The sequence below is a fragment of the Eleutherodactylus coqui genome, chromosome 2, assembly GCF_035609145.1.
Source record: "Eleutherodactylus coqui strain aEleCoq1 chromosome 2, aEleCoq1.hap1, whole genome shotgun sequence".
NCBI lineage: Eukaryota > Metazoa > Chordata > Amphibia > Anura > Eleutherodactylidae > Eleutherodactylus > Eleutherodactylus coqui.
In genome coordinates this window covers 78047907-78119995 of record NC_089838.1, presented here as the reverse complement: position 1 = coordinate 78119995, position 72089 = coordinate 78047907, and positions in this window count along the sequence as shown.

Sequence of the window (72089 nt, the reverse complement as noted above, 5' to 3'; positions counted from 1 at the left end):
GATGTCATAATGCAAAATTCCATTATGATGTCATAATGTAACATTCCATTATGATGTCATAATGCAAAATTCCATTATGATGTCATAATGTAAAATTCCATTATGATGTCATAATGTAACATTCCATTATGATGTCATAATGTAACATTCCATTATGATGTAATAATGCAAAATTCCATTATGATGTCATAATGCAACATTCCATTATGATGTCATAATGCAAAATTCCATTATGATGTCATAATGTAACATTCCATAATGATGCCATAATGCAAAATTCTACTATGATGGCATTAAGCAACATTCCATTATGATGTCATAATGTAACATTCTATTATGATGTCATAATGCAGCATTCCATTATGATGTCATAATGTAACATTCCATTATGATGTCATAATGTAACATTCCATTATGATGTCATAATGCAAAATTCCATTATGATGTCATAATGCAAAATTCCATTATGATGTCATAATGTAACATTCCATTATGATGTCATAATGCAAAATTCCATTATGATGTCATAATGCAACATTCCATTATGATGGCATAATGTAACATTCCATTATGATGCCATAATGCAAAATTCTATTATGATGTCATAATGTAACATTCCATTATGATGCCATAATGCAAAATTCTATTATGATGTCATAATGCAACATTCCATTATGATGTCATAATGTAACATTCCATAATGATGCCATAATGCAAAATTCTATTATGATGGCATTAAGCAACATTCCATTATGATGTCATAATGTAACATTCTATTATGATGTCATAATGCAACATTCCATTATGATGTCATAATGTAACATTCTATTATGATGTCATAATGTAACATTCCATTATGATGTCATAATGTAACATTCCATTATGATGTCATAATGTAACATTCCATTATGATGTCAAAATGCAAAATTCCATTATGATGTCATAATGCAAAATTCCATTATGATGTCATAATGTAACATTCCATTATGATGTCATAATGCAAAATTCCATTATGATGTCATAATGTAACATTCCATTACGATGTCATAATGTAACATTCCATTATGATGTCATAATGTAAAATTCCTTTATGATGTCATAATGTAACATTCCATTATGATGTCATAATGCAACATTCCATTATGATGTCATAATGTAACATTCCATAATGATGTCATAATGTAACATTCCATAATGATGCCATAATGCAAAATTCTATTATGATGTCATAATGCAACATTCCATTATGATGTCATAATGTAACATTCTATTATGATGTCATATTGTAACATTCCATTATGATGTCATAATGTAACATTCCATTATGATGTCATAATGCAAAATTCCATTATGATGTCATAATGTAACATTCCATTATGATGCCATAATGCAAAATTCTATTATGATGTCATAATGCAACATTCCATTATGATGTCATAATGTAACATTCCATTTTGATGTCATAATGTAACATTCCATTATGATGTCATAATGCAAAATTCCATTATGATGTCATAATGCAACATTCCATTATGATGTCATAATGCAACATTCCATTATGATGTCATAATGCAACATTCCATTATGATGTCATAATGCAAAATTCCATTATGATGTCATAATGCAACATTCCATTATGATGGCATAATGTAACATTCCATTATGATGCCATAATGCAAAATTCTATTATGATGTCATAATGCAAAATTCCATTATGATGTCATAATGTAACCTTCCATAATGATGCCATAATGCAAAATTCTATTATGATGTCATAATGCAACATTCCATTATGATGTCATAATGTAACATTCTATTATGATGTCATATTGTAACATTCCATTATGATGTCATAATGTAACATTCCATTATGATGTCATAATGCAAAATTCCATTATGATGTCATAATGTAAAATTCCATTATGATGTCATAATGCACCATTCCATTATGATGTCATAATGCAAAATTCCATTATAATGTCATAATGTAACATTCCATAATGATGCCATAATGCAAAATTCTATTATGATGTCATAATGCAACATTCCATTATGATGTCATAATGTAACATTCTATTATGATGTCATAATGCAAAATTCCATTATGATGTCATAATGTAACATTCCATTATGATGTCATAATGCAAAATTCCATTATGATGTCATAATGTAAAATTCCATTATGATGTCATAATGTAACATTCCATTATGATGTCATAATGTAACATTCCATTATGATGTAATAATGCAAAATTCCATTATGATGTCATAATGCAACATTCCATTATGATGTCATAATGCAAAATTCTATTATGATGGCATTAAGCAACATTCCATTATGATGTCATAATGTAACATTCTATTATGATGTCATAATGCAGCATTCCATTATGATGTCATAATGTAACATTTCCATTATGATGTCATAATGTAACATTCCATTATGATGTCATAATGTAAAATTCCATTATGATGTCATAATGTAACATTCCATTATGATGTTATAATGCAAAATTCCATTATGATGTCATAATGTAACATTCCATTATGATGTCATAATGTAAACTTCTATTATGATGTCATAATGTAACATTCCATTATGATGTCATAATGTAACATTCCATTATGATGTCATAATGCAAAATTCCATTATGATGTCATAATGCAAAACTCCATTGTGATGTCATAATGTAACATTCACTTATGATGTCATAATGCTAAATTCCATTATGATGTCATAATGCAACATTCCATTATGATGGCATAATGTAACATTCCATTATGATGTCATAATGCAAAATTCTATTATGATGTCATAATGCAAAATTCCATTATGATGTCATAATATAACATTCCATTATGATGTCTTAATGTAACATTCCATTATGATGTCATAATGCAACATTCCATTATGATGTCATAATGTAACATTCCATAATGATGCCATAATGCAAAATTCTATTATGATGTCATAATGCAACATTCCATTATGATGTCATAATCTAACATTCTATTATGATGTCATAATGTAACATTCCATTATGATGTCATAATGTAACATTCCATTATGATGTCATAATGCAAAATTCCATTATGATGTCATAATGCAAAATTCCATTATGATGTCATAATGCAAAATTCCATTATGATGTCATAATGTAACATTCCATTATGATGCCATAATGCAAAATTCTATTATGATGTCATAATGCAACATTCCATTATGATGTCATAATGTAACATTCCATTATGATGTCATAATGTAACATTCCATTATGATGTCATAATGCAAAATTCCATTATGATGTCATAATGTAAAATTCCATTATGATGTCATAATGCAAAATTCCATTATGATGTCATAATGTAAAATTCCATTATGATGTCATAATGCAAAATTCCAATATGATGTCATAATGCAACATTCCATTATGATGTCATAATGCAAAATTCCATTATGATGTCATAATGTAACATTCCATAATGATGCCATAATGCTAAATTCTATTATGATGTCTTAATGCAACATTCCATTATGATGTCATAATGTAACATTCTATTATGATGTCATAATGCAACATTCCATTATGATGTCATAATGTAACATTCTATTATGATGTCATAATGTAACATTCCATTATGATGTCATAATGTAACATTCCATTATGATGTCCTAATGCAAAATTCCATTATGATGTCATAATGCAAAATTCCATTATGATGTCATAATATAACATGCCATTATGATGTCATAATGCAAAATTCCATTACGATGTCATAATGTTACATTCCATTATGATGCCATAATGCAAAATTCTATTATGATGTCATAATGCAACATTCCATTATGATGTCATAATGTAACATTCTATTATGATGTCATAATGTAACATTCCATTGTGATGTCATAATGTAACATTCCATTATGATGTCATAATGCAAAATTCTATTATGATGTCATAATGCAAAATTCCATTATGATGTCATAATCTAACATTCCATTATGATGTCATAATGTAACATTCCATTATGATGTCATAATGTAAAATTCCATTATGATGTCATAATGTAACATTCCATTATGATGTCATAATGCAAAATTCCATTATGATGTCATAATGCAACATTCCATTATGATGTCATAATGCAAAATTCCATTATGATGTTATAATGTAACATTCCATAATGATGCCATAATGCAACATTCCATTATGATGTCATAATGCAACATTCCATTATGATGTCATAATGTAACATTCTATTATGATGTCATAATGTAACATTCCATTATGATGTTATAATGCAACATTCCATTATGATGCAATAATGCAAAATTCTATTATGATGTCATAATGCAAAATTCCATTATGACATCATAATGTAACATTCCATTATGATGTCATAATGCAAAATTCCATTATGATGTCATAATGTAAAATTCCATTATGATGTCATAATGTAACATTCCATTATGATGTCATAATGTAAAATTCCATTATGATGTCATAATGTAACATTCCATTATGATGTCATAATGCAAAATTCCATTATGATGTCATAATGCAACATTCCATTATGATGTCATAATGCAAAATTCCATTATGATGTCATAATGTAAAATTCCATTATGATGTCATAATGTAACATTCCATTATGATGTCATAATGTAAAATTCCATTATGATGTCATAATGCAAAATTCCATTATGATGTCATAATGCAACATTCCATTATGATGTCATAATGCAAAATTCCATTATGATGTCATAATGTAACATTCCATAATGATGCCATAATGCAAAATTCTATTATGATGTCATAATGCAAAATTCTATTATGATGTCATAATGTAACATTCTATTATGATGTCATAATGCAACATTCCATTATGATGTCATAATGTAACATTCCATTATGATGTCATAATGTAACATTCCATTATGATGTCATAATGTAACATTCTATTATGATGTCATAATGTAACATTCCATTATGATGTCATAATGTAACATTCCATAATGATGTCATAATGCAAAATTCCATTATTATGATATAATACAAAATTCCATTATGATGTCAGAATGCAAAATTCCATTATGATGTCATAATGTAACATTCTATTATGATGCCATAATGCAAAATTCTATTATGATGTCATAATGCAACATTCCATTATGATGTCATAATGTAACATTCCATTATGATGTCATAATGTAACTTTCCATTATGATGTCATAATGCAAAATTCCATTATGATGTCATAATGTTAAATTCCATTATGATGTCATAATGTAACATTCCATTATGATGTCACAATGTAAAATTCCATTATGATGTCATAATGTAACATTCCATTATGATGTCATAATGCAAAATTCCATTATGATGTCATAATATAACATGCCATTATGATGTCATAATGCAAAATTCCATTATGATGTCATAATGTAACATTCCATTATGATGCCATAATGCAAAATTCTATTATGATGTCATAATGCAACATTCCATTATGATGTCATAATGTAACATTCTGTTATGATGTCATAATGTAACATTCCATTATGATGTCATAATGTAACATTCCATTATGATGTCATAATGCAAAATTCCATTATGATGTCATAATGCAAAATTCCATTATGATGTCATTATGTAACATTCCATTATGATGTCATTATGTAACATTCCATTATGATGTCATAATGTAACATTCCATTATGATGTCATAATGTAAAATTCCATTATGATGTCATAATGTAACATTCCATTATGATGTCATAATGCAAAATTCCATTATGATGTCATAATGCAACATTCCATTATGATGTCATAATGCAAAATTCCATTATGATGTTATAATGTAACATTCCATAATGATGCCATAATGCAACATTCCATTATGATGTCATAATGCAACATTCCATTATGATGTCATAATGTAACATTCCATTATGATGCCATAATGCAAAATTCTATTATGATGTCATAATGCAACATTCCATTATGATGTCATAATGTAACATTCTATTATGATGTCATAATGTAACATTCCATTATGATGTCATAATGTAACATTCCATTATTATGTCATAATGCAAAATTCTATTATAATGTCATAATGCAAAATTCCATTATGATGTCATAATGTAACATTCCATTATGATGTCATAATGTAACATTCCATTATGATGTCATAATGTAAAATTCCATTATGATGTCATAATGTAACATTCCATTATGATGTCATAATGTAAAATTCCATTATGATGTCATAATGTAACATTCCATTATGATGTCATAATGCAAAATTCCATTATGATGTCATAATGCAACATTCCATTATGATGTCATAATGCAAAATTCCATTATGATGTCATAATGTAAAATTCCATTATGATGTCATAATGTAACATTCCATTATGATGTCATGATGTAAAATTCCATTATGATGTCATAATGCAAAATTCCATTATGATGTCATAATGCAACATTCCATTATGATGTCATAATGCAAAATTCCATTATGATGTCATAATGTAACATTCCATAATGATGCCATAATGCAAAATTCTATTATGATGTCATAATGCAACATTCCTTTATGATGTCATAATGTAACATTCTATTATGATGTCATAATGCAACATTCCATTATGATGTCATAATGTAACATTCCATTATGATGTCATAATGTAACATTCCATTACGATGTCATAATGCAAAATTCCATTATGATGTCATAATGCAAAATTCCATTATGATGTCATAATGTAACATGCCATTATGATGTCATAATGCAAAATTCCATTATGATGTCATAATGTAACATTCCATTATGATGCCGTAATGCAAAATTCTATTATGATGTCATAATGCAACATTCCATTATGATGTCATAATGTAACATTCTATTATGATGTCATAATGTAACATTCCATTATGATATCATAATGTAACATTCCATTATGATGTCATAATGCAAAATTCTATTATGATGTCATAATGCAAAATTCCATTATGATGTCATAATGTAACATTCCATTATGATGTCATAATGCAAAATTCCATTATGATGTCATAATGTAACATTCCATTATGATGTCATAATGTAAACTTCTATTATGATGTCATAATGTAACATTCCATTATGATGTCATAATGTAACATTCCATTATGATGTCATAATGCAAAATTCCATTATGATGTCATAATGCAAAATTCCATTGTGATGTCATAATGTAACATTCACTTATGATGTCATAATGCAAAATTCCATTATGATGTCATAATGCAACATTCCATTATGATGGCATAATGTAACATTCCATTATGATGTCATAATGCAAAATTCTATTATGATGTCATAATGCAAAATTCCATTATGATGTCATAATATAACATTCCATTATGATGTCATAATGTAACATTCCATTATGATGTCATAATGCAACATTCCATTATGATGTCATAATGTAACATTCCATAATGATGCCATAATACAAAATTCTATTATGATGTCATAATGCAACATTCCATTATGATGTCATAATCTAACATTCTATTATGATGTCATAATGTAATATTCCATTATGATGTCATAATGTAACATTCCATTATGATGTCATAATGCAAAATTCCATTATGATGTCATAATGCAAAATTCCATTATGATGTCATAATGCAAAATTCCATTATGATGTCATAATGCAAAATTCCATTATGATGTCATAATGTAACATTCCATTATGATGCCATAATGCAAAATTCTATTATGATGTCATAATGCAACATTCCATTATGATGTCATAATGTAACATTCCATTTTGATGTCATAATGTAACATTCCATTATGATGTCATAATGCAAAATTCCATTATGATGTCATAATGCAACATTCCATTATGATGTCATAATGCAACATTCCATTATGATGGCATAATGTAACATTCCATTATGATGCCATAATGCAAAATTCTATTATGATGTCATAGTGCAAAATTCCATTATGATGTCATAATGTAAAATTCCATTATGATGTCATAATGTAACATTCCATTATGATGTCATAATGTAAAATTCCATTATGATGTCATAATGTAACATTCCATTATGATGTCATAATGCAAAATTCCATTATGATGTCATAATGTAAAATTCCATTATGATGTCATAATGTAACATTCCATTATGATGTCATAATGTAAAATTCCATTATGATGTCATAATGTAACATTCCATTATGATGTCATAATGCAAAATTCCATTATGATGTCATAATGCAACATTCCATTATGATGTCATAGTGCAAAATTCCATTATGATGTTATAATGTAACATTCCATAATGATGCCATAATGCAACATTCCATTATGATGTCATAATGCAACATTCCATTATGATGTCATAATGTAACATTCTATTATGATGTCATAATGTAACATTCCATTATGATGTCATAATGTAACATTCCATTATGATGTCATAATGCAAAATTCCATTATGATGATATAATACAAAATTCCATTATGATGTCATAATGCAAAATTCCATTATGATGTCATAATGTAACATTCCATAATGATGCCATAATGCAACATTCCATTATGATGTCATAATGCAACATTCCATTATGATGTCATAATGTAACATTCCATTATGATGCCATAATGTAACATTCCATAATGATGCCATAATGCAAAATTCTATTATGATGTCATAATGCAACATTCCTTTATGATGTCATAATGTAACATTCTATTATGATGTCATAATGCAACATTCCATTATGATGTCATAATGTAACATTCCATTATGATGTCATAATGTAACATTCCATTACGATGTCATAATGCAAAATTCCATTATGATGTCATAATGCAAAATTCCATTATGATGTCATAATGTAACATGCCATTATGATGTCATAATGCAAAATTCCATTATGATGTCATAATGTAACATTCCATTATGATGCCGTAATGCAAAATTCTATTATGATGTCATAATGCAACATTCCATTATGATGTCATAATGTAACATTCTATTATGATGTCATAATGTAACATTCCATTATGATATCATAATGTAACATTCCATTATGATGTCATAATGCAAAATTCTATTATGATGTCATAATGCAAAATTCCATTATGATGTCATAATGTAACATTCCATTATGATGTCATAATGCAAAATTCCATTATGATGTCATAATGTAACATTCCATTATGATGTCATAATGTAAACTTCTATTATGATGTCATAATGTAACATTCCATTATGATGTCATAATGTAACATTCCATTATGATGTCATAATGCAAAATTCCATTATGATGTCATAATGCAAAATTCCATTGTGATGTCATAATGTAACATTCACTTATGATGTCATAATGCAAAATTCCATTATGATGTCATAATGCAACATTCCATTATGATGGCATAATGTAACATTCCATTATGATGTCATAATGCAAAATTCTATTATGATGTCATAATGCAAAATTCCATTATGATGTCATAATATAACATTCCATTATGATGTCATAATGTAACATTCCATTATGATGTCATAATGCAACATTCCATTATGATGTCATAATGTAACATTCCATAATGATGCCATAATACAAAATTCTATTATGATGTCATAATGCAACATTCCATTATGATGTCATAATCTAACATTCTATTATGATGTCATAATGTAATATTCCATTATGATGTCATAATGTAACATTCCATTATGATGTCATAATGCAAAATTCCATTATGATGTCATAATGCAAAATTCCATTATGATGTCATAATGCAAAATTCCATTATGATGTCATAATGCAAAATTCCATTATGATGTCATAATGTAACATTCCATTATGATGCCATAATGCAAAATTCTATTATGATGTCATAATGCAACATTCCATTATGATGTCATAATGTAACATTCCATTTTGATGTCATAATGTAACATTCCATTATGATGTCATAATGCAAAATTCCATTATGATGTCATAATGCAACATTCCATTATGATGTCATAATGCAACATTCCATTATGATGGCATAATGTAACATTCCATTATGATGCCATAATGCAAAATTCTATTATGATGTCATAGTGCAAAATTCCATTATGATGTCATAATGTAAAATTCCATTATGATGTCATAATGTAACATTCCATTATGATGTCATAATGTAAAATTCCATTATGATGTCATAATGTAACATTCCATTATGATGTCATAATGCAAAATTCCATTATGATGTCATAATGTAAAATTCCATTATGATGTCATAATGTAACATTCCATTATGATGTCATAATGTAAAATTCCATTATGATGTCATAATGTAACATTCCATTATGATGTCATAATGCAAAATTCCATTATGATGTCATAATGCAACATTCCATTATGATGTCATAGTGCAAAATTCCATTATGATGTTATAATGTAACATTCCATAATGATGCCATAATGCAACATTCCATTATGATGTCATAATGCAACATTCCATTATGATGTCATAATGTAACATTCTATTATGATGTCATAATGTAACATTCCATTATGATGTCATAATGTAACATTCCATTATGATGTCATAATGCAAAATTCCATTATGATGATATAATACAAAATTCCATTATGATGTCATAATGCAAAATTCCATTATGATGTCATAATGTAACATTCCATAATGATGCCATAATGCAACATTCCATTATGATGTCATAATGCAACATTCCATTATGATGTCATAATGTAACATTCCATTATGATGCCATAATGTAACATTCCATAATGATGCCATAATGCAAAATTCTATTATGATGTCATAATGCAACATTCCATTATGATGTCATAATATAACATTCCATTATGATGTCATAATGTAACATTCCATTATGATGTCATAATGCAACATTCCATTATGATGTCATAATGTAACATTCCATAATGATGCCATAATGCAAAATTCTATTATGATGTCATAATGCAACATTCCATTATGATGTCATAATCTAACATTCTATTATGATGTCATAATGTAATATTCCATTATGATGTCATAATGTAACATTCCATTATGATGTCATAATGCAAAATTCCATTATGATGTCATAATGCAAAATTCCATTATGATGTCATAATGCAAAATTCCATTATGATGTCATAATGCAAAATTCCATTATGATGTCATAATGCAAAATTCCATTATGATGTCATAATGTAACATTCCATTATGATGCCATAATGCAAAATTCTATTATGATGTCATAATGCAACATTCCATTATGATGTCATAATGTAACATTCCATTTTGATGTCATAATGTAACATTCCATTATGATGTCATAATGCAAAATTCCATTATGATGTCATAATGCAACATTCCATTATGATGTCATAATGCAACATTCCATTATGATGGCATAATGTAACATTCCATTATGATGCCATAATGCAAAATTCTATTATGATGTCATAGTGCAAAATTCCATTATGATGTCATAATGTAAAATTCCATTATGATGTCATAATGTAACATTCCATTATGATGTCATAATGTAAAATTCCATTATGATGTCATAATGTAACATTCCATTATGATGTCATAATGTAAAATTCCATTATGATGTCATAATGTAACATTCCATTATGATGTCATAATGCAAAATTCCATTATGATGTCATAATGTAAAATTCCATTATGATGTCATAATGTAACATTCCATTATGATGTCATAATGTAAAATTCCATTATGATGTCATAATGTAACATTCCATTATGATGTCATAATGCAAAATTCCATTATGATGTCATAATGCAACATTCCATTATGATGTCATAGTGCAAAATTCCATTATGATGTTATAATGTAACATTCCATAATGATGCCATAATGCAACATTCCATTATGATGTCATAATGCAACATTCCATTATGATGTCATAATGTAACATTCTATTATGATGTCATAATGTAACATTCCATTATGATGTCATAATGTAACATTCCATTATGATGTCATAATGCAAAATTCCATTATGATGATATAATACAAAATTCCATTATGATGTCATAATGCAAAATTCCATTATGATGTCATAATGTAACATTCCATAATGATGCCATAATGCAACATTCCATTATGATGTCATAATGCAACATTCCATTATGATGTCATAATGTAACATTCCATTATGATGCCATAATGTAACATTCCATAATGATGCCATAATGCAAAATTCTATTATGATGTCATAATGCAACATTCCATTATGATGTCATAATATAACATTCCATTATGATGTCATAATGTAACATTCCATTATGATGTCATAATGCAACATTCCATTATGATGTCATAATGTAACATTCCATAATGATGCCATAATGCAAAATTCTATTATGATGTCATAATGCAACATTCCATTATGATGTCATAATCTAACATTCTATTATGATGTCATAATGTAATATTCCATTATGATGTCATAATGTAACATTCCATTATGATGTCATAATGCAAAATTCCATTATGATGTCATAATGCAAAATTCCATTATGATGTCATAATGCAAAATTCCATTATGATGTCATAATGCAAAATTCCATTATGATGTCATAATGTAACATTCCATTATGATGCCATAATGCAAAATTCTATTATGATGTCATAATGCAACATTCCATTATGATGTCATAATGTAACATTCCATTTTGATGTCATAATGTAACATTCCATTATGATGTCATAATGCAAAATTCCATTATGATGTCATAATGCAACATTCCATTATGATGTCATAATGCAACATTCCATTATGATGGCATAATGTAACATTCCATTATGATGCCATAATGCAAAATTCTATTATGATGTCATAGTGCAAAATTCCATTATGATGTCATAATGTAAAATTCCATTATGATGTCATAATGTAACATTCCATTATGATGTCATAATGTAAAATTCCATTATGATGTCATAATGTAACATTCCATTATGATGTCATAATGCAAAATTCCATTATGATGTCATAATGTAAAATTCCATTATGATGTCATAATGTAACATTCCATTATGATGTCATAATGTAAAATTCCATTATGATGTCATAATGTAACATTCCATTATGATGTCATAATGCAAAATTCCATTATGATGTCATAATGCAACATTCCATTATGATGTCATAGTGCAAAATTCCATTATGATGTTATAATGTAACATTCCATAATGATGCCATAATGCAACATTCCATTATGATGTCATAATGCAACATTCCATTATGATGTCATAATGTAACATTCTATTATGATGTCATAATGTAACATTCCATTATGATGTCATAATGTAACATTCCATTATGATGTCATAATGCAAAATTCCATTATGATGATATAATACAAAATTCCATTATGATGTCATAATGCAAAATTCCATTATGTTGTCATAATGTAACATTCCATAATGATGCCATAATGCAACATTCCATTATGATGTCATAATGCAACATTCCATTATGATGTCATAATGTAACATTCCATTATGATGCCATAATGCAAAATTCTATTATGATGTCATAATGCAACATTCCATTATGATGTCATAATGTAACATTCCATTATGATGTCATAATGTAACATTCCATTATGATGTCATAATGTAACATTCCATTATGATGTCATAATGCAAAATTCTATTATGATGTCATAATGCAAAATTCCATTATGATGTCATAATGTAACATTCCATTATGTGTCATAATGTAACATTCCATTATGATGTCATAATGTAAAATTCCATTATGATGTCATAATGCAACATTCCATTATGATGTCATAATGTAAAATTCCATTATGATGTCATAATGTAAAATTCCATTATGATGTCATAATGTAACATTCCATTATGATGTCATAATGCAAAATTCCAATATGATGTCATAATGCAACATTCCATTATGATGTCATAATGCAAAATTCCATTATGATGTCATAATGTAAAATTCCATTATGATGTCATAATGTAACATTCCATTATGATGTCATAATGTAAAATTCCATTATGATGTCATAATGCAAAATTCCATTATGATGTCATAATGCAACATTCCATTATGATGTCATAGTGCAAAATTCCATTATGATGTTATAATGTAACATTCCATAATGATGCCATAATGCAACATTCCATTATGATGTCATAATGCAACATTCCATTATGATGTCATAATGTAACATTCTATTATGATGTCATAATGTAACATTCCATTATGATGTCATAATGTAACATTCCATTATGATGTCATAATGCAAAATTCCATTATGATGATATAATACAAAATTCCATTATGATGTCATAATGCAAAATTCCATTATGATGTCATAATGTAACATTCCATAATGATGTCATAATGCAACATTCTATTATGATGTCATAATGTAACATTCCATTATGATGCCATAATGCAAAATTCTATTATGATGTCATAATGCAACATTCCATTATGATGTCATAATTAGAGATGAGCGAACGTGTCCGTAACGGACACATCCGCACCCGGACACCGGCTTTAGCGAACACTGGAGTGTTCGCGCGTAAGTGTCCGGGTGCCGCCGGGGGGCGGGGAGATGCGCGGCGGCGCGGGCGGCAGTAGCGGGGAACAGGGGGGAGCCCTCTCTCTCTCCCTCTCCCCCCCGCTCCCCGCCGCACCCCCCCGCGCTGCCACGGCGGCCCCCGAACTTTTTCGCCCGAACACCGAGGTGTTCGCAAAGTTCGGTGTTCGGGCGAAAAAGGGGCGGGGCCGAACGTGTTCGCTCATCTCTAGTCATAATGTAACATTCTATTATGATGTCATAATGTAACATTCCATTATGATGTCATAATGTAACATTCCATTATGATGTCATAATGCAAAATTCTATTATGATGTCATAATGCAAAATTCCATTATGATGTCATAATGTAACATTCCATTATGTGTCATAATGTAACATTCCATTATGATGTCATAATGTAACATTCCATTATGATGTCATAATGTAACATTCCATTATGATGTCATAATGTAACATTCCATTATGATGTCATAATGCAAAATTCCATTATGATGTCATAATGCAACATTCCATTATGATGTCATAATGCAAAATTCCATTATGATGTCATAATGTAAAATTCCATTATGATGTCATAATGTAACATTCCATTATGATGTCATAATGTAAAATTCCATTATGATGTCATAATGCAAAATTCCATTATGATGTCATAATGCAACATTCCATTATGATGTCATAATGCAAAATTCCATTATGATGTCATAATGTAACATTCCATAATGATGCCATAATGCAAAATTCTATTATGATGTCATAATGCAACATTCCTTTATGATGTCATAATGTAACATTCTATTATGATGTCATAATGCAACATTCCATTATGATGTCATAATGTAACATTCCATTATGATGTCATAATGTAACATTCCATTATGATGTCATAATGCAAAATTCCATTATGATGTCATAATGCAAAATTCCATTATGATGTCATAATGTAACATGCCATTATGATGTCATAATGCAAAATTCCATTATGATGTCATAATGCAACATGCCATTATGATGCCATAATGCAAAATTCCATTATGATGTCATAATGTAACATTCCATTATGATGCCATAATGCAAAATTCTATTATGATGTCATAATGCAACATTCCATTATGATGTCATAATGTAACATTCTATTATGATGTCATAATGTAACATTCCATTATGATATCATAATGTAACATTCCATTATGATGTCATAATGCAAAATTCTATTATGATGTCATAATGCAAAATTCCATTATGATGTCAAAATGTAACATTCCATTATGATGTCATAATGCAAAATTCCATTATGATGTCATAATGTAACATTCCATTATGATGTCATAATGTAAACTTCTATTATGATGTCATAATGTAACATTCCATTATGATGTCATAATGTAACATTCCATTATGATGTCATAATGCAAAATTCCATTATGATGTCATAATGCAAAATTCCATTGTGATGTCATAATGTAACATTCACTTATGATGTCATAATGCAAAATTCCATTATGATGTCATAATGCAACATTCCATTATGATGGCATAATGTAACATTCCATTATGATGTCATAATGCAAAATTCTATTATGATGTCATAATGCAAAATTCCATTATGATGTCATAATATAACATTCCATTATGATGTCATAATGTAACATTCCATTATGATGTCATAATGCAACATTCCATTATGATGTCATAATGTAACATTCCATAATGATGCCATAATGCAAAATTCTATTATGATGTCATAATGCAACATTCCATTATGATGTCATAATCTAACATTCTATTATGATGTCATAATGTAACATTCCATTATGATGTCATAATGCAAAATTCCATTATGATGTCATAATGCAAAATTCCATTATGATGTCATAATGCAAAACTCCATTATGATGTCATAATGCAAAATTCCATTATGATGTCATAATGTAACATTCCATTATGATGCCATAATGCAAAATTCTATTATGATGTCATAATGCAACATTCCATTATGATGTCATAATGTAACATTCCATTATGATGTCATAATGTAACATTCCATTATGATGTCATAATGCAAAAGTCCATTATGATGTCATAATGTAAAATTCCATTATGATGTCATAATGCAAAATTCCATTATGATGTCATAATGTAAAATTCCATTATGATGTCATAATGTAACATTCCATTATGATGTCATAATGTAACATTCCATTATGATGTCATAATGCAAAATTCCAATATGATGTCATAGTGCAACATTCCATTATGATGTCATAATGCAAAATTCCATTATGATGTCATAATGTAACATTCCATAATGATGCCATAATGCAAAATTCTATTATGATGTCATAATGCAACATTCCATTATGATGTCATAATGTAACATTCTATTATGATGTCATAATGCAACATTCCATTATGATGTCATAATGTAACATTCTATTATGATGTCATAATGTAACATTCCATTATGATGTCATAATGTAACATTCCATTATGATGTCCTAATGCAAAATTCCATTATGATGTCATAATGCAAAATTCCATTATGATGTCATAATGCAACATTCCATTATGATGTCATAATGTAACATTCTATTATGATGTCATAATGCAACATTCCATTATGATGTCATAATGTAACATTCTATTATGATGTCATAATGTAACATTCCATTATGATGTCATAATGTAACATTCCATTATGATGTCCTAATGCAAAATTCCATTATGATGTCATAATGCAAAATTCCATTATGATGTCATAATATAACATGCCATTATGATGTCATAATGCAAAATTCCATTATGATGTCATAATGTAACATTCCATTATGATGCCATAATGCAAAATTCTATTATGATGTCATAATGCAACATTCCATTATGATGTCATAATGTAACATTCTATTATGATGTCATAATGTAACATTCCATTGTGATGTCATAATGTAACATTCCATTATGATGTCATAATGCAAAATTCTATTATGATGTCATAATGCAAAATTCCATTATGATGTCATAATGTAACATTCCATTATGATGTCATAATGTAACATTCCATTATGATGTCATAATGCAAAATTCCATTATGATGTCATAATGTAACATTCCATTATGATGTCATAATGCAAAATTCCATTATGATGTCATAATGCAACATTCCATTATGATGTCATAATGCAAAATTCCATTATGATGTTATAATGTAACATTCCATAATGATGCCATAATGCAACATTCCATTATGATGTCATAATGCAACATTCCATTATGATGTCATAATGTAACATTCTATTATGATGTCATAATGTAACATTCCATTATGATGTTATAATGCAACATTCCATTATGATGCCATAATGCAAAATTCTATTATGATGTCATAATGCAAAATTCCATTATGACATCATAATGTAACATTCCATTATGATGTCATAATGCAAAATTCCATTATGATGTCATAATGTAAAATTCCATTATGATGTCATAATGTAACATTCCATTATGATGTCATAATGTAAAATTCCATTATGATGTCATAATGTAACATTCCATTATGATGTCATAATGCAAAATTCCATTATGATGTCATAATGCAACATTCCATTATGATGTCATAATGCAAAATTCCATTATGATGTCATAATGTAAAATTCCATTATGATGTCATAATGTAACATTCCATTATGATGTCATAATGTAAAATTCCATTATGATGTCATAATGCAAAATTCCATTATGATGTCATAATGCAACATTCCATTATGATGTCATAATGCAAAATTCCATTATGATGTCATAATGTAACATTCCATAATGATGCCATAATGCAAAATTCTATTATGATGTCATAATGCAACATTCCTTTATGATGTCATAATGTAACATTCTATTATGATGTCATAATGCAACATTCCATTATGATGTCATAATGTAACATTCCATTATGATGTCATAATGTAACATTCCATTATGATGTCATAATGCAAAATTCCATTATGATGTCATAATGCAAAATTCCATTATGATGTCATAATGTAACATGCCATTATGATATCATAATGCAAAATTCCATTATGATGTCATAATGTAACATTCCATTATGATGCCATAATGCAAAATTCTATTATGATGTCATAATGCAACATTCCATTATGATGTCATAATGTAACATTCTATTATGATGTCATAATGTAACATTCCATTATGATATCATAATGTAACATTCCATTATGATGTCATAATGCAAAATTCTATTAAGATGTCATAATGCAAAATTCCATTATGATGTCATAATGTAACATTCCATTATGATGTCATAATGTAACATTCCATTATGATGTCATAATGTAACATTCCATTATGATGTCATAATGTAACATTCCATTATGATGTCATAATGTAAACTTCTATTATGATGTAATAATGTAACATTCCATTATGATGTCATAATGTAACATTCCATTATGATGTCATAATGCAAAATTCCATTATGATGTCATAATGCAAAATTCCATTGTGATGTCATAATGTAACATTCCATTATGATGTCATAATGCAAAATTCCATTATGATGTCATAATGCAACATTCCATTATGATGGCATAATGTAACATTCCATTATGATGTCATAATGCAAAATTCTATTATGATGTCATAATGCAAAATTCCATTATGATGTCATAATGTAACATTCCATTATGATGTCATAATGTAACATTCCATTATGATGTCATAATGCAACATTCCATTATGATGTCATAATGTAACATTCCATAATGATGCCATAATGCAAAATTCTATTATGATGTAATAATGCAACATTACATTATGATGTCATAATGTAACATTCTATTATGATGTCATAATGTAATATTCCATTATGATGTCATAATGTAACATTCCATTATGATGTCATAATGCAACATTCCATTATGATGTCATAATGCAAAATTCCATTATGATGTCGTAATGCAAAATTCCATTATGATGTCATAATGCAAAATTCCATTATGATGTCATAATGTAACATTCCATTATGATGCTATAATGCAAAATTCTATTATGATGTCATAATGCAACATTCCATTATGATGTCATAATGTAACATTCCATTTTGATGTCATAATGCAAAATTCCATTATGATGTCATAATGCAAAATTCCATTATGATGTCATAATGCAACATTCTATTATGATGTCATAATGCAACATTCCATTATGATGGCATAATGTAACATTCCATTATGATGCCATAATGCAAAATTCTATTATGATGTCATAATGCAAAATTCCATTATGACATCATAATGTAACATTCCATTATGATGTCATAATGCAAAATTCCATAATGATGTCATAATGTAAAATTCCATTATGATGTCATAATGTAACATTCCATTATGATGTCATAATGTAAAATTCCATTATGATGTCATAATGTAACATTCCATTATGATGTCATAATGCAAAATTCCATTATGATGTCATAATACAACATTCCATTATGATGTCATAATGCAAAATTCCATTATGATGTTATAATGTAACATTCCATAATGATGCCATAATGCAACATTCCATTATGATGTCATAATGCAACATTCCATTATGATGTCATAATGTAACATTCTATTATGATGTCATAATGTAACATTCCATTATGATGTCATAATGTAACATTCCATAATGATGTCATAATGCAAAATTCCATTATGATGATATAGTACAAAATTCCATTATGATGTCATAATGCAAAATTCCATTATGATGTCATAATGTAACATTCCATTATGATGCCATAATGCAAAATTCTATATTGATGTCATAATGCAACATTCCATTATGATGTCATAATGTAACATTCCATTATGATGTCATAATGTAACATTCCATTATGATGTCATAATGCAAAATTCCATTATGATGTCATAATGTTAAATTCCATTATGATGTCATAATGTAACATTCCATTATGATGTCACAATGTAAAATTCCATTATGATGTCATAATGTAACATTCCATTATGATGTAATAATGCAAAATTCCATTATGATGTCATAATGTAACATTCCATTATGATGTCATAATGTAACATTCCATTATGATGTCATAATGTAACATTCTATTATGATGTCATAATGTAACATTCCATTATGATGTCATAATGTAACATTCCATAATGATGTCATAATGCAAAATTCCATTATTATGATATAATACAAAATTCCATTATGATGTCAGAATGCAAAATTCCATTATGATGTCATAATGTAACATTCCATTATGATGCCATAATGCAAAATTCTATTATGATGTCATAATGCAACATTCCATTATGATGTCATAATGTAACATTCCATTATGATGTCATAATGTAACATTCCATTATGATGTCATAATGCAAAATTCCATTATGATGTCATAATGTTAAATTCCATTATGATGTCATAATGTAACATTCCATTATGATGTCACAATGTAAAATTCCATTATGATGTCATAATGTAACATTCCATTATGATGTCATAATGCAAAATTCCATTATGATGTCATAATATAACATGCCATTATGATGTCATAATGCAAAATTCCATTATGATGTCATAATGTAACATTCCATTATGATGCCATAATGCAAAATTCTATTATGATGTCATAGTGCAACATTCCATTATGATGTCATAATGTAACATTCTGTTATGATGTCATAATGTAACATTCCATTATGATGTCATAATGTAACATTCCATTATGATGTCATAATGCAAAATTCCATTATGATGTCATAATGCAAAATTCCATTATGATGTCATAATGTAACATTCCATTATGATGTCATAATGTAACATTCCATTATGATGTCATAATGTAAAATTCCATTATGATGTCATAATGTAACATTCCATTATGATGTCATAATGCAAAATTCCATTATGATGTCATAATGCAACATTCCATTATGATGTCATAATGCAAAATTCCATTATGATGTTATAATGTAACATTCCATAATGATGCCATAATGCAACATTCCATTATGATGTCATAATGCAACATTCCATTATGATGTCATAATGTAACATTCCATTATGATGCCATAATGCAAAATTCTATTATGATGTCATAATGCAACATTCCATTATGATGTCATAATGTAACATTCTATTATGATGTCATAATGTAACATTCCATTATGATGTCATAATGTAACATTCCATTATTATGTCATAATGCAAAATTCTATTATAATGTCATAATGCAAAATTCCATTATGATGTCATAATGTAACATTCCATTATGATGTCATAATGTAACATTCCATTATGATGTCATAATGTAAAATTCCATTATGATGTCATAATGTAACATTCCATTATGATGTCATAATGTAAAATTCCATTATGATGTCATAATGTAACATTCCATTATGATGTCATAATGCAAAATTCCATTATGATGTCATAATGCAACATTCCATTATGATGTCATAATGCAAAATTCCATTATGATGTCATAATGTAAAATTCCATTATGATGTCATAATGTAACATTCCATTATGATGTCATAATGTAAAATTCCATTATGATGTCATAATGCAAAATTCCATTATGATGTCATAATGCAACATTCCATTATGATGTCATAATGCAAAATTCCATTATGATGTCATAATGTAACATTCCATAATGATGCCATAATGCAAAATTCTATTATGATGTCATAATGCAACATTCCTTTATGATGTCATAATGTAACATTCTATTATGATGTCATAATGTAACATTCCATTATGATATCATAATGTAACATTCCATTATGATGTCATAATGCAAAATTCTATTATGATGTCATAATGCAAAATTCCATTATGATGTCATAATGTAACATTCCATTATGATGTCATAATGCAAAATTCCATTATGATGTCATAATGTAACATTCCATTATGATGTCATAATGTAAACTTCTATTATGATGTCATAATGTAACATTCCATTATGATGTCATAATGTAACATTCCATTATGATGTCATAATGCAAAATTCCATTATGATGTCATAATGCAAAATTCCATTGTGATGTCATAATGTAACATTCACTTATGATGTCATAATGCAAAATTCCATTATGATGTCATAATGCAACATTCCATTATTATGGCATAATGTAACATTCCATTATGATGTCATAATGCAAAATTCTATTATGATGTCATAATGCAAAATTCCATTATGATGTCATAATATAACATTCCATTATGATGTCATAATTAGAGATGAGCGAACACCAAAATGTTCGGGTGTTCGTTATTCGTAACGAACTTCCCGTGATGCTCGAGGGTTCGTTTCGAACAACGAACCCCATTGAAGTCAATGGGCGACCGGAACATTTTTGTATTTCGCCGATGCTCGCTAAGGTTTTCATGTGTGAAAATCTGGGCAATTCAGGAAAGTGATGGGAATGACACAGTGACGGATAGGGCAGGCGAGGGGCTACATGGTGGGCTGCATCTCAAGTTCACAGGTCCCACTATTAAGCCACAATAGCGGCAAGAGTGCCCCCCCCCCCCCCCACTGTCAGCATAAAGATCGTCCTCCTCTGGCACAGCTGTAACAGCTGTAGCAGAGAAGAACGATGTTTGCCCATTGAATTCAATGGAACCGGCAATACAGCCGACTCCACTGAATGCAATGGGCTGCCGGCGATCGCAGGATGAATGGTCGGAAAGGGGTTAAATATATAACCCCTTTCCTGCAATTCATCCAGAAATGTGTTACACTAAAAATATATACCGGCGTATAAGGCGACCGGGCGTATAAGACGACCCCCCAACTGTCACCTTATACGCCGGTAATACAGTGGAGCAAAGAATAAAAAGCATTACTTACGTTTTTAGATGATCTGCGGCGCTCCTGCAGGCTGTCACTCCCTCCTGGTCCACGGCAGACAAGCTTTCTCCACGAAAGACTTTAAATCCCTGCCTCCAGAAGCACATGTGCCTTCAGCCAATCACAGCCAATGACAATGATGTCATTGAATGGCTGTGATTGGCTGTGTTTCTGGAGGCGGGGATTTCAAGCCTTGAAATCCCCGCCTCCAGAAACACAGCCAATCACAGCCATTCAATGACATCATTGTCATTGGCTGTGATTGGCTGAAGGCACATGTGCTTCTGGAGGCAGGGATTTAAAGTCTTTCGTGGAGAAAGCTTGTCTGCCGTGGACCAGGAGGGAGTGACAGCCTGCAGGAGCGCCGCAGATCATCTAAAAACGTAAGTAATGCTTTTTATTCTTTGCTCCACTGTATTACCGGCGTATAAGGTGACAGTTGGGGGGTCGTCTTATACGCCCGGTCGCCTTATACGCCGGTATATATTTTTAGTGTAACACATTTCTGGATGAATTGCAGGAAAGGGGTTATATATTTAACCCCTTTCCGACCATTCATCCTGCGATCGCCGGCAGCCCATTGCATTCAGTGGAGTCGGCTGTATTGCCGGTTCCATTGAATTCAATGGGCAAACATCGTTCTTCTCTGCTACAGCTGTTACAGCTGTGCCAGAGAAGAAGGATTTGTCTTCTATATGTTCTCAATGGGGTCAGCGCTGCTGCTGCTGGCCCCATTGAGCGCATATAGAATGCATCCATAGCGAGCAGCGGGAGGGGCAGACTTTCATATCAGGCGGACACCTTATCTCCCCAGCCACTCACAGCAGGGGGGTGGTATAGGGCTTAAACGTTGCAGGGGGAAGTTGTAATGCCTTCCCTGTCTTTATATTGGCCAAAAAAAAGCGCTAACGTCTCAGGGAAGAAAGTTTAATTTACCAGAACACCGCATGGTGTTCGTTACGAATAACGAACATCCCGAACACCCTAATATTCGCACGAATAGCAAGCTCGGACGAACGCGTTCGCTCATCTCTAGTCATAATGTAACATTCCATTATGATGTCATAATGCAACATTCCATTATGATGTCATAATGTAACATTCCATAATGATGCCATAATGCAAAATTCTATTATGATGTCATAATGCAACATTCCATTATGATGTCATAATCTAACATTCTATTATGATGTCATAATGTAATATTCCATTATGATGTCATAATGTAACATTCCATTATGATGTCATAATGCAAAATTCCATTATGATGTCATAATGCAAAATTCCATTATGATGTCATAATGCAAAATTCCATTATGATGTCATAATGCAAAATTCCATTATGATGTCATAATGCAACATTCCATTATGATGTCATAATGTAACATTCCATTATGATGTCATAATGTAACATTCCATTATGATGTCATAATGCAAAATTCCATTATGATGTCATAATGCAAAATTCCATTATGATGTCATAATGTAACATGCCATTATGATGTCATAATGCAAAATTCCATTATGATGTCATAATGTAACATTCCATTATGATGCCATAATGCAAAATTCTATTATGATGTCATAATGCAACATTCCATTATGATGTCATAATGTAACATTCTATTATGATGTCATAATGTAACATTCCATTATGATATCATAATGTAACATTCCATTATGATGTCATAATGCAAAATTCTATTATGATGTCATAATGCAAAATTCCATTATGATGTCATAATGTAACATTCCATTATGATGTCATAATGCAAAATTCCATTATGATGTCATAATGTAACATTCCATTATGATGTCATAATGTAAACTTCTATTATGATGTAATAATGTAACATTCCATTATGATGTCATAATGTAACATTCCATTATGATGTCATTATGCAAAATTCCATTATGATGTCATAATGCAAAATTCCATTGTGATGTCATAATGTAACATTCCATTATGATGTCATAATGCAAAATTCCATTATGATGTCATAATGCAACATTCCATTATGATGGCATAATGTAACATTCCATTATGATGTCATAATGCAAAATTCTATTATGATGTCATAATGCAAAATTCCATTATGATGTCATAATGTAACATTCCATTATGATGTCATAATGTAACATTCCATTATGATGTCATAATGCAACATTCCATTATGATGTCATAATGTAACATTCCATAATGATGCCATAATGCAAAATTCTATTATGATGTCATAATGCAACATTCCATTATGATGTCATAATGTAACATTCTATTATGATGTCATAATGTAATATTCCATTATGATGTCATAATGTAACATTCCATTATGATGTCATAATGCAAAATTCCATTATGATGTCATAATGCAAAATTCCATTATGATGTCATAATGCAAAATTCCATTATGATGTCATAATGCAAAATTCCATTATGATGTCATAATGTAACATTCCATTATGATGCCATAATGCAAAATTCTATTATGATGTCATAATGCAACATTCCATTATGATGTCATAATGCAACATTCCATTATGATGTCATAATGTAACATTCCATTTTGATGTCATAATGCAAAATTCCATTATGATGTCATAATGCAAAATTCCATTATGATGTCATAATGCAACATTCTATTATGATGTCATAATGCAACATTCCATTATGATGGCATAATGTAACATTCCATTATGATGCCATAATGCAAAATTCTATTATGATGTCATAATGCAAAATTCCATTATGACATCATAATGTAACATTCCATTATGATGTCATAATGCAAAATTCCATTATGATGTCATAATGTAAAATTCCATTATGATGTCATAATGTAACATTCCATTATGATGTCATAATGTAAAATTCCATTATGATGTCATAATGTAACATTCCATTATGATGTCATAATGCAAAATTCCATTATGATGTCATAATGCAACATTCCATTATGATGTCATAATGCAAAATTCCATTATGATGTTATAATGTAACATTCCATAATGATGCCATAATGCAACATTCCATTATGATGTCATAATGCAACATTCCATTATGATGTCATAATGTAACATTCTATTATGATGTCATAATGTAACATTCCATTATGATGTCATAATGTAACATTCCATAATGATGTCATAATGCAAAATTCCATTATGATGATATAATACAAAATTCCATTATGATGTCATAATGCAAAATTCCATTATGATGTCATAATGTAACATTCCATTATGATGCCATAATGCAAAATTCTATTATGATGTCATAATGCAACATTCCATTATGATGTCATAATGTAACATTCCATTATGATGTCATAATTAGAGATGAGCGAACACGTTCGGCCCCGCCCCTTTTTCGCCCGAACACCGAACTTTGCGAACACCTCGGTGTTCGGGCGAAAAAGTTCGGGGGCCGCCGTGGCAGCGCGGGGGGGTGCGGCGGGGAGCGGGGGGGAGAGGGAGAGAGAGAGGCCTCCCCCCTGTTCCCTGCTACTGCCGCCCGCGCCGCCGCGCATCTCCCCGCCCCCCGGCGGCACCCGGACACTTACGCGCGAACACTCCAGTGTTCGCTAAAGCCGGTGTCCGGGTGCGGATGTGTCCGTTACGGACACGTTCGCTCATCTCTAGTCATAATGTAACATTCCATTATGATGTCATAATGCAAAATTCCATTATGATGTCATAATGTTAAATTCCATTATGATGTCATAATGTAACATTCCATTATGATGTCACAATGTAAAATTCCATTATGATGTCATAATGTAACATTCCATTATGATGTAATAATGCAAAATTCCATTATGATGTCATAATGTAACATTCCATTATGATGTCATAATGTAACATTCCATTATGATGTCATAATGTAACATTCTATTATGATGTCATAATGTAACATTCCATTATGATGTCATAATGTAACATTCCATAATGATGTCATAATGCAAAATTCCATTATTATGATATAATACAAAATTCCATTATGATGTCAGAATGCAAAATTCCATTATGATGTCATAATGTAACATTCCATTATGATGCCATAATGCAAAATTCTATTATGATGTCATAATGCAACATTCCATTATGATGTCATAATGTAACATTCCATTATGATGTCATAATGTAACATTCCATTATGATGTCATAATGCAAAATTCCATTATGATGTCATAATGTTAAATTCCATTATGATGTCATAATGTAACATTCCATTATGATGTCACAATGTAAAATTCCATTATGATGTCATAATGTAACAATCCATTATGATGTCATAATGCAAAATTCCATTATGATGTCATAATATAACATGCCATTATGATGTCATAATGCAAAATTCCATTATGATGTCATAATGTAACATTCCATTATGATGCCATAATGCAAAATTCTATTATGATGTCATAATGCAACATTCCATTATGATGTCATAATGTAACATTCTGTTATGATGTCATAATGTAACATTCCATTATGATGTCATAATGTAACATTCCATTATGATGTCATAATGCAAAATTTCATTATGATGTCATAATGCAAAATTCCATTATGATGTCATAATGTAACATTCCATTATGATGTCATAATGTAACATTCCATTATGATGTCATAATGTAAAATTCCATTATGATGTCATAATGCAACATTCCATTATGATGTCATAATGCAAAATTCCATTATGATGTTATAATGTAACATTCCATAATGATGCCATAATGCAACATTCCATTATGATGTCATAATGCAACATTCCATTATGATGTCATAATGTAACATTCCATTATGATGTCATAATGCAACATTCCATTATGATGTCATAATGTAACATTCCATTATGATGCCATAATGCAAAATTCTATTATGATGTCATAATGCAACATTCCATTATGATGTCATAATGTAACATTCCATTATGATGTCATAATGTAACATTCCATTATGATGTCATAATGTAACATTCCATTATTATGTCATAATGCAAAATTCTATTATAATGTCATAATGCAAAATTCCATTATGATGTCATAATGTAACATTCCATTATGATGTCATAATGTAACATTCCATTATGATGTCATAATGTAAAATTCCATTATGATGTCATAATGTAACATTCCATTATGATGTCATAATGTAAAATTCCATTATGATGTCATAATGTAACATTCCATTATGATGTTATAATGCAAAATTCCATTATGATGTCATAATGCAACATTCCATTATGATGTCATAATGCAAAATTCCATTATGATGTCATAATGTAAAATTCCATTATGATGTCATAATGTAACATTCCATTATGATGTCATAATGTAAAATTCCATTATGATGTCATAATGCAAAATTCCATTATGATGTCATAATGCAACATTCCATTATGATGTCATAATGCAAAATTCCATTATGATGTCATAATGTAACATTCCATAATGATGCCATAATGCAAAATTCTATTATGATGTCATAATGCAACATTCCTTTATGATGTCATAATGTAACATTCTATTATGATGTCATAATGCAACATTCCATTATGATGTCATAATGTAACATTCCATTATGATGTCATAATGTAACATTCCATTATGATGTCATAATGCAAAATTCCATTATGATGTCATAATGCAAAATTCCATTATGATGTCATAATGTAACATGCCATTATGATGTCATAATGCAAAATTCCATTATGATGTCATAATGTAACATTCCATTATGATGCCATAATGCAAAATTCTATTATGATGTCATAATGCAACATTCCATTATGATGTCATAATGTAACATTCTATTATGATGTCATAATGTAACATTCCATTATGATGTCATAATGTAACATTCCATTATGATGTCATAATGCAAAATTCTATTATGATGTCATAATGCAAAATTCCATTATGATGTCATAATGTAACATTCCATTATGATGTCATAATGCAAAATTCCATTATGATGTCATAATGTAACATTCCATTATGATGTCATAATGTAAACTTCTATTATGATGTCATAATGTAACATTCCATTATGATGTCATAATGTAACATTCCATTATGATGTCATAATGCAAAATTCCATTATGATGTCATAATGCAAAATTCCATTGTGATGTCATAATGTAACATTCACTTATGATGTCATAATGCAAAATTCCATTATGATGTCATAATGCAACATTCCATTATGATGGCATAATGTAACATTCCATTATGATGTCATAATGCAAAATTCTATTATGATGTCATAATGCAAAATTCCATTATGATGTCATAATATAACATTCCATTATGATGTCATAATGTAACATTCCATTATGATGTCATAATGCAACATTCCATTATGATGTCATAATGTAACATTCCATAATGATGCCATAATGCAAAATTCTATTATGATGTCATAATGCAACATTCCATTATGATGTCATAATCTAACATTCTATTATGATGTCATAATGTAATATTCCATTATGATGTCATAATGTAACATTCCATTATGATGTCATAATGCAAAATTCCATTATGATGTCATAATGCAAAATTCCATTATGATGTCATAATGCAAAATTCCATTATGATGTCATAATGCAAAATTCTATTATGATGTCATAATGCAACATTCCATTATGATGTCATAATGTAACATTCCATTTTGATGTCATAATGTAACATTCCATTATGATGTCATAATGCAAAATTCCATTATGATGTCATAATGCAACATTCCATTATGATGTCATAATGCAACATTCCATTATGATGGCATAATGTAACATTCCATTATGATGCCATAATGCAAAATTCTATTATGATGTCATAGTGCAAAATTCCATTATGACATCATAATGTAACATTCCATTATGATGTCATAATGCAAAATTCCATTATGATGTCATAATGTAAAATTCCATTATGATGTCATAATGTAACATTCCATTATGATGTCATAATGTAAAATTCCATTATGATGTCATAATGTAACATTCCATTATGATGTCATAATGCAAAATTCCATAATGATGTCATAATGCAACATTCCATTATGATGTCATAGTGCAAAATTCCATTATGATGTTATAATGTAACATTCCATAATGATGCCATAATGCAACATTCCATTATGATGTCATAATGCAACATTCCATTATGATGTCATAATGCAACATTCTATTATGATGTCATAATGTAACATTCCATTATGATGTCATAATGCAAAATTCCATTATGATGATATAATACAAAATTCCATTATGATGTCATAATGCAAAATTCCATTATGATGTCATAATGTAACATTCCATAATGATGCCATAATGCAACATTCCATTATGATGTCATAATGCAACATTCCATTATGATGTCATAATGTAACATTCCATTATGATGCCATAATGCAAAATTCTATTATGATGTCATAATGCAACATTCCATTATGATGTCATAATGTAACATTCTATTATGATGTCATAATGTAACATTCCATTATGATGTCATAATGTAACATTCCATTATGATGTCATAATGCAAAATTCTATTATGATGTCATAATGCAAAATTCCATTATGATGTCATAATGTAACATTCCATTATGTGTCATAATGTAACATTCCATTATGATGTCATAATGTAACATTCCATTATGATGTCATAATGTAACATTCCATTATGATGTCATAATGTAAAATTCCATTATGATGTCATAATGTAACATTCCATTATGATGTCATAATGCAAAATTCCATTATGATGTCATAATGCAACATTCCATTATGATGTCATAATGCAAAATTCCATTATGATGTCATAATGTAAAATTCCATTATGATGTCATAATGTAACATTCCATTATGATGTCATAATGTAAAATTCCATTATGATGTCATAATGCAAAATTCCATTATGATGTCATAATGCAACATTCCATTATGATGTCATAGTGCAAAATTCCATTATGATGTTATAATGTAACATTCCATAATGATGCCATAATGCAACATTCCATTATGATGTCATAATGCAACATTCCATTATGATGTCATAATGTAACATTCTATTATGATGTCATAATGTAACATTCCATTATGATGTCATAATGTAACATTCCATTATGATGTCATAATGCAAAATTCCATTATGATGATATAATACAAAATTCCATTATGATGTCATAATGCAAAATTCCATTATGATGTCATAATGTAACATTCCATAATGATGCCATAATGCAACATTCCATTATGATGTCATAATGCAACATTCCATTATGATGTCATAATGTAACATTCCATTATGATGCCATAATGCAAAATTCTATTATGATGTCATAATGCAACATTCCATTATGATGTCATAATGTAACATTCTATTATGATGTCATAATGTAACATTCCATTATGATGTCATAATGTAACATTCCATTATGATGTCATAATGCAAAATTCTATTATGATGTCATAATGCAAAATTCCATTATGATGTCATAATGTAACATTCCATTATGTGTCATAATGTAACATTCCATTATGATGTCATAATGTAAAATTCCATTATGATGTCATAATGTAACATTCCATTATGATGTCATAATGTAAAATTCCATTATGATGTCATAATGTAACATTCCATTATGATGTCATAATGCAAAATTCCATTATGATGTCATAATGCAACATTCCATTATGATGTCATAATGCAAAATTCCATTATGATGTCATAATGTAAAATTCCATTATGATGTCATAATGTAACATTCCATTTTGATGTCATAATGTAAAATTCCATTATGATGTCATAATGCAAACTTCCATTATGATGTCATAATGCAACATTCCATTATGATGTCATAATGCAAAATTCCATTATGATGTCATAATGTAACATTCCATAATGATGCCATAATGCAAAATTCTATTATGATGTCATAATGCAACATTCCTTTATGATGTCATAATGTAACATTCTATTATGATGTCATAATGCAACATTCCATTATGATGTCATAATGTAACATTCCATTATGATGTCATAATGTAACATTCCATTATGATGTCATAATGCAAAATTCCATTATGATGTCATAATGCAAAATTCCATTATGATGTCATAATGTAACATGCCATTATGATGTCATAATGCAAAATTCCATTATGATGTCATAATGTAACATTCCATTATGATGCCATAATGCAAAATTCTATTATGATGTCATAATGCAACATTCCATTATGATGTCATAATGTAACATTCTATTATGATGTCATAATGTAACATTCCATTATGATATCATAATGTAACATTCCATTATGATGTCATAATGCAAAATTCTATTATGATGTCATAATGCAAAATTCCATTATGATGTCATAATGTAACATTCCATTATGATGTCATAATGCAAAATTCCATTATGATGTCATAATGTAACATTCCATTATGATGTCATAATGTAAACTTCTATTATGATGTCATAATGTAACATTCCATTATGTGTCATAATGTAACATTCCATTATGATGTCATAATGTAACATTCCATTATGATGTCATAATGTAACATTCCATTATGATGTCATAATGTAAAATTCCATTATGATGTCATAATGTAACATTCCATTATGATGTCATAATGCAAAATTCCATTATGATGTCATAATGCAACATTCCATTATGATGTCATAATGCAAAATTCCATTATGATGTCATAATGTAAAATTCCATTATGATGTCATAATGTAACATTCCATTTTGATGTCATAATGTAAAATTCCATTATGATGTCATAATGCAAACTTCCATTATGATGTCATAATGCAACATTCCATTATGATGTCATAATGCAAAATTCCATTATGATGTCATAATGTAACATTCCATAATGATGCCATAATGCAAAATTCTATTATGATGTCATAATGCAACATTCCTTTATGATGTCATAATGTAACATTCTATTATGATGTCATAATGCAACATTCCATTATGATGTCATAATGTAACATTCCATTATGATGTCATAATGCAACATTCCATTATGATGTCATAATGCAAAATTCCATTATGATGTCATAATGCAAAATTCCATTATGATGTCATAATGTAACATGCCATTATGATGTCATAATGCAAAATTCCATTATGATGTCATAATGTAACATTCTATTATGATGCCATAATGCAAAATTCTATTATGATGTCATAATGCAACATTCCATTATGATGTCATAATGTAACATTCTATTATGATGTCATAATGTAACATTCCATTATGATATCATAATGTAACATTCCATTATGATGTCATAATGCAAAATTCTATTATGATGTCATAATGCAAAATTCCATTATGATGTCATAATGTAACATTCCATTATGATGTCATAATGCAAAATTCCATTATGATGTCATAATGTAACATTCCATTATGATGTCATAATGTAAACTTCTATTATGATGTCATAATGTAACATTCCATTATGATGTCATAATGCAAAATTCCATTATGATGTCATAATGCAAAATTCCATTGTGATGTCATAATGTAACATTCACTTATGATGTCATAATGCAAAATTCCATTATGATGTCATAATGCAACATTCCATTATGATGGCATAATGTAACATTCCATTATGATGTCATAATGCAAAATTCTATTATGATGTCATAATGCAAAATTCCATTATGATGTCATAATATAACATTCCATTATGATGTCATAATGTAACATTCCATTATGATGTCATAATGCAACATTCCATTATGATGTCATAATGTAACATTCCATAATGATGACATAATGCAAAATTCTATTATGATGTCATAATGCAACATTCCATTATGATGTCATAATCTAACATTCTATTATGATGTCATAATGTAATATTCCATTATGATGTCATAATGTAACATTCCATTATGATGTCATAATGCAAAATTCCATTATGATGTCATAATGCAAAATTCCATTATGATGTCATAATGCAAAATTCCATTATGATGTTATAATGTAACATTCCATTATGATGTCATAATGTAACATTCCATTATGATGTCATAATGTAAAATTCCATTATGATGTCATAATGTAACATTTCATTATGATGTCATAATGCAAAATTCCATTATGATGTCATAATGCAACATTCCATTATGATGTCATAATGTAAAATTCCATTATGATGTTATAATGTAACATTCCATAATGATGCCATAATGCAACATTCCATTATGATGTCATAATGCAACATTCCATTATGATGTCATAATGTAACATTCCATTATGATGCCATAATGCAAAATTCTATTATGATGTCATAATGCAACATTCCATTATGATGTCATAATGTAACATTCTATTATGATGTCATAATGTAACATTCCATTATGATGTCATAATGTAACATTCCATTATGATGTCATAATGTAACATTCCATTATTATGTCATAATGCAAAATTCTATTATATTGTCATAATGCAAAATTCCATTATGATGTCATAATGTAACATTCCATTATGATGTCATAATGTAACATTCCATTATGATGTCATAATGTAAAATTCCATTATGATGTCATAATGTAACATTCCATTATGATGTCATAATGTAAAATTCCATTATGATGTCATAATGTAACATTCCATTATGATGTCATAATGCAAAATTCCATTATGATGTCATAATGCAACATTCCATTATGATGTCATAATGCAAAATTCCATTATGATGTCATAATGTAAAATTCCATTATGATGTCATAATGTAACATTCCATTATGATGTCATAATGTAAAATTCCATTATGATGTCATAATGCAAAATTCCATTATGATGTCATAATGCAACATTCCATTATGATGTCATAATGCAAAATTCCATTATGATGTCATAATGTAACATTCCATAATGATGCCATAATGCAAAATTCTATTATGATGTCATAATGCAACATTCCTTTATGATGTCATAATGTAACATTCTATTATGATGTCATAATGCAACATTCCATTATGATGTCATAATGTAACATTCCATTATGATGTCATAATGTAACATTCCATTATGATGTCATAATGCAAAATTCCATTATGATGTCATAATGCAAAATTCCATTATGATGTCATAATGTAACATGCCATTATGATGTCATAATGCAAAATTCCATTATGATGTCATAATGTAACATTCCATTATGATGCCATAATGCAAAATTCTATTATGATGTCATAATGCAACATTCCATTATGATGTCATAATGTAACATTCTATTATGATGTCATAATGTAACATTCCATTATGATATCATAATGTAACATTCCATTATGATGTCATAATGCAAAATTCTATTATGATGTCATAATGCAAAATTCCATTATGATGTCATAATGTAACATTCCATTATGATGTCATAATGCAAAATTCCATTATGATGTCATAATGTAACATTCCATTATGATGTCATAATGTAAACTTCTATTATGATGTCATAATGTAACATTCCATTATGATGTCATAATGTAACATTCCATTATGATGTCATAATGCAAAATTCCATTATGATGTCATAATGCAAAATTCCATTGTGATGTCATAATGTAACATTCACTTATGATGTCATAATGCAAAATTCCATTATGATGTCATAATGCAACATTCCATTATGATGGCATAATGTAACATTCCATTATGATGTCATAATGCAAAATTCTATTATGATGTCATAATGCAAAATTCCATTATGATGTCATAATATAACATTCCATTATGATGTCATAATGTAACATTCCATTATGATGTCATAATGCAACATTCATTATGATGTCATAATGTAACATTCCATAATGATGCCATAATGCAAAATTCTATTATGATGTCATAATGCAACATTCCATTATGATGTCATAATCTAACATTCTATTATGATGTCATAATGTAATATTCCATTATGATGTCATAATGTAACATTCCATTATGATGTCATAATGCAAAATTCCATTATGATGTCATAATGCAAAATTCCATTATGATGTCATAATGCAAAATTCCATTATGATGTCATAATGCAAAATTCCATTATGATGTCATAATGCAAAATTCCATTATGATGTCATAATGTAACATTCCCTTATGATGCCATAATGCAAAATTCTATTATGATGTCATAATGCAACATTCCATTATGATGTCATAATGTAACATTCCATTTTGATGTCATAATGTAACATTCCATTATGATGTCATAATGCAAAATTCCATTGTGATGTCATAATGCAACATTCCATTATGATGTCATAATGCAACATTCCATTATGATGGCATAATGTAACATTCCATTATGATGCCATAATGCAAAATTCTATTATGATGTCATAGTGCAAAATTCCATTATGACATCATAATGTAACATTCCATTATGATGTCATAATGCAAAATTCCATTATGATGTCATAATGTAAAATTCCATTATGATGTCATAATGTAACATTCCATTATGATGTCATAATGTAAAATTCCATTATGATGTCATAATGTAACATTCCATTATGATGTCATAATGCAAAATTCCATTATGATGTCATAATGCAACATTCCATTATGATGTCATAGTGCAAAATTCCATTATGATGTTATAATGTAACATTCCATAATGATGCCATAATGCAACATTCCATTATGATGTCATAATGCAACATTCCATTATGATGTCATAATGTAACATTCCATTATGATGCCATAATGCAAAATTCTATTATGATGTCATAATGCAACATTCCATTATGATGTCATAATGTAACATTCTATTATGATGTCATAATGTAACATTCCTTTATGATGTCATAATGTAACATTCCATTATGATGTCATAATGCAAAATTCTATTATGATGTCATAATGCAAAATTCCATTATGATGTCATAATGTAACATTCCATTATGTGTCATAATGTAACATTCCATTATGATGTCATAATGTAAAATTCCATTATGATGTCATAATGTAACATTCCATTATGATGTCATAATGTAAAATTCCATTATGATGTCATAATGTAACATTCCATTATGATGTCATAATGCAAAATTCCATTATGATGTCATAATGCAACATTCCATTATGATGTCATAATGCAAAATTCCATTATGATGTCATAATGTAAAATTCCATTATGATGTCATAATGTAACATTCCATTATGATGTCATAATGTAAAATTCCATTATGATGGCATAATGCAAAATTCCATTATGATGTCATAATGCAACATTCCATTATGATGTCATAATGCAAAATTCCATTATGATGTCATAATGTAACATTCCATAATGATGCCATAATGCAAAATTCTATTATGATGTCATAATGCAACATTCCTTTATGATGTCATAATGTAACATTCTATTATGATGTCATAATGCAACATTCCATTATGATGTCATAATGTAACATTCCATTATGATGTCATAATGTAACATTCCATTATGATGTCATAATGCAAAATTCCATTATGATGTCATAATGCAAAATTCCATTATGATGTCATAATGTAACATGCCATTATGATGTCATAATGCAAAATTCCATTATGATGTCATAATGTAACATTCCATTATGATGCCATAATGCAAAATTCTATTATGATGTCATAATGCAACATTCCATTATGATGTCATAATGTAACATTCCATTATGATATCATAATGTAACATTCCATTATGATGTCATAATGCAAAATTCTATTATGATGTCATAATGCAAAATTCCATTATGATGTCATAATGTAACATTCCATTATGATGTCATAATGCAAAATTCCATTATGATGTCATAATGTAACATTCCATTATGATGTCATAATGTAAACTTCTATTATGATGCCATAATGTAACATTCCATTATGATGTCATAATGTAACATTCCATTATGATGTCATAATGCAAAATTCCATTATGATGTCATAATGCAAAATTCCATTGTGATGTCATAATGTAACATTCACTTATGATGTCATAATGCAAAATTCCATTATGATGTCATAATGCAACATTCCATTATGATGGCATAATGTAACATTCCATTATGATGTCATAATGCAAAATTCTATTATGATGTCATAATGCAAAATTCCATTATGATGTCATAATATAACATTCCATTATGATGTCATAATGTAACATTCCATTATGATGTCATAATGCAACATTCCATTATGATGTCATAATGTAACATTCCATAATGATGCCATAATGCAAAATTCTATTATGATGTCATAATGCAACATTCCATTATGATGTCATAATCTAACATTCTATTATGATGTCATAATGTAATATTCCATTATGATGTCATAATGTAACATTCCATTATGATGTCATAATGCAAAATTCCATTATGATTTCATAATGCAAAATTCCATTATGATGTCATAATGCAAAATTCCATTATGATGTCATAATGCAAAATTCCATTATGATGTCATAATGTAACATTCCATTATGATGCCATAATGCAAAATTCTATTATGATGTCATAATGCAACATTCCATTATGATGTCATAATGTAACATTCCATTTTGATGTCATAATGTAACATTCCATTATGATGTCATAATGCAAAATTCCATTATGATGTCATAATGCAACATTCCATTATGATGTCATAATGCAACATTCCATTATGATGGCATAATGTAACATTCCATTATGATGCCATAATGCAAAATTCTATTATGATGTCATAATGCAAAATTCCATTATGACATCATAATGTAACATTCCATTATGATGTCATAATGCAAAATTCCATTATGATGTCATAATGTAAAATTCCATTATGATGTCATAATGTAAAATTCCATTATGATGTCATAATGTAACATTCCATTATGATGTCATAATGCAAAATTCCATTATGATGTCATAATGCAACATTCCATTATGATGTCATAATGCAAAATTCCATTATGATGTTATAATGTAACATTCCATAATGATGCCATAATGCAACATTCCATTATGATGTCATAATGCAACATTCCATTATGATGTCATAATGTAACATTCTATTATGATGTCATAATGTAACATTCCATTATGATGTCATAATGTAACATTCCATAATGATGCCATAATGCAAAATTCTATTATGATGTCATAATGCAACATTCCATTATGATGTCATAATGTAACATTCTATTATGATGTCATATTGTAACATTCCATTATGATGTCATAATGTAACATTCCATTATGATGTCATAATGCAAAATTCCATTATGATGTCATAATGTAACATTCCATTATGATGCCATAATGCAAAATTCTATTATGATGTCATAATGCAACATTCCATTATGATGTCATAATGTAACATTCCATTTTGATGTCATAATGTAACATTCCATTATGATGTCATAATGCAAAATTCCAATATGATGTCATAATGCAACATTCCATTATGATGTCATAATGCAAAATTCAATTATGATGTCATAATGCAACATTCCATTATGATGTCATAATGCAAAATTCCATTATGATGTCATAATGCAACATTCCATTATGATGGCATAATGTAACATTCCATTATGATGCCATAATGCAAAATTCTATTATGATGTCATAATGCAAAATTCCATTATGATGTCATAATGTAACATTCCATTATGATGTCATAATGTAACATTCTATTATGATGTCATAATGTAACATTCCATTATGATGTCATAATGCAAAATTCCATTATGATGTCATAATGTAAAATTCCATTATGATGTCATAATGCACCATTCCATTATGATGTCATAATGCAAAATTCCATTATAATGTCATAATGTAACATTCCATAATGATGCCATAATGCAAAATTCTATTATGATGTCATAATGCAACATTCCATTATGATGTCATAATGTAACATTCTATTATGATGTCATAATGCAAAATTCCATTATGATGTCATAATGTAACATTCCATTATGATGTCATAATGCAAAATTCCATTATGATGTCATAATGTAAAATTCCATTATGATGTCATAATGTAACATTCCATTATGATGTCATAATGTAACATTCCATTATGATGTAATAATGCAAAATTCCATTATGATGTCATAATGCAACATTCCATTATGATGTCATAATGCAAAATTCCATTATGATGTCATAATGTAACATTCCATAATGATGCCATAATGCAAAATTCTACTATGATGGCATTAAGCAACATTCCATTATGATGTCATAATGTAACATTCTATTATGATGTCATAATGCAGCATTCCATTATGATGTCATAATGTAACATTTATGATGTCATAATGTAACATTCCATTATGATGTCATAATGCAAAATTCCATTATGATGTCATAATGCAAAATTCCATTATGATGTCATAATGTAACATTCCATTATGATGTCATAATGCAAAATTCCATTATGATGTCATAATGCAACATTCCATTATGATGGCATAATGTAACATTCCATTATGATGCCATAATGCAAAATTCTATTATGATGTCATAATGTAACATTCCATTATGATGCCATAATGCAAAATTCTATTATGATGTCATAATGCAACATTCCATTATGATGTCATAATGTAACATTCTATTATGATGTCATAATGTAACATTCCTTTATGATGTCATAATGTAACATTCCATTATGATGTCATAATGCAAAATTCTATTATGATGTCATAATGCAAAATTCCATTATGATGTCATAATGTAACATTCCATTATGTGTCATAATGTAACATTCCATTATGATGTCATAATGTAAAATTCCATTATGATGTCATAATGTAACATTCCATTATGATGTCATAATGTAAAATTCCATTATGATGTCATAATGTAACATTCCATTATGATGTCATAATGCAAAATTCCATTATGATGTCATAATGCAACATTCCATTATGATGTCATAATGTAACATTCCATAATGATGCCATAATGCAAAATTCTATTATGATGTCATAATGCAACATTCCTTTATGATGTCATAATGTAACATTCTATTATGATGTCATAATGCAACATTCCATTATGATGTCATAATGTAACATTCCATTATGATGTCATAATGTAACATTCCATTATGATGTCATAATGCAAAATTCCATTATGATGTCATAATGCAAAATTCCATTATGATGTCATAATGTAACATGCCATTATGATGTCATAATGCAAAATTCCATTATGATGTCATAATGTAACATTCCATTATGATGCCATAATGCAAAATTCTATTATGATGTCATAATGCAACATTCCATTATGATGTCATAATGTAACATTCCATTATGATATCATAATGTAACATTCCATTATGATGTCATAATGCAAAATTCTATTATGATGTCATAATGCAAAATTCCATTATGATGTCATAATGTAACATTCCATTATGATGTCATAATGCAAAATTCCATTATGATGTCATAATGTAACATTCCATTATGATGTCATAATGTAAACTTCTATTATGATGCCATAATGTAACATTCCATTATGATGTCATAATGTAACATTCCATTATGATGTCATAATGCAAAATTCCATTATGATGTCATAATGCAAAATTCCATTGTGATGTCATAATGTAACATTCACTTATGATGTCATAATGCAAAATTCCATTATGATGTCATAATGCAACATTCCATTATGATGGCATAATGTAACATTCCATTATGATGTCATAATGCAAAATTCTATTATGATGTCATAATGCAAAATTCCATTATGATGTCATAATATAACATTCCATTATGATGTCATAATGTAACATTCCATTATGATGTCATAATGCAACATTCCATTATGATGTCATAATGTAACATTCCATAATGATGCCATAATGCAAAATTCTATTATGATGTCATAATGCAACATTCCATTATGATGTCATAATCTAACATTCTATTATGATGTCATAATGTAATATTCCATTATGATGTCATAATGTAACATTCCATTATGATGTCATAATGCAAAATTCCATTATGATTTCATAATGCAAAATTCCATTATGATGTCATAATGCAAAATTCCATTATGATGTCATAATGCAAAATTCCATTATGATGTCATAATGTAACATTCCATTATGATGCCATAATGCAAAATTCTATTATGATGTCATAATGCAACATTCCATTATGATGTCATAATGTAACATTCCATTTTGATGTCATAATGTAACATTCCATTATGATGTCATAATGCAAAATTCCATTATGATGTCATAATGCAACATTCCATTATGATGTCATAATGCAACATTCCATTATGATGGCATAATGTAACATTCCATTATGATGCCATAATGCAAAATTCTATTATGATGTCATAATGCAAAATTCCATTATGACATCATAATGTAACATTCCATTATGATGTCATAATGCAAAATTCCATTATGATGTCATAATGTAAAATTCCATTATGATGTCATAATGTAAAATTCCATTATGATGTCATAATGTAACATTCCATTATGATGTCATAATGCAAAATTCCATTATGATGTCATAATGCAACATTCCATTATGATGTCATAATGCAAAATTCCATTATGATGTTATAATGTAACATTCCATAATGATGCCATAATGCAACATTCCATTATGATGTCATAATGCAACATTCCATTATGATGTCATAATGTAACATTCTATTATGATGTCATAATGTAACATTCCATTATGATGTCATAATGTAACATTCCATAATGATGCCATAATGCAAAATTCTATTATGATGTCATAATGCAACATTCCATTATGATGTCATAATGTAACATTCTATTATGATGTCATATTGTAACATTCCATTATGATGTCATAATGTAACATTCCATTATGATGTCATAATGCAAAATTCCATTATGATGTCATAATGTAACATTCCATTATGATGCCATAATGCAAAATTCTATTATGATGTCATAATGCAACATTCCATTATGATGTCATAATGTAACATTCCATTTTGATGTCATAATGTAACATTCCATTATGATGTCATAATGCAAAATTCCAATATGATGTCATAATGCAACATTCCATTATGATGTCATAATGCAAAATTCAATTATGATGTCATAATGCAACATTCCATTATGATGTCATAATGCAAAATTCCATTATGATGTCATAATGCAACATTCCATTATGATGGCATAATGTAACATTCCATTATGATGCCATAATGCAAAATTCTATTATGATGTCATAATGCAAAATTCCATTATGATGTCATAATGTAACATTCCATTATGATGTCATAATGTAACATTCTATTATGATGTCATAATGTAACATTCCATTATGATGTCATAATGCAAAATTCCATTATGATGTCATAATGTAAAATTCCATTATGATGTCATAATGCACCATTCCATTATGATGTCATAATGCAAAATTCCATTATAATGTCATAATGTAACATTCCATAATGATGCCATAATGCAAAATTCTATTATGATGTCATAATGCAACATTCCATTATGATGTCATAATGTAACATTCTATTATGATGTCATAATGCAAAATTCCATTATGATGTCATAATGTAACATTCCATTATGATGTCATAATGCAAAATTCCATTATGATGTCATAATGTAAAATTCCATTATGATGTCATAATGTAACATTCCATTATGATGTCATAATGTAACATTCCATTATGATGTAATAATGCAAAATTCCATTATGATGTCATAATGCAACATTCCATTATGATGTCATAATGCAAAATTCCATTATGATGTCATAATGTAACATTCCATAATGATGCCATAATGCAAAATTCTACTATGATGGCATTAAGCAACATTCCATTATGATGTCATAATGTAACATTCTATTATGATGTCATAATGCAGCATTCCATTATGATGTCATAATGTAACATTTATGATGTCATAATGTAACATTCCATTATGATGTCATAATGCAAAATTCCATTATGATGTCATAATGCAAAATTCCATTATGATGTCATAATGTAACATTCCATTATGATGTCATAATGCAAAATTCCATTATGATGTCATAATGCAACATTCCATTATGATGGCATAATGTAACATTCCATTATGATGCCATAATGCAAAATTCTATTATGATGTCATAATGTAACATTCCATTATGATGCCATAATGCAAAATTCTATTATGATGTCATAATGCAACATTCCATTATGATGTCATAATGTAACATTCCATAATGATGCCATAATGCAAAATTCTATTATGATGGCATTAAGCAACATTCCATTATGATGTCATAATGTAACATTCTATTATGATGTCATAATGCAACATTCCATTATGATGTCATAATGTAACATTCTATTATGATGTCATAATGTAACATTCCATTATGATGTCATAATGTAACATTCCATTATGATGTCATAATGTAACATTCCATTATGATGTCATAATGCAAAATTCCATTATGATGTCATAATGCAAAATTCCATTATGATGTCATAATGTAACATTCCATTATGATGTCATAATGCAAAATTCCATTATGATGTCATAATGTAACATTCCATTACGATGTCATAATGTAACATTCCATTATGATGTCATAATGTAAAATTCCTTTATGATGTCATAATGTAACATTCCATTATGATGTCATAATGCAACATTCCATTATGATGTCATAATGTAACATTCCATAATGATGTCATAATGTAACATTCCATAATGATGCCATAATGCAAAATTCTATTATGATGTCATAATGCAACATTCCATTATGATGTCATAATGTAACATTCTATTATGATGTCATATTGTAACATTCCATTATGATGTCATAATGTAACATTCCATTATGATGTCATAATGCAAAATTCCATTATGATGTCATAATGTAACATTCCATTATGATGCCATAATGCAAAATTCTATTATGATGTCATAATGCAACATTCCATTATGATGTCATAATGTAACATTCCATTTTGATGTCATAATGTAACATTCCATTATGATGTCATAATGCAAAATTCCATTATGATGTCATAATGCAACATTCCATTATGATGTCATAATGCAAAATTCAATTATGATGTCATAATGCAACATTCCATTATGATGTCATAATGCAAAATTCCATTATGATGTCATAATGCAACATTCCATTATGATGGCATAATGTAACATTCCATTATGATGCCATAATGCAAAATTCTATTATGATGTCATAATGCAAAATTCCATTATGATGTCATAATGTAACCTTCCATAATGATGCCATAATGCAAAATTCAATTATGATGTCATAATGCAACATTCCATTATGATGTCATAATGTAACATTCTATTATGATGTCATATTGTAACATTCCATTATGATGTCATAATGTAACATTCCATTATGATGTCATAATGCAAAATTCCATTATGATATCATAATGTAAAATTCCATTATGATGTCATAATGCACCATTCCATTATGATGTCATAATGCAAAATTCCATTATAATGTCATAATGTAACATTCCATAATGATGCCATAATGCAAAATTCTATTATGATGTCATAATGCAACATTCCATTATGATGTCATAATGTAACATTCTATTATGATGTCATAATGCAAAATTCCATTATGATGTCATAATGTAACATTCCATTATGATGTCATAATGCAAAATTCCATTATGATGTCATAATGTAAAATTCCATTATGATGTCATAATGTAACATTCCATTATGATGTCATAATGTAACATTCCATTATGATGTAATAATGCAAAATTCCATTATGATGTCATAATGCAACATTCCATTATGATGTCATAATGCAAAATTCCATTATGATGTCATAATGTAACATTCCATAATGATGCCATAATGCAAAATTCTGTTATGATGGCATTAAGCAACATTCCATTATGATGTCATAATGTAACATTCTATTATGATGTCATAATGCAGCATTCCATTATGATGTCATAATGTAACATTCCATTATGATGTCATAATGTAACATTCCATTATGATGTCATAATGTAAAATTCCATTATGATGTCATAATGTAACATTCCATTATGATGTTATAATGCAAAATTCCATTATGATGTCATAATGCAACATTCCATTATGATGTCATAATGCAAAATTCCATTATGATGTTATAATGTAACATTCCATAATGATGCCATAATGCAACATTCCATTATGATGTCATAATGCAACATTCCATTATGATGTCATAATGTAACATTCTATTATGATGTCATAATGTAACATTCCATTATGATGTCATAATGTAACATTCCATTATGATGTCATAATGCAAAATTCCATTATGATGATATAATTCAAAATTCCATTATGATGTCATAATGCAAAATTCCATTATGATGTCATAATGTAACATTCCATTATGATGCCATAATGCAAAATTCTATTATGATGTCATAATGCAACATTCCATTATGATGTCATAATGTAACATTCCATTATGATATCATAATGTAACATTCCATTATGATGTCATAATGCAAAATTCCATTATGATGTCATAATGTAACATTCCATTATGATGCCATAATGCAAAATTCTATTATGATGTCATAATGCAACATTCCATTATAATGTCATAATGTAACATTCCATTATGATATCATAATGTAACATTCCATTATGATGTCATAATGTTAAATTCCATTATGATGTCATAATGTAACATTCCATTATGATGTCACAATGTAAAATTCCATTATGATGTCATAATGTAACATTCCATTATGATGTAATAATGCAAAATTCCATTATGATGTCATAATGTAACATTCCATTATGATGTCATAATGTAACATTCCATTATGATGTCATAATGCAAAATTCCATTATGATGTCATAATGTAACATTCCATTATGATGTCACAATGTAAAATTCCATTATGATGTCATAATGTAACATTCCATTATGATGTCATAATGCAAAATTCCATTATGATGTCATAATATAACATGCCATTATGATGTCATAATGCAAAATTCCATTATGATGTCATAATGTAACATTCCATTATGATGCCATAATGCAAAATTCTATTATGATGTCATAATGCAACATTCCATTATGATGTCATAATGTAACATTCTATTATGATGTCATAATGTAACATTCCATTATGATGTCATAATGTAACATTCCATTATGATGTCATAATGCAAAATTCTATTATGATGTCATAATGCAAAATTCCATTATGATGTCATAATGTAACATTCCATTATGATGTCATAATGTAACATTCCATTATGATGTCATAATGTAAAATTCCATTATGATGTCATAATGTAACATTCCATTATGATGTCATAATGCAAAATTCCATTATGATGTTATAATGTAACATTCCATAATGATGCCATAATGCAACATTCCATTATGATGTCATACTGCAACATTCCATTATGATGTCATAATGTAACATTCTATTATGATGTCATAATGTAACATTCCATTATGATGTTATAATGCAACATTCCATTATGATGCCATAATGCAAAATTCTATTATGATGTCATAATGCAAAATTCCATTATGACATCATAATGTAACATTCCATTATGATGTCATAATGCAAAATTCCATTATGATGTCATAATGTAAAATCCCATTATGATGTCATAATGTAACATTCCATTATGATGTCATAATGTAAAATTCCATTATGATGTCATAATGTAACGTTCCATTATGATGTCATAATGCAAAATTCCATTATGATGTCATAATGCAAAATTCCATTAGGATGTCATAATGTAAAATTCCATTATGATGTCATAATGCAAAATTCCATTATGATGTCATAATGTAACATTCCATAATGATGCCATAATGAAAAATTCTATTATGATGCCATAATGCAAAATTCTATTATGATGTCATAATGCAAAATTCCATTATGATGTCATAATGTAACCTTCCATAATGATGCCATAATGCAAAATTCTATTATGATGTCATAATGCAACATTCCATTATGATGTCATAATGTAACATTCTATTATGATGTCATATTGTAACATTCCATTATGATGTCATAATGTAACATTCCATTATGATGTCATAATGCAAAATTCCATTATGATGTCATAATGTAAAATTCCATTATGATGTCATAATGCACCATTCCATTATGATGTCATAATGCAAAATTCCATTATAATGTCATAATGTAACATTCCATAATGATGCCATAATGCAAAATTCTATTATGATGTCATAATGCAACATTCCATTATGATGTCATAATGTAACATTCTATTATGATGTCATAATGCAAAATTCCATTATGATGTCATAATGTAACATTCCATTATGATGTCATAATGCAAAATTCCATTATGATGTCATAATGTAAAATTCCATTATGATGTCATAATGTAACATTCCATTATGATGTCATAATGTAACATTCCATTATGATGTAATAATGCAAAATTCCATTATGATGTCATAATGCAACATTCCATTATGATGTCATAATGCAAAATTCCATTATGATGTCATAATGTAACATTCCATAATGATGCCATAATGCAAAATTCTACTATGATGGCATTAAGCAACATTCCATTATGATGTCATAATGTAACATTCTATTATGATGTCATAATGCAGCATTCCATTATGATGTCATAATGTAACATTCCATTATGATGTCATAATGTAACATTCCATTATGATGTCATAATGCAAAATTCCATTATTATGTCATAATGCAAAATTCCATTATGATGTCATAATGTAACATTCCATTATGATGTCATAATGCAAAATTCCATTATGATGTCATAATGCAACATTCCATTATGATGGCATAATGTAACATTCCATTATGATGCCATAATGCAAAATTCTATTATGATGTCATAATGTAACATTCCATTATGATGCCATAATGCAAAATTCTATTATGATGTCATAATGCAACATTCCATTATGATGTCATAATGTAACATTCCATAATGATGCCATAATGCAAAATTCTATTATGATGGCATTAAGCAACATTCCATTATGATGTCATAATGTAACATTCTATTATGATGTCATAATGCAACATTCCATTATGATGTCATAATGTAACATTCTATTATGATGTCATAATGTAACATTCCATTATGATGTCATAATGTAACATTCCATTATGATGTCATAATGTAACATTCCATTATGATGTCATAATGCAAAATTCCATTATGATGTCATAATGCAAAATTCCATTATGATGTCATAATGTAACATTCCATTATGATGTCATAATGCAAAATTCCATTATGATGTCATAATGTAACATTCCATTACGATGTCATAATGTAACATTCCATTATGATGTCATAATGTAAAATTCCTTTATGATGTCATAATGTAACATTCCATTATGATGTCATAATGCAACATTCCATTATGATGTCATAATGTAACATTCCATAATGATGTCATAATGTAACATTCCATAATGATGCCATAATGCAAAATTCTATTATGATGTCATAATGCAACATTCCATTATGATGTCATAATGTAACATTCTATTATGATGTCATATTGTAACATTCCATTATGATGTCATAATGTAACATTCCATTATGATGTCATAATGCAAAATTCCATTATGATGTCATAATGTAACATTCCATTATGATGCCATAATGCAAAATTCTATTATGATGTCATAATGCAACATTCCATTATGATGTCATAATGTAACATTCCATTTTGATGTCATAATGTAACATTCCATTATGATGTCATAATGCAAAATTCCATTATGATGTCATAATGCAACATTCCATTATGATGTCATAATGCAAAATTCAATTATGATGTCATAATGCAACATTCCATTATGATGTCATAATGCAAAATTCCATTATGATGTCATAATGCAACATTCCATTATGATGGCATAATGTAACATTCCATTATGATGCCATAATGCAAAATTCTATTATGATGTCATAATGCAAAATTCCATTATGATGTCATAATGTAACCTTCCATAATGATGCCATAATGCAAAATTCTATTATGATGTCATAATGCAACATTCCATTATGATGTCATAATGTAACATTCTATTATGATGTCATATTGTAACATTCCATTATGATGTCATAATGTAACATTCCATTATGATGTCATAATGCAAAATTCCATTATGATATCATAATGTAAAATTCCATTATGATGTCATAATGCACCATTCCATTATGATGTCATAATGCAAAATTCCATTATAATGTCATAATGTAACATTCCATAATGATGCCATAATGCAAAATTCTATTATGATGTCATAATGCAACATTCCATTATGATGTCATAATGTAACATTCTATTATGATGTCATAATGCAAAATTCCATTATGATGTCATAATGTAACATTCCATTATGATGTCATAATGCAAAATTCCATTATGATGTCATAATGTAAAATTCCATTATGATGTCATAATGTAACATTCCATTATGATGTCATAATGTAACATTCCATTATGATGTAATAATGCAAAATTCCATTATGATGTCATAATGCAACATTCCATTATGATGTCATAATGCAAAATTCCATTATGATGTCATAATGTAACATTCCATAATGATGCCATAATGCAAAATTCTATTATGATGGCATTAAGCAACATTCTATTATGATGTCATAATGTAACATTCCATTATGATGTCATAATGTAACATTCCATTATGATGTCATAATGCAAAATTCCATTATGATGATATAATTCAAAATTCCATTATGATGTCATAATGCAAAATTCCATTATGATGTCATAATGTAACATTCCATTATGATGCCATAATGCAAAATTCTATTATGATGTCATAATGCAACATTCCATTATGATGTCATAATGTAACATTCCATTATGATATCATAATGTAACATTCCATTATGATGTCATAATGCAAAATTCCATTATGATGTCATAATGTAACATTCCATTATGATGCCATAATGCAAAATTCTATTATGATGTCATAATGCAACATTCCATTATGATGTCATAATGTAACATTCCATTATGATATCATAATGTAACATTCCATTATGATGTCATAATGTAAAATTCTATTATGATGTCATAATGTAACATTCCATTATGATGCCTTAATGCAAAATTCTATTATGATGTCATAATGCAACATTCCATTATGATGTCATAATGTAACATTCCATAATGATGCCATAATGCAAAATTCTATTATGATGGCATTAAGCAACATTCCATTATGATGTCATAATGTAACATTCTATTATGATGTCATAATGCAACATTCCATTATGATGTCATAATGTAACATTCTATTATGATGTCATAATGTAACATTCCATTATGATGTCATAATGTAACATTCCATTATGATGTCATAATGTAACATTCCATTATGATGTCATAATGCAAAATTCCATTATGATGTCATAATGCAAAATTCCATTATGATGTCATAATGTAACATTCCATTATGATGTCATAATGCAAAATTCCATTATGATGTCATAATGTAACATTCCATTACGATGTCATAATGTAACATTCCATTATGATGTCATAATGTAAAATTCCTTTATGATGTCATAATGTAACATTCCATTATGATGTCATAATGCAACATTCCATTATGATGTCATAATGTAACATTCCATAATGATGTCATAATGTAACATTCCATAATGATGCCATAATGCAAAATTCTATTATGATGTCATAATGCAACATTCCATTATGATGTCATAATGTAACATTCCATTTTGATGTCATAATGTAACATTCCATTATGATGTCATAATGCAAAATTCCATTATGATGTCATAATGCAACATTCCATTATGATGTCATAATGCAAAATTCAATTATGATGTCATAATGCAACATTCCATTATGATGTCATAATGCAAAATTCCATTATGATGTCATAATGCAACATTCCATTATGATGGCATAATGTAACATTCCATTATGATGCCATAATGCAAAATTCTATTATGATGTCATAATGCAAAATCCCATTATGATGTCATAATGTAACCTTCCATAATGATGCCATAATGCAAAATTCTATTATGATGTCATAATGCAACATTCCATTATGATGTCATAATGTAACATTCTATTATGATGTCATATTGTAACATTCCATTATGATGTCATAATGTAACATTCCATTATGATGTCATAATGCAAAATTCCATTATGATATCATAATGTAACATTCCATTATGATGTCATAATGTAACATTCCATTATGATGTCATAATGCAAAATTCCATTATTATGTCATAATGCAAAATTCCATTATGATGTCATAATGTAACATTCCATTATGATGTCATAATGCAAAATTCCATTATGATGTCATAATGCAACATTCCATTATGATGTCATAATGCAAAATTCCATTATGATGTCATAATGTAACATTCCATTATGATGTCATAATGCAAAATTCCATTATGATGTCATAATGTAAAATTCCATTATGATGTCATAATGTAACATTCCATTATGATGTCATAATGTAACATTCCATTATGATGTAATAATGCAAAATTCCATTATGATGTCATAATGCAACATTCCATTATGATGTCATAATGCAAAATTCCATTATGATGTCATAATGTAACATTCCATAATGATGCCATAATGCAAAATTCTACTATGATGGCATTAAGCAACATTCCATTATGATGTCATAATGTAACATTCTATTATGATGTCATAATGCAGCATTCCATTATGATGTCATAATGTAACATTCCATTATGATGTCATAATGTAACATTCCATTATGATGTCATAATGCAAAATTCCATTATTATGTCATAATGCAAAATTCCATTATGATGTCATAATGTAACATTCCATTATGATGTCATAATGCAAAATTCCATTATGATGTCATAATGCAACATTCCATTATGATGGCATAATGTAACATTCCATTATGATGCCATAATGCAAAATTCTATTATGATGTCATAATGTAACATTCCATTATGATGCCATAATGCAAAATTCTATTATGATGTCATAATGCAACATTCCATTATGATGTCATAATGTAACATTCCATAATGATGCCATAATGCAAAATTCTATTATGATGGCATTAAGCAACATTCCATTATGATGTCATAATGTAACATTCTATTATGATGTCATAATGCAACATTCCATTATGATGTCATAATGTAACATTCTATTATGATGTCATAATGTAACATTCCATTATGATGTCATAATGTAACATTCCATTATGATGTCATAATGTAACATTCCATTATGATGTCATAATGCAAAATTCCATTATGATGTCATAATGCAAAATTCCATTATGATGTCATAATGTAACATTCCATTATGATGTCATAATGCAAAATTCCATTATGATGTCATAATGTAACATTCCATTACGATGTCATAATGTAACATTCCATTATGATGTCATAATGTAAAATTCCTTTATGATGTCATAATGTAACATTCCATTATGATGTCATAATGCAACATTCCATTATGATGTCATAATGTAACATTCCATAATGATGTCATAATGTAACATTCCATAATGATGCCATAATGCAAAATTCTATTATGATGTCATAATGCAACATTCCATTATGATGTCATAATGTAACATTCTATTATGATGTCATATTGTAACATTCCATTATGATGTCATAATGTAACATTCCATTATGATGTCATAATGCAAAATTCCATTATGATGTCATAATGTAACATTCCATTATGATGCCATAATGCAAAATTCTATTATGATGTCATAATGCAACATTCCATTATGATGTCATAATGTAACATTCCATTTTGATGTCATAATGTAACATTCCATTATGATGTCATAATGCAAAATTCCATTATGATGTCATAATGCAACATTCCATTATGATGTCATAATGCAAAATTCAATTATGATGTCATAATGCAACATTCCATTATGATGTCATAATGCAAAATTCCATTATGATGTCATAATGCAACATTCCATTATGATGGCATAATGTAACATTCCATTATGATGCCATAATGCAAAATTCTATTATGATGTCATAATGCAAAATTCCATTATGATGTCATAATGTAACCTTCCATAATGATGCCATAATGCAAAATTCTATTATGATGTCATAATGCAACATTCCATTATGATGTCATAATGTAACATTCTATTATGATGTCATATTGTAACATTCCATTATGATGTCATAATGTAACATTCCATTATGATGTCATAATGCAAAATTCCATTATGATATCATAATGTAAAATTCCATTATGATGTCATAATGCACCATTCCATTATGATGTCATAATGCAAAATTCCATTATAATGTCATAATGTAACATTCCATAATGATGCCATAATGCAAAATTCTATTATGATGTCATAATGCAACATTCCATTATGATGTCATAATGTAACATTCTATTATGATGTCATAATGCAAAATTCCATTATGATGTCATAATGTAACATTCCATTATGATGTCATAATGCAAAATTCCATTATGATGTCATAATGTAAAATTCCATTATGATGTCATAATGTAACATTCCATTATGATGTCATAATGTAACATTCCATTATGATGTAATAATGCAAAATTCCATTATGATGTCATAATGCAACATTCCATTATGATGTCATAATGCAAAATTCCATTATGATGTCATAATGTAACATTCCATAATGATGCCATAATGCAAAATTCTATTATGATGGCATTAAGCAACATTCTATTATGATGTCATAATGTAACATTCCATTATGATGTCATAATGTAACATTCCATTATGATGTCATAATGCAAAATTCCATTATGATGATATAATTCAAAATTCCATTATGATGTCATAATGCAAAATTCCATTATGATGTCATAATGTAACATTCCATTATGATGCCATAATGCAAAATTCTATTATGATGTCATAATGCAACATTCCATTATGATGTCATAATGTAACATTCCATTATGATATCATAATGTAACATTCCATTATGATGTCATAATGCAAAATTCCATTATGATGTCATAATGTAACATTCCATTATGATGCCATAATGCAAAATTCTATTATGATGTCATAATGCAACATTCCATTATGATGTCATAATGTAACATTCCATTATGATATCATAATGTAACATTCCATTATGATGTCATAATGTAAAATTCTATTATGATGTCATAATGTAACATTCCATTATGATGCCTTAATGCAAAATTCTATTATGATGTCATAATGCAACATTCCATTATGATGTCATAATGTAACATTCCATAATGATGCCATAATGCAAAATTCTATTATGATGGCATTAAGCAACATTCCATTATGATGTCATAATGTAACATTCTATTATGATGTCATAATGCAACATTCCATTATGATGTCATAATGTAACATTCTATTATGATGTCATAATGTAACATTCCATTATGATGTCATAATGTAACATTCCATTATGATGTCATAATGTAACATTCCATTATGATGTCATAATGCAAAATTCCATTATGATGTCATAATGCAAAATTCCATTATGATGTCATAATGTAACATTCCATTATGATGTCATAATGCAAAATTCCATTATGATGTCATAATGTAACATTCCATTACGATGTCATAATGTAACATTCCATTATGATGTCATAATGTAAAATTCCTTTATGATGTCATAATGTAACATTCCATTATGATGTCATAATGCAACATTCCATTATGATGTCATAATGTAACATTCCATAATGATGTCATAATGTAACATTCCATAATGATGCCATAATGCAAAATTCTATTATGATGTCATAATGCAACATTCCATTATGATGTCATAATGTAACATTCTATTATGATGTCATATTGTAACATTCCATTATGATGTCATAATGTAACATTCCATTATGATGTCATAATGCAAAATTCCATTATGATGTCATAATGTAACATTCCATTATGATGCCATAATGCAAAATTCTATTATGATGTCATAATGCAACATTCCATTATGATGTCATAATGTAACATTCCATTTTGATGTCATAATGTAACATTCCATTATGATGTCATAATGCAAAATTCCATTATGATGTCATAATGCAACATTCCATTATGATGTCATAATGCAAAATTCAATTATGATGTCATAATGCAACATTCCATTATGATGTCATAATGCAAAATTCCATTATGATGTCATAATGCAACATTCCATTATGATGGCATAATGTAACATTCCATTATGATGCCATAATGCAAAATTCTATTATGATGTCATAATGCAAAATCCCATTATGATGTCATAATGTAACCTTCCATAATGATGCCATAATGCAAAATTCTATTATGATGTCATAATGCAACATTCCATTATGATGTCATAATGTAACATTCTATTATGATGTCATATTGTAACATTCCATTATGATGTCATAATGTAACATTCCATTATGATGTCATAATGCAAAATTCCATTATGATATCATAATGTAAAATTCCATTATGATGTCATAATGCACCATTCCATTATGATGTCATAATGCAAAATTCCATTATAATGTCATAATGTAACATTCCATAATGATGCCATAATGCAAAATTCTATTATGATGTCATAATGCAACATTCCATTATGATGTCATAATGTAACATTCTATTATGATGTCATAATGCAAAATTCCATTATGATGTCATAATGCAAAATTCCATTATGATGTCATAATGTAAAATTCCATTATGATGTCATAATGTAACATTCCATTATGATGTCATAATGTAACATTCCATTATGATGTAATAATGCAAAATTCCATTATGATGTCATAATGCAACATTCCATTATGATGTCATAATGCAAAATTCCATTATGATGTCATAATGTAACATTCCATAATGATGCCATAATGCAAAATTCTATTATGATGGCATTAAGCAACATTCCATTATGATGTCATAATGTAACATTCTATTATGATGTCATAATGCAGCATTCCATTATGATGTCATAATGTAACATTCCATTATGATGTCATAATGTAACATTCCATTATGATGTCATAATGTAAAATTCCATTATGATGTCATAATGTAACATTCCATTATGATGTTATAATGCAAAATTCCATTATGATGTCATAATGCAACATTCCATTATGATGTCATAATGCAAAATTCCATTATGATGTTATAATGTAACATTCCATAATGATGCCATAATGCAACATTCCATTATGATGTCATAATGCAACATTCCATTATGATGTCATAATGTAACATTCTATTATGATGTCATAATGTAACATTCCATTATGATGTCATAATGTAACATTCCATTATGATGTCATAATGCAAAATTCCATTATGATGATATAATTCAAAATTCCATTATGATGTCATAATGCAAAATTCCATTATGATGTCATAATGTAACATTCCATTATGATGCCATAATGCAAAATTCTATTATGATGTCATAATGCAACATTCCATTATGATGTCATAATGTAACATTCCATTATGATATCATAATGTAACATTCCATTATGATGTCATAATGCAAAATTCCATTATGATGTCATAATGTAACATTCCATTATGATGCCATAATGCAAAATTCTATTATGATGTCATAATGCAACATTCCATTATGATGTCATAATGTAACATTCCATTATGATATCATAATGTAACATTCCATTATGATGTCATAATGTTAAATTCCATTATGATGTCATAATGTAACATTCCATTATGATGTCACAATGTAAAATTCCATTATGATGTCATAATGTAACATTCCATTATGATGTAATAATGCAAAATTCCATTATGATGTCATAATGTAACATTCCATTATGATGTCATAATGTAACATTCCATTATGATGTCATAATGCAAAATTCCATTATGATGTCATAATGTTAAATTCCATTATGATGTCATAATGTAACATTCCATTATGATGTCACAATGTAAAATTCCATTATGATGTCATAATGTAACATTCCATTATGATGTCATAATGCAAAATTCCATTATGATGTCATAATATAACATGCCATTATGATGTCATAATGCAAAATTCCATTATGATGTCATAATGTAACATTCCATTATGATGCCATAATGCAAAATTCTATTATGATGTCATAATGCAACATTCCATTATGATGTCATAATGTAACATTCTATTATGATGTCATAATGTAACATTCCATTATGATGTCATAATGTAACATTCCATTATGATGTCATAATGCAAAATTCTATTATGATGTCATAATGCAAAATTCCATTATGATGTCATAATGTAACATTCCATTATGATGTCATAATGTAACATTCCATTATGATGTCATAATGTAAAATTCCATTATGATGTCATAATGTAACATTCCATTATGATGTCATAATGCAAAATTCCATTATGATGTTATAATGTAACATTCCATAATGATGCCATAATGCAACATTCCATTATGATGTCATAATGCAACATTCCATTATGATGTCATAATGTAACATTCTATTATGATGTCATAATGTAACATTCCATTATGATGTTATAATGCAACATTCCATTATGATGCCATAATGCAAAATTCTATTATGATGTCATAATGCAAAATTCCATTATGACATCATAATGTAACATTCCATTATGATGTCATAATGCAAAATTCCATTATGATGTCATAATGCAACATTCCATTATGATGGCATAATGTAACATTCCATTATGATGCCATAATGCAAAATTCTATTATGATGTCATAATGCAAAATCCCATTATGATGTCATAATGTAACCTTCCATAATGATGCCATAATGCAAAATTCTATTATGATGTCATAATGCAACATTCCATTATGATGTCATAATGTAACATTCTATTATGATGTCATATTGTAACATTCCATTATGATGTCATAATGTAACATTCCATTATGATGTCATAATGCAAAATTCCATTATGATATCATAATGTAAAATTCCATTATGATGTCATAATGCACCATTCCATTATGATGTCATAATGCAAAATTCCATTATAATGTCATAATGTAACATTCCATAATGATGCCATAATGCAAAATTCTATTATGATGTCATAATGCAACATTCCATTATGATGTCATAATGTAACATTCTATTATGATGTCATAATGCAAAATTCCATTATGATGTCATAATGCAAAATTCCATTATGATGTCATAATGTAAAATTCCATTATGATGTCATAATGTAACATTCCATTATGATGTCATAATGTAACATTCCATTATGATGTAATAATGCAAAATTCCATTATGATGTCATAATGCAACATTCCATTATGATGTCATAATGCAAAATTCCATTATGATGTCATAATGTAACATTCCATAATGATGCCATAATGCAAAATTCTATTATGATGGCATTAAGCAACATTCCATTATGATGTCATAATGTAACATTCTATTATGATGTCATAATGCAGCATTCCATTATGATGTCATAATGTAACATTCCATTATGATGTCATAATGTAACATTCCATTATGATGTCATAATGTAAAATTCCATTATGATGTCATAATGTAACATTCCATTATGATGTTATAATGCAAAATTCCATTATGATGTCATAATGCAACATTCCATTATGATGTCATAATGCAAAATTCCATTATGATGTTATAATGTAACATTCCATAATGATGCCATAATGCAACATTCCATTATGATGTCATAATGCAACATTCCATTATGATGTCATAATGTAACATTCTATTATGATGTCATAATGTAACATTCCATTATGATGTCATAATGTAACATTCCATTATGATGTCATAATGCAAAATTCCATTATGATGATATAATTCAAAATTCCATTATGATGTCATAATGCAAAATTCCATTATGATGTCATAATGTAACATTCCATTATGATGCCATAATGCAAAATTCTATTATGATGTCATAATGCAACATTCCATTATGATGTCATAATGTAACATTCCATTATGATATCATAATGTAACATTCCATTATGATGTCATAATGCAAAATTCCATTATGATGTCATAATGTAACATTCCATTATGATGCCATAATGCAAAATTCTATTATGATGTCATAATGCAACATTCCATTATGATGTCATAATGTAACATTCCATTATGATATCATAATGTAACATTCCATTATGATGTCATAATGTTAAATTCCATTATGATGTCATAATGTAACATTCCATTATGATGTCACAATGTAAAATTCCATTATGATGTCATAATGTAACATTCCATTATGATGTAATAATGCAAAATTCCATTATGATGTCATAATGTAACATTCCATTATGATGTCATAATGTAACATTCCATTATGATGTCATAATGCAAAATTCCATTATGATGTCATAATGTTAAATTCCATTATGATGTCATAATGTAACATTCCATTATGATGTCACAATGTAAAATTCCATTATGATGTCATAATGTAACATTCCATTATGATGTCATAATGCAAAATTCCATTATGATGTCATAATATAACATGCCATTATGATGTCATAATGCAAAATTCCATTATGATGTCATAATGTAACATTCCATTATGATGCCATAATGCAAAATTCTATTATGATGTCATAATGCAACATTCCATTATGATGTCATAATGTAACATTCTATTATGATGTCATAATGTAACATTCCATTATGATGTCATAATGTAACATTCCATTATGATGTCATAATGCAAAATTCTATTATGATGTCATAATGCAAAATTCCATTATGATGTCATAATGTAACATTCCATTATGATGTCATAATGTAACATTCCATTATGATGTCATAATGTAAAATTCCATTATGATGTCATAATGTAACATTCCATTATGATGTCATAATGCAAAATTCCATTATGATGTTATAATGTAACATTCCATAATGATGCCATAATGCAACATTCCATTATGATGTCATAATGCAACATTCCATTATGATGTCATAATGTAACATTCTATTATGATGTCATAATGTAACATTCCATTATGATGTTATAATGCAACATTCCATTATGATGCCATAATGCAAAATTCTATTATGATGTCATAATGCAAAATTCCATTATGACATCATAATGTAACATTCCATTATGATGTCATAATGCAAAATTCCATTATGATGTCATAATGTAAAATTCCATTATGATGTCATAATGTAACATTCCATTATGATGTCATAATGTAAAATTCCATTATGATGTCATAATGTAACGTTCCATTATGATGTCATAATGCAAAATTCCATTATGATGTCATAATGCAAAATTCCATTAGGATGTCATAATGTAAAATTCCATTATGATGTCATAATGCAAAATTCCATTATGATGTCATAATGTAACATTCCATAATGATGCCATAATGAAAAATTCTATTATGATGCCATAATGCAAAATTCTATTATGATGTCATAATGCAAAATTCCATTATGATGTCATAATGTAACCTTCCATAATGATGCCATAATGCAAAATTCTATTATGATGTCATAATGCAACATTCCATTATGATGTCATAATGTAACATTCTATTATGATGTCATATTGTAACATTCCATTATGATGTCATAATGTAACATTCCATTATGATGTCATAATGCAAAATTCCATTATGATGTCATAATGTAAAATTCCATTATGATGTCATAATGCACCATTCCATTATGATGTCATAATGCAAAATTCCATTATAATGTCATAATGTAACATTCCATAATGATGCCATAATGCAAAATTCTATTATGATGTCATAATGCAACATTCCATTATGATGTCATAATGTAACATTCTATTATGATGTCATAATGTAAAATTCCATTATGATGTCATAATGTAACATTCCATTATGATGTCATAATGTAACATTCCATTATGATGTAATAATGCAAAATTCCATTATGATGTCATAATGTAACATTCCATTATGATGTCATAATGCAAAATTCCATTATGATGTCATAATGTAAAATTCCATTATGATGTCATAATGCACCATTCCATTATGATGTCATAATGCAAAATTCCATTATAATGTCATAATGTAACATTCCATAATGATGCCATAATGCAAAATTCTATTATGATGTCATAATGCAAAATTCCATTATGATGTCATAATGTAAAATTCCATTATGATGTCATAATGTAACATTCCATTATGATGTCATAATGTAACATTCCATTATGATGTAATAATGCAAAATTCCATTATGATGTCATAATGCAACATTCCATTATGATGTCATAATGCAAAATTCCATTATGATGTCATAATGTAACATTCCATAATGATGCCATAATGCAAAATTCTATTATGATGGCATTAAGCAACATTCTATTATGATGTCATAATGTAACATTCCATTATGATGTCATAATGTAACATTCCATTATGATGTCATAATGCAAAATTCCATTATGATGATATAATTCAAAATTCCATTATGATGTCATAATGCAAAATTCCATTATGATGTCATAATGTAACATTCCATTATGATGCCATAATGCAAAATTCTATTATGATGTCATAATGCAACATTCCATTATGATGTCATAATGTAACATTCCATTATGATATCATAATGTAACATTCCATTATGATGTCATAATGCAAAATTCCATTATGATGTCATAATGTAACATTCCATTATGATGCCATAATGCAAAATTCTATTATGATGTCATAATGCAACATTCCATTATGATGTCATAATGTAACATTCCATTATGATATCATAATGTAACATTCCATTATGATGTCATAATGTAAAATTCTATTATGATGTCATAATGTAACATTCCATTATGATGCCTTAATGCAAAATTCTATTATGATGTCATAATGCAACATTCCATTATGATGTCATAATGTAACATTCCATAATGATGCCATAATGCAAAATTCTATTATGATGGCATTAAGCAACATTCCATTATGATGTCATAATGTAACATTCTATTATGATGTCATAATGCAACATTCCATTATGATGTCATAATGTAACATTCTATTATGATGTCATAATGTAACATTCCATTATGATGTCATAATGTAACATTCCATTATGATGTCATAATGTAACATTCCATTATGATGTCATAATGCAAAATTCCATTATGATGTCATAATGCAAAATTCCATTATGATGTCATAATGTAACATTCCATTATGATGTCATAATGCAAAATTCCATTATGATGTCATAATGTAACATTCCATTACGATGTCATAATGTAACATTCCATTATGATGTCATAATGTAAAATTCCTTTATGATGTCATAATGTAACATTTCATTATGATGTCATAATGCAACATTCCATTATGATGTCATAATGTAACATTCCATAATGATGTCATAATGTAACATTCCATAATGATGCCATAATGCAAAATTCTATTATGATGTCATAATGCAACATTCCATTATGATGTCATAATGTAACATTCTATTATGATGTCATATTGTAACATTCCATTATGATGTCATAATGTAACATTCCATTATGATGTCATAATGCAAAATTCCATTATGATGTCATAATGTAACATTCCATTATGATGCCATAATGCAAAATTCTATTATGATGTCATAATGCAACATTCCATTATGATGTCATAATGTAACATTCCATTTTGATGTCATAATGTAACATTCCATTATGATGTCATAATGCAAAATTCCATTATGATGTCATAATGCAACATTCCATTATGATGTCATAATGCAAAATTCAATTATGATGTCATAATGCAACATTCCATTATGATGTCATAATGCAAAATTCCATTATGATGTCATAATGCAACATTCCATTATGATGGCATAATGTAACATTCCATTATGATGCCATAATGCAAAATTCTATTATGATGTCATAATGCAAAATCCCATTATGATGTCATAATGTAACCTTCCATAATGATGCCATAATGCAAAATTCTATTATGATGTCATAATGCAACATTCCATTATGATGTCATAATGTAACATTCTATTATGATGTCATATTGTAACATTCCATTATGATGTCATAATGTAACATTCCATTATGATGTCATAATGCAAAATTCCATTATGATATCATAATGTAAAATTCCATTATGATGTCATAATGCACCATTCCATTATGATGTCATAATGCAAAATTCCATTATAATGTCATAATGTAACATTCCATAATGATGCCATAATGCAAAATTCTATTATGATGTCATAATGCAACATTCCATTATGATGTCATAATGTAACATTCTATTATGATGTCATAATGCAAAATTCCATTATGATGTCATAATGCAAAATTCCATTATGATGTCATAATGTAAAATTCCATTATGATGTCATAATGTAACATTCCATTATGATGTCATAATGTAACATTCCATTATGATGTAATAATGCAAAATTCCATTATGATGTCATAATGCAACATTCCATTATGATGTCATAATGCAAAATTCCATTATGATGTCATAATGTAACATTCCATAATGATGCCATAATGCAAAATTCTATTATGATGGCATTAAGCAACATTCCATTATGATGTCATAATGTAACATTCTATTATGATGTCATAATGCAGCATTCCATTATGATGTCATAATGTAACATTCCATTATGATGTCATAATGTAACATTCCATTATGATGTCATAATGTAAAATTCCATTATGATGTCATAATGTAACATTCCATTATGATGTTATAATGCAAAATTCCATTATGATGTCATAATGCAACATTCCATTATGATGTCATAATGCAAAATTCCATTATGATGTTATAATGTAACATTCCATAATGATGCCATAATGCAACATTCCATTATGATGTCATAATGCAACATTCCATTATGATGTCATAATGTAACATTCTATTATGATGTCATAATGTAACATTCCATTATGATGTCATAATGTAACATTCCATTATGATGTCATAATGCAAAATTCCATTATGATGATATAATTCAAAATTCCATTATGATGTCATAATGCAAAATTCCATTATGATGTCATAATGTAACATTCCATTATGATGCCATAATGCAAAATTCTATTATGATGTCATAATGCAACATTCCATTATGATGTCATAATGTAACATTCCATTATGATATCATAATGTAACATTCCATTATGATGTCATAATGCAAAATTCCATTATGATGTCATAATGTAACATTCCATTATGATGCCATAATGCAAAATTCTATTATGATGTCATAATGCAACATTCCATTATGATGTCATAATGTAACATTCCATTATGATATCATAATGTAACATTCCATTATGATGTCATAATGTTAAATTCCATTATGATGTCATAATGTAACATTCCATTATGATGTCACAATGTAAAATTCCATTATGATGTCATAATGTAACATTCCATTATGATGTAATAATGCAAAATTCCATTATGATGTCATAATGTAACATTCCATTATGATGTCATAATGTAACATTCCATTATGATGTCATAATGCAAAATTCCATTATGATGTCATAATGTTAAATTCCATTATGATGTCATAATGTAACATTCCATTATGATGTCACAATGTAAAATTCCATTATGATGTCATAATGTAACATTCCATTATGATGTCATAATGCAAAATTCCATTATGATGTCATAATATAACATGCCATTATGATGTCATAATGCAAAATTCCATTATGATGTCATAATGTAACATTCCATTATGATGCCATAATGCAAAATTCTATTATGATGTCATAATGCAACATTCCATTATGATGTCATAATGTAACATTCTATTATGATGTCATAATGTAACATTCCATTATGATGTCATAATGTAACATTCCATTATGATGTCATAATGCAAAATTCTATTATGATGTCATAATGCAAAATTCCATTATGATGTCATAATGTAACATTCCATTATGATGTCATAATGTAACATTCCATTATGATGTCATAATGTAAAATTCCATTATGATGTCATAATGTAACATTCCATTATGATGTCATAATGCAAAATTCCATTATGATGTTATAATGTAACATTCCATAATGATGCCATAATGCAACATTCCATTATGATGTCATAATGCAACATTCCATTATGATGTCATAATGTAACATTCTATTATGATGTCATAATGTAACATTCCATTATGATGTTATAATGCAACATTCCATTATGATGCCATAATGCAAAATTCTATTATGATGTCATAATGCAAAATTCCATTATGACATCATAATGTAACATTCCATTATGATGTCATAATGCAAAATTCCATTATGATGTCATAATGCAACATTCCATTATGATGGCATAATGTAACATTCCATTATGATGCCATAATGCAAAATTCTATTATGATGTCATAATGCAAAATCCCATTATGATGTCATAATGTAACCTTCCATAATGATGCCATAATGCAAAATTCTATTATGATGTCATAATGCAACATTCCATTATGATGTCATAATGTAACATTCTATTATGATGTCATATTGTAACATTCCATTATGATGTCATAATGTAACATTCCATTATGATGTCATAATGCAAAATTCCATTATGATATCATAATGTAAAATTCCATTATGATGTCATAATGCACCATTCCATTATGATGTCATAATGCAAAATTCCATTATAATGTCATAATGTAACATTCCATAATGATGCCATAATGCAAAATTCTATTATGATGTCATAATGCAACATTCCATTATGATGTCATAATGTAACATTCTATTATGATGTCATAATGCAAAATTCCATTATGATGTCATAATGCAAAATTCCATTATGATGTCATAATGTAAAATTCCATTATGATGTCATAATGTAACATTCCATTATGATGTCATAATGTAACATTCCATTATGATGTAATAATGCAAAATTCCATTATGATGTCATAATGCAACATTCCATTATGATGTCATAATGCAAAATTCCATTATGATGTCATAATGTAACATTCCATAATGATGCCATAATGCAAAATTCTATTATGATGGCATTAAGCAACATTCCATTATGATGTCATAATGTAACATTCTATTATGATGTCATAATGCAGCATTCCATTATGATGTCATAATGTAACATTCCATTATGATGTCATAATGTAACATTCCATTATGATGTCATAATGTAAAATTCCATTATGATGTCATAATGTAACATTCCATTATGATGTTATAATGCAAAATTCCATTATGATGTCATAATGCAACATTCCATTATGATGTCATAATGCAAAATTCCATTATGATGTTATAATGTAACATTCCATAATGATGCCATAATGCAACATTCCATTATGATGTCATAATGCAACATTCCATTATGATGTCATAATGTAACATTCTATTATGATGTCATAATGTAACATTCCATTATGATGTCATAATGTAACATTCCATTATGATGTCATAATGCAAAATTCCATTATGATGATATAATTCAAAATTCCATTATGATGTCATAATGCAAAATTCCATTATGATGTCATAATGTAACATTCCATTATGATGCCATAATGCAAAATTCTATTATGATGTCATAATGCAACATTCCATTATGATGTCATAATGTAACATTCCATTATGATATCATAATGTAACATTCCATTATGATGTCATAATGCAAAATTCCATTATGATGTCATAATGTAACATTCCATTATGATGCCATAATGCAAAATTCTATTATGATGTCATAATGCAACATTCCATTATGATGTCATAATGTAACATTCCATTATGATATCATAATGTAACATTCCATTATGATGTCATAATGTTAAATTCCATTATGATGTCATAATGTAACATTCCATTATGATGTCACAATGTAAAATTCCATTATGATGTCATAATGTAACATTCCATTATGATGTAATAATGCAAAATTCCATTATGATGTCATAATGTAACATTCCATTATGATGTCATAATGTAACATTCCATTATGATGTCATAATGCAAAATTCCATTATGATGTCATAATGTTAAATTCCATTATGATGTCATAATGTAACATTCCATTATGATGTCACAATGTAAAATTCCATTATGATGTCATAATGTAACATTCCATTATGATGTCATAATGCAAAATTCCATTATGATGTCATAATATAACATGCCATTATGATGTCATAATGCAAAATTCCATTATGATGTCATAATGTAACATTCCATTATGATGCCATAATGCAAAATTCTATTATGATGTCATAATGCAACATTCCATTATGATGTCATAATGTAACATTCTATTATGATGTCATAATGTAACATTCCATTATGATGTCATAATGTAACATTCCATTATGATGTCATAATGCAAAATTCTATTATGATGTCATAATGCAAAATTCCATTATGATGTCATAATGTAACATTCCATTATGATGTCATAATGTAACATTCCATTATGATGTCATAATGTAAAATTCCATTATGATGTCATAATGTAACATTCCATTATGATGTCATAATGCAAAATTCCATTATGATGTTATAATGTAACATTCCATAATGATGCCATAATGCAACATTCCATTATGATGTCATAATGCAACATTCCATTATGATGTCATAATGTAACATTCTATTATGATGTCATAATGTAACATTCCATTATGATGTTATAATGCAACATTCCATTATGATGCCATAATGCAAAATTCTATTATGATGTCATAATGCAAAATTCCATTATGACATCATAATGTAACATTCCATTATGATGTCATAATGCAAAATTCCATTATGATGTCATAATGTAAAATTCCATTATGATGTCATAATGTAACATTCCATTATGATGTCATAATGTAAAATTCCATTATGATGTCATAATGTAACGTTCCATTATGATGTCATAATGCAAAATTCCATTATGATGTCATAATGCAAAATTCCATTAGGATGTCATAATGTAAAATTCCATTATGATGTCATAATGCAAAATTCCATTATGATGTCATAATGTAACATTCCATAATGATGCCATAATGAAAAATTCTATTATGATGCCATAATGCAAAATTCTATTATGATGTCATAATGCAAAATTCCATTATGATGTCATAATGTAACCTTCCATAATGATGCCATAATGCAAAATTCTATTATGATGTCATAATGCAACATTCCATTATGATGTCATAATGTAACATTCTATTATGATGTCATATTGTAACATTCCATTATGATGTCATAATGTAACATTCCATTATGATGTCATAATGCAAAATTCCATTATGATGTCATAATGTAAAATTCCATTATGATGTCATAATGCACCATTCCATTATGATGTCATAATGCAAAATTCCATTATAATGTCATAATGTAACATTCCATAATGATGCCATAATGCAAAATTCTATTATGATGTCATAATGCAACATTCCATTATGATGTCATAATGTAACATTCTATTATGATGTCATAATGTAAAATTCCATTATGATGTCATAATGTAACATTCCATTATGATGTCATAATGTAACATTCCATTATGATGTAATAATGCAAAATTCCATTATGATGTCATAATGCAACATTCCATTATGATGTCATAATGCAAAATTCCATTATGATGTCATAATGTAACATTCCATAATGATGCCATAATGCAAAATTCTATTATGATGGCATTAAGCAACATTCCATTATGATGTCATAATGTAACATTCTATTATGATGTCATAATGCAGCATTCCATTATGATGTCATAATGTAACATTCCATTATGATGTCATAATGTAACATTCCATTATGATGTCATAATGTAACATTCCATTATGATGTCATAATGTAACATTCCATTATGATGTCATAATGTAAAATTCCATTATGATGTCATAATGTAACATTCCATTATGATGTTATAATGCAAAATTCCATTATGATGTCATAATGCAACATTCCATTATGATGTCATAATGCAAAATTCCATTTTGATGTTATAATGTAACATTCCATAATGATGCCATAATGCAACATTCCATTATGATGTCATAATGCAACATTCCATTATGATGTCATAATGTAACATTCTATTATGATGTCATAATGTAACATTCCATTATGATGTCATAATGTAACATTCCATTATGATGTCATAATGCAAAATTCCATTATGATGATATAATTCAAAATTCCATTATGATGTCATAATGCAAAATTCCATTATGATGTCATAATGTAACATTCCATTATGATGCCATAATGCAAAATTCTATTATGATGTCATAATGCAACATTCCATTATGATGTCATAATGTAACATTCCATTATGATATCATAATGTAACATTCCATTATGATGTCATAATGCAAAATTCCATTATGATGTCATAATGTTAAATTCCATTATGATGTCATAATGTAACATTCCATTATGATGTCACAATGTAAAATTCCATTATGATGTCATAATGTAACATTCCATTATGATGTAATAATGCAAAATTCCATTATGATGTCATAATGTAACATTCCATTATGATGTCATAATGTAATATTCCATTATGATGTCATAATGCAAAATTCCATTATGATGTCATAATGTTAAATTCCATAATGATGCCATAATGCAAAATTCTATTATGATGTCATAATGCAACATTCCATTATGATGTCATAATGTAACATTCTATTATGATGTCATAATGCAAAATTCCATTATGATGTCATAATGTAACATTCCATTATGATGTCATAATGCAAAATTCCATTATGATGTCATAATGTAAAATTCCATTATGATGTCATAATGTAACATTCCATTATGATGTCATAATGTAACATTCCATTATGATGTAATAATGCAAAATTCCATTATGATGTCATAATGCAACATTCCATTATGATGTCATAATGCAAAATTCCATTATGATGTCATAATGTAACATTCCATAATGATGCCATAATGCAAAATTCTATTATGATGGCATTAAGCAACATTCCATTATGATGTCATAATGTAACATTCTATTATGATGTCATAATGCAGCATTCCATTATGATGTCATAATGTAACATTCCATTATGATGTCATAATGTAACATTCCATTATGATGTCATAATGTAAAATTCCATTATGATGTCATAATGTAACATTCCATTATGATGTTATAATGCAAAATTCCATTATGATGTCATAATGCAACATTCCATTATGATGTCATAATGCAAAATTCCATTATGATGTTATAATGTAACATTCCATAATGATGCCATAATGCAACATTCCATTATGATGTCATAATGCAACATTCCATTATGTTGTCATAATGTAACATTCTATTATGAT